This window comes from Metopolophium dirhodum, chromosome 1 (genome assembly GCF_019925205.1).
Source record: "Metopolophium dirhodum isolate CAU chromosome 1, ASM1992520v1, whole genome shotgun sequence".
Classification (NCBI taxonomy): domain Eukaryota; kingdom Metazoa; phylum Arthropoda; class Insecta; order Hemiptera; family Aphididae; genus Metopolophium; species Metopolophium dirhodum.
In genome coordinates, this window is record NC_083560.1 from 42,479,431 (window position 1) to 42,551,519 (window position 72,089).

A 72,089-nucleotide genomic window follows, 5' to 3' on the forward strand; every position below is an offset into this window, starting at 1 on the left:
ATTATATATATGTAATGTTTAGATAAATATATGTCAGAATCCGATAGTTCAGATATTGACACTAGTTCTGCGGACAGTTCAATAAAAGTTGAAAATTATAAATCTAGAAAAGTATTAAAAGAAGCAATTTTAAAAGACGCTGTAAAGAAAGAATTTTTAGAACAAACTAGGAAACACATAGTTAAAACTGAAAAAACTGTTAAGAAAAAGTTAGTAAGAACACATAGTTTAACAGAACAGATAGGTACCGCGCCACGAAAACAAACCGTAGGTCGTTTAGGTACTAGGTCAGATTCAACGTGCAGTTAGAGTCAGTGGTTAAGAAAAAAATGAGTAAAATGGATTTAGATAAAGCAATTGCTATGATACCTATTTGCACGGGCAAAAAGGACGTAGCCGAATTTATAAATATTTGTGAAATCGCAATTAAAGAGACAACGGAAGCAGATACACCGATATTATTAAAAATAATTACTTCTAAGTTAACAGGAAATGCGTTAGAAGTAACAAAATATCGAAATTTAGAAACATGGGGAGCAATAAAAACAATATTAGAGGGGGCATTCGAACAAAAAGTATCGGAGAGGGCCCTATCAATAGCTTTAAACACGGCACGTATGGCCGAGGGAGAAAGTGTGTCGAAATTCGCTAGTCGAATCGAAGAGTTATATTATAAACTCTGTGCGGCAAGTACGATAGATCTAGCTCAGGCCGAGGCAGATATAGTGAAAAAACAAACAAAGAAACAGGCAATGATCATATTTATGACAGGGTTACCTCATCACCTATATACAGTACTGAAAAGTCGAAATCCCAGTACATTGGAACAATGTTTCAAAACGGCGATCGATGAGATGCTCGAATATGAGTCATATTATAATAATATTATAATCCGCATATTCATTTTATGAGCGTTCCGGTTCGTAACATTTTCCATTTCGAGCACTGATCACAAGAAATATGTAGGTAGGTAATTTATCGGTAAACCACGTATAGAAAACTTCTCAGCTTGTATGGGTAAGTTATAACTTAACCTAACCCTTCCTTCACGGCTTTATACCTATTTTGTAACATTTCGATTACATTTGCAGAACCCGTGCGCAGTGGCGAATGACAAGAAATACGATAAGCATATTATATTAGGTAGGTATATTATTATTATAATTTATAATGCCTCTTTATTCCGATAAACTTTCGTTAAAACACGGAAAAGGGTACCTACTACAATTGTAAATGTGGCTTGGTGTGGCACGATGTCTGGCTTCAATCCCTGATGTTTTTCCTTATGGTGAATATGGAAGATAGATCCTCATGAACTTTTTAAATTTTGAGCAAAGAAAAGGTATTGGTTTTACATTAGCTAATGTGTGCCTTTTAAAATATTGTTTGATTCATAAAACCCCTCCCCTCTTACTGAAGGTAAAATTGTGTATACCTATGCCACTCGACTATCTATATACTTATAATTTATCATATCAGTCGTTTTTTTATATATTTAGGTAGGTAAATCTAACCTACTCCATGGGTCATATTAATATAAACAAAATACAAATGAATGTATTAAAACTTATATTTTTTATTAGTTTCTTTTTTAAGCACCGACAACTATGGCTATTATTATAGTTAAGGATTGAAAATTTAAGACAAGGCTCCACGTAAATAGGTTATATATTAAGTACTTTTTTTACAATAATATCATCAAATATACTTGGTAATATCATTGGCTGACTGAACGTTTTCGATCAGAATCGTTTTTCTTAAACAATGATATTATATCGTTGAATTCAAATTTAACACCATCCATTACGGTGACCCACTTGTCACCTACTGTACAGCAGAGCGATATCCACTTACCCACCTTTTTTTATATACATTTTGTAGTAATGCGCTATATTATTATGAAGGTTTTAATAACACGAAATAATTTTACGTGGTCGGCAAATAATAGTATACTACGCGAGTCGAAAAATTGAATATCATTATATTGAACAATGTTAAATAAGAGCGGTGCAATATTATGTGATCTCTGACGGACACATGAAATTACATTAAAAAACTTCGAGAACAATGTCTGTATAGGCATTCAACATATTGCATTCTATTTGATACAAGAGTTTAATCATAAAAAAATTGGGAAACCTGTTCAATTTAGTTGTATGTACTTTTTGAATATATATACACACTAATTTTGTTATTAAAAAATATAAGAATAATATTAGTGCGCATGGCAGTAATAGTTTCATTGCTGCTCGCGAGATCAATGGTGCTTTACCTAATAGTTGGAGAACATAACCATAACAAATATTATGATAAATCGAATATTTAACACCAAGTAGTAAACTCGGCGTGTAAACGAGAAAATCTTTAGAAGACCAAAAAATGTTATTAAAATAAATTGTTCGAAACGCTCTGGATAATGCTTAATGGCTTTATTAAACTTATTTTAAAACAATGTTTACCAAAATATTGAACGTAAAACAATGAGCAAGAACAACGGAATTATTTTGGTCGAAAAGAAGACGTGGGCCAAAGTAGTTGCGCCCTATTATCATCATAATAGTGCTGTAAAGGTATATGTATACCTACTAGGCTTAGCAGTGCACCACACAAACAGGTACAAATAGGTGTCAAATGACACCAAAATTAAATTAGGGGGTGATGGTGGTAAAGGTAAGAGGTGGGTCCGGGATGCTATTGTAGTGATTACAGCGATATGTAGCTAAACAAAATGAGTTGAACATAACGCCACTGGCACGCGAAGATGGTGAATATATAAGTAGGTAACTCTTGTATATTTTTATAGTTGTATGCGTATAATACGTATTGCACTTCTATTGTATATACAACTATGTATTGTCCATCGTTCACGCCGTGCGTTTGTCTATCCCGATTAGTGTTCGTATACTTTCGATGTATCAGATGTCGGGAGCTAGAGAAGAAGCGCATTGTGTAGGTACCCACGCGGCCATCCATTTACATACTATTATTATATTATCACGACATTATGCGCTACCGTCTGTGTCGTATAATAATGTGTGCGCATGTGAAATATCACGTATCACATTTTCGTCGAAAGGTCAATGAGGACCGTGCGTGTGCATGCTTGTGTAGTAAGCAAGTTACTACTTAACAATAAAACAGATTCCACAGGTACATAATTATATTATACTGTAATTTAGCTATACTGTAATTCGGCATAAATCGGATATTACAAACGGAAATAGGATTTCCTACTGTTTAGCATAAGGAGACAGGCTCACTGAATAAGGAGACAGGCTCACTGAATAATATAATTACTCGGGAAGTCCTGTGTACGACAATATATAAAAATATTCAAATATAAAAATATAAAATAATAGAATTATTATTTTAATTACAACACTGTACGCGACGATATTCAATATAGAAATATAAAAGAGTAGAATGATTATTCAATTGAATCATAGATTAGCATTTTAGTAATACGTAAAAATATAAGGAAGTCATAAAATGCGTGGGCTGGAACGATGGTCACACAAATCACATCCGTGAGCCGAGATGCAGTATCTATAGGCAAGGGGTACGGGGAACTTCATATAAAAGGGAGCCCGAATCGGCCTGTTTTCAGACGTGTACTACCACCCATTAGTGCAAGCACCTTTACGCCACTCTGTACAACATTATTTTGGACTTAGAAAATTATCGAACAATATAATAAAATTCACAATAAACAACATCTGTCTTTTATTTATTCATCAACCACGACTTCAACATCAAATAAAGTGTCTGCGACCTGCATCTATAATATCTTGGCAGCCACTTATCTACTATTAGTACTACGATAGTAGGTACGAAGCACCAAGCATATTACACTGGCGCAGTCGAAAAAGGAGGTTCAAGAAGTTAAAGACGAGGCGAGCAGTCGAAGCGGCGGATTTAAATTTCCAAAGGCGAGTCTAGCAGTCAAGGCGGCTACATTCAACTTCGGAGATCCAGTACCGACGCAGCGGCTACACCACGTCAGCAGCTCCACGGAGGTCTAACAGTTAAGGTCTGATCAACCAAGGCGACTCCGGAATCAACGAACAATTCAAGACGGGCCAGCAGACAATCAAGGAAAATGAACACAGCAGTGGCAACAGCGTTGTTGTAAGTATATTAATTAAGTGAAGATAGATAATTAAATTAAAATTGTATAGCTTGAAGTGCACGTCTCACGTTGATTCATGTCAGTGTTTATTTTATACTTGGTGGTGGTGTAAAATATTAGGGAAAAATATTCGAATAAAAATAAATAAAGAAAAAAAAAATAGGAAACAAGCTTGGGAAGAACTATATACGTATTTTATGATAGACAGTTGTAGACTGATCTAGGATTTTTATGGTAAATAGACGGCAAGGACCGATGTAAGATTTTTTTGTGATAGGCAGCAGGGACTGACCTAAGTATTTTATGGTATTTTGTGATAGACAGCGGAGACTGATCTAATAAATTAAAGTAGACGGCGATGATAGGCAGATCTAGGAAATTGATGCACGCGCGTAGCATTTTTGAATTATATATGGGAATAATTGATTAAAGTGAAATATTGAATTTTGAATTGAAATATAGAATATAATTGTTGAAAGAAGTTAATTGATATATATTGAAGAAAATAGATTTTGAATTGAAAGGCAGTAGATGACCTTGTTAAAGTAATTGACGTCAAATTTTGAAAAGTTTTGAAAAAAAAAAGAAGGAATTAATTATAGGCCCCCCCCCCCTAGGATAAGAAATAGTATAACGTTACTAAGAATAAGTTGATAGAATAATTATTAGAAATCAAAATAAATTGTTAGTGTTTAGAAGATTAAATGGTAAAGCGCGTAAATTAGGAAATTAAATCATTTAGGAAAAAATTAGTAATAAGAAAAATAAAGGATAGGAAGTCGAATATTATTGGAGGGATTTACGGAGTAATTAACCGGGGATTTTTTTTGCTATAATATTCGAGCGTAGTACGAGCGCGTACGCATAAAAAACATCGCGGAACATGGCGAGGGAAACGGGTGAGGGGATACCGTATCGAAATTTAACACGCGTAACATAGGCGGTCGAACGTTTTACGTGTTATTAGATAGGTACTCATCCATATCCGATGTACGACGCGCGTTTACGTAATTTCTTTTTATTATTTTTGCATGATAGTTATTTTATAAGTAATAATTTTTACGTATTATTAATGTTGGTGACGGTAGTTACGTATTATTAGTTTATAAATCAATAATAGTATATACATGTAGAGTAAATACTGTTGGTAATTACTCACGCGGATAGGATATTAATAAATTTAGTAGATATAATTTATTAAAAATTATATATATGTAATGTTTAGATAAATATATGTCAGAATCCGATAGTTCAGATATTGACACTAGTTCTGCGGACAGTTCAATAAAAGTTGAAAATTATAAATCTAGAAAAGTATTAAAAGAAGCAATTTTAAAAGACGCTGTAAAGAAAGAATTTTTAGAACAAACTAGGAAACACATAGTTAAAACTGAAAAAACTGTTAAGAAAAAGTTAGTAAGAACACATAGTTTAACAGAACAGATAGGTACCGCGCCACGAAAACAAACCGTAGGTCGTTTAGGTACTAGGTCAGATTCAACGTGCAGTTAGAGTCAGTGGTTAAGAAAAAAATGAGTAAAATGGATTTAGATAAAGCAATTGCTATGATACCTATTTGCACGGGCAAAAAGGACGTAGCCGAATTTATAAATATTTGTGAAATCGCAATTAAAGAGACAACGGAAGCAGATACACCGATATTATTAAAAATAATTACTTCTAAGTTAACAGGAAATGCGTTAGAAGTAACAAAATATCGAAATTTAGAAACATGGGGAGCAATAAAAACAATATTAGAGGGGGCATTCGAACAAAAAGTATCGGAGAGGGCCCTATCAATAGCTTTAAACACGGCACGTATGGCCGAGGGAGAAAGTGTGTCGAAATTCGCTAGTCGAATCGAAGAGTTATATTATAAACTCTGTGCGGCAAGTACGATAGATCTAGCTCAGGCCGAGGCAGATATAGTGAAAAAACAAACAAAGAAACAGGCAATGATCATATTTATGACAGGGTTACCTCATCACCTATATACAGTACTGAAAAGTCGAAATCCCAGTACATTGGAACAATGTTTCAAAACGGCGATCGATGAGATGCTCGAATATGAGTCAAAAGTAGAAATGGATAAATTGCAGAGACAACTTGGTAATGGAAAACAGGCAGACGTCAATAACGAGGAAAAACGACAAAATGGTGGTAATACAAATAACGCAGTTAATCGCGGAGGAAACAGTAATTCAAATCAAAGCAATAGAAATAATAATTTCAACGGGTATAACAACAGATATGTTAACCACAACAACCGCAATAATTATGGGAATAACAATCAGAGCGGATATGGCTCACACATGGTTAATCGCGGCGCATATCGAGGCGGAAACGGCTATGTATTGTAAAGTATAAACACGAATATTAAAATAATTAAAATAATATTATAATCCGCATATTCATTTTATGAGCGTTCCGGTTCGTAAAATTTTCCATTTCGAGCACTGATCACAAGAAATATGTAGGTAGGTAATTTATCGGTAAACCACGTATAGAAAACTTCTCAGCTTGTATGGGTAAGTTATAACTTAACCTAACCCTTCCTTCGCGGCTTTATACCTATTTTGTAACATTTCGATTACATTTGCAGAACCCGTGCGCAGTGGCGAATGACAAGAAATACGATAAGCATATTATATTAGGTAGGTATATTATTATTATAATATATAATGCCTCTTTATTCCGATAAACTTTCGTTAAAACACGGAAAAGGGTACCTACTACAATTGTAAATGTGGCTTGGTGTGGCACGATGTCTGGCTTCAATCCCTGATGTGCTCCTTATGGTGAATATGGAAGATAGATCCTCATGAACTTTTTAAATTTTGAGCAAAAAGGTATTGGTTTTACATTAGCTAATGTGTGCCTTTTAAAATATTGTTTGATTCATAAAACCCCTCCCCTCTTACTGAAGGTAAAATTGTGTATACCTATGCCACTCGACTATCTATATACTTATAATTTATCATATCAGTCGTTTTTTTATATATTTAGGTAGGTAAACCTAACCTACTCCATGGGTCATATTAATATAAACAAAATACAAATGAATGTATTAAAACTTATATTTTTTATTAGTTTCTTTTTTAAGCACCGACAACTATGGCTATTATTATAGTTAAGGATTGAAAATTTAAGACAAGGCTCCACGTAAATAGGTTATATATTAAGTACTTTTTTTACAATAATACCATCAAATATACTTGGTAATATCATTGGCTGACTGAACGTTTTCGATCAGAATCGTTTTTCTTAAACAATGATATTATATCGTTGAATTCAAATTTAACACCATCCATTACGGTGACCCACTTGTCACCTACTGTACAGCAGAGCGATATCCACTTACCCACCTTTTTTTATATACATTTTGTAGTAATGCGCTATATTATTATGAAGGTTTTAATAACACGAAATAATTTTACGTGGTCGGCAAATAATAGTATACTACGCGAGTCGAAAAATTGAATATCATTATATTGAATAATGTTAAATAAGAGCGGTGCAATATTATGTGATCTCTGACGGACACATGAAATTACATTAAAAAACTTCGAGAAAAATGTCTGTATAGGCATTCAACATATTGCATTCTATTTGATACAAGAGTTTAATCATAAAAAAATTGGGAAACCTGTTCAATTTAGTTGTATGTACTTTTTGAATATATATACACACTAATTTTGTTATTAAAAAATATAAGAATAATATTGGTGCGCATGGCAGTAATAGTTTCATTGCTGCTCGCGAGATCAATGGTGCTTATAAAGTGTCTCTTGGTATGACGATTTCTTTAAATTCATCGTTGCAAAAGTATCTAAACATAACGACATTTTATACAAGTAAGTAGTAATAGTTTACGACAGTGGCGGCAATCTTTGCTTCAGCAACAAGCATACACAATTTGGCGAATGGGTGATTGGATATTGTGTGATTATTATTATACTAATACTGGTTAATTAGTGTAACATAATTAAAAACAAAACAATTATACAAGTTTTGAAATAAATAATTTTTAGAAGAACATGTAGCATTTACAATGTTATTTACCTATATATAATTATCATTCAAGTAAATTATAATCAAAATAATACCTACAGTTGACATTGACTCTAATTGCTATTTTAGATTCGGATCGAAGCAATAGGTACCATATTTTGACAAATTCGATTGTGATTCTTTGGTGTAACTCAAAAACGATTATTTTTCAGTTAAGAAACATAGACGAAGATAACATAAACATCGTTTAAAAAACTGTCACCAACACCTATGTTCGATTATTTTTTTTTTGATAGAATTGTTTCTCGACGGTGCTGTAAACTATCTAGCTTAGTTTTAAAGGTCGCTCCGAAATCCTTCCACAACAAAATCCACTTAAAGTAAAATTTGTATTAAACACCCCATCAACAGGTATGCCTCCAACACCAAAGTTCGAAAAAATTGACATTTTCCATATATTTTTCCTATCAACGTAGGTATAGATTGCCATTTAAATAAATAGTATAGCACAGTTTAAGGCGTCAAAATAAGCTCCTTCTTTTTAAAAATGTAAGTAACATAAATGTCGTTTTAAAAACTGTTTTCAATTCCTTAATAAATTGTCTATTATATAATATATTTTTTACTTAAAAAAAGTGGTTGTTATAATTAGAAATATTATATATTTTGTAACTATTCTAAATAACTAAAGATTTGTTTTTAAAAAAAAATTATTTGATAAATTTATTACATTTTGATATCGATCAAATATTAACTAAAATAAATTATGTGACCCATTGATTGAATATTGGTAATTTGTAATTAATCTAATAAATTATTAATTTTTTTGATTTTACGATCACTACAATCTCTTAAAATAATTTTTAGTAATAATAATATTTTTCAGTTTTAAAATAGGTTTTTGATTATACGATCATTATTAAAATCTCTTAAAATTATTTTTAATAATAATAATATTTTTCAATTTTAAAATTAATTTTTTATTTTTACGCTTAAGGGGCCTCGCTATGGCATTGATTTAAGGATAATCATTTAGGCAATTTCTCGTCGCCACCACTCGAGATCTTAGCTGTCATAACACGTATTATACCTAATTAAACCATAAATAATAAATATATATGTAATAGGTTATCTATCGATATGTATCTATATATAAACATTTTTTACATGAGTTTTAAAATATTGTTGTGTATTAGCGATCCAAAAGATAATGGTTTGAAATAAAGTTGAAGTCAATTCCAACAATGAATGAAGTAATAATAGTGTATTTTCAGTAATTATAAAGTGTACAAAAGTTGTATAATATGTGTGTGTGTATGTGGCTGAGTGATGTGAAGGTACTCTGGGCTCATTATTTAATACTTAGATCATATAGTTTGTTATAGCTATTATAGATTTGTTAAACAACTTATAAATTATATGTAAATATGTTACATATTTTCTTTGTTTCATACAATAAACCAACTTTTAAAAATATTCACTTAGAAGTTGACGACTATAAACTTTTAGGTATAATAAACATTTTACTTTTACTTTTCATCAAAATGAAATATTTCATGACATTTTAAAACCCTACATACAAGTATACAACAATAATACAACATTACAACTTTTGCGTGCCAACCAGTACAACAGTGCTGCAGTACGCGTCAGCTGTGGATGTCCCGTACGAAAGGGTATGCTAGGCAAAATATATTACACCCTGTTACAACAGTTCAAAATTAAGACATGATACCAGATACCAAAGTAATTGCAAGGGAACAAAATGTAGAGAATAATGCTACATTTATTATACCATAGTTCAAAAATATTGGGAAAATTGAAAAACTACATGATTTGAATTCTATATCTAGCTCTTTAGATAACATACATAGAGATATTGATTATCAATTAACAAAACAAACAGTACGTGTAGTACATAGAATTTAATTTATAGATATTAATTTATTAATGTAATTTATAGCATTGTAATTCTTTTTATTATCCTAATTATAGTTGTAGTATGATAAATAAATATTGTTTTGAGTACAACAACACTTCCGGCACCATTACACGATTATAATACTGAACGTTTAGACACCATTAGAGTAACTGATATGTGGAGTAAATTTATGTAAAATTATTGTATGAAATATTAATTATTATTTGAAATGCTAATTATTGTATGAAATTATAATTGTAATAGAATTAGTCATAGTAATTAAGTTTTCATTTTTGTCACATATAATTTAATTCTAGGGATTGAGGAATATAATAATCCTCATAACTATTATTATATAAATTAATACTGTTATGACGTATGTATATTTTGTAGTAACTGATATTCGATGACTGTTCTAGAATACCATAATATAGGAAAGCGTGAGTATAGATCAAAGACTAGGAATAGAACACAACTGAGATAAGTCGGTCATCATCATAACAAGGTGACTCCTCTTAGCGTAAATAGGAAAGTCATAGAGATAGTAAATGAGTCTGATACTGGAGACGACGAGAGTATCTGCTTGTACATCAGAACTGAACGATTGTTATAATTAATAAAAATCGTCTACCCGCAGCAAATGTCGTTGGCCAACGTCGACGAGTTTGTTCGGAGAATCATTCTGTGCCCCCGCAATGAAGAATGCCACCAAATGAATTCCACCGTGCTAGACACGTCGCGGGCGCCGAAAGGACGTATCACGCCATAGACACAGTAAGGGTCGACGACCTCGACGAAGCGGCAAACTACCTCAACTCTCTGCATCCTAACGGGCTACCGCCGTACTCGTTGACGTTAAAGGTCGGTCCGATCGTCATATTGCTAAGAAACATCGATCCGAGGCGACAACTGTGCAACGGGATGAGGTTGGTGGTCACCGAACTGCGGCGACACAACTTCGAGGCGAGAATGTTGTCCGGCGCCGACGACGCGCAGGACATCATCTTACCCGCCGTCTCGTTGACTTCCGGTGAGGAAGACGATTTGCCTTCTCAAATGAAGCTAATTCGATTCCCGGTACGGTTGTCGTTTTCCATGACAATCAATAAGTCTCAGGGTCAAACGTTCGACCGAGTCGGTTTGCTTCTGCCGTCGCCTGCCTTCAGCCACGGACCACTTACTGTACGTTGCGTTTTCAAGAGTGAGTGACTCGCAATCTGTCAGAGTACGGCGATGACAATGGTCGATTTGTCACCAAGAATATCGTGTATACAGAAGTTCTCTGATGCGATCATATAATATTATATAATTATATTTGTAACAATTGGTTTGTATATAATAATTTAATTTGTATTAATTTTATGTGTATATAAAAAATTCATTACACACCTGTTTGTATTTAAATGCCAATTATCGTTATAAACTTATATTATAATATTAATGGAATACGATAAATATAATTGATTCAAATGCACACGTGCGGAGTAAGACACTTCTTAACTAGATAACTCCAGCACAGATCGCTCATTTTGGTCTTGTCTTAGATAGGTGATGACAGACTTTCTAACATGGTTTTAAAATTTACATTTTTTTTCACAGACAAAAAAGCACCGGGGGGGGGGGGGGGGAGCGTATCATTTAACTGCCAATTTGTATGGGCCACGGGAGATTTCCAGACACTGAAACTCCACAGAGCCAGGCATAATCACAGATGCTTATCACCAAACCGTCTCCGACCGCTAAAATCACCTTCATTATATATATTTGACCAACATTATGTTTAATAGACGATTGATCAGTGGAGAAATAATTGTTCGTTCATGGTTAGTTTATTCTCCAAGTTTAGGAGTAGTTTTTTGTGGGCCTTGTCGTATATTTCAAACATCTTTAGAAACTCAACTTGTTACTGAAGGATTTAATGATTGGAAAAATGCTATTATCCGTTTCAGTTACCACGAAAATAGTAAAGAGCACAGAGATGCTATTATTAATTTAAAACATAGAGGTAATGTCTTGGGGCGTATTGATTATTCATTGATTAAACAATTAGATACAGAAATCGAATATTGGAGAAATGTGTTGAAGAGAGTAGTCGAAACTATTAAATCGTTAGCTTCTCGTGGACTCCCTTTTCGAGGACATGATTCGTGTTTTGGTTCTGTACACAATAGTAATTACTTAATGTCACTCGAATTAATCGCAAAATTTGACCCGTTTTTATCCGATCATAGTTCGTTTTGGAAATAAAGGTAGTGGCTCTACATCGTATTTATCTCACGTGATATGTGATGAGTTTATTTTATTAATGATGAAAAAATTAAAACATAATATTGTTAAAGAATTAAAAATATCAAAATATTTTTCCATAAGTATTGATTCGACGCCAGATATTTCGCACGTCGACAAATTATCATTTATGGTGAGATATGTCCTCGAAACAGGTCTTCCTGTAGAACGATTCTTATGTTTTGTTTCAAATACAAGACATAAAGCTTTAGATTTGACTAATGCCATTACCAATCACACGATATTGACATTTCTGACTTCGAGGGAAAAGCTACGATAATGCTAGTAATATGTCAGGTCAATACAGTGGAGTTCAGGCACGAATAAAAGAAATTAATCCACTTGTTTATTATGTACCATGTAGCGCACACTCGTTAAATTTAGTTGGCATATATAATTATCTTCTGCTGAAAGTTGCTCACAAGCATCAATGTTTTTTGGATTTATACAACAATTATACAACTTCTTTTCCGCATCAACGCATAGATGGTCAATTTTGCAATTAAATATGAAACATAATGCTAATACAATTAAGAGTTTATCGAATACCAGGTGGTCGGCTCGCGCAGACGCATGTCGAGCATTATATAATTCGTGGGACGAAATTATTAATGCATTGGTCACTATCAAGGATGACATTTTCGAAAAATGTGCTACGTGAAATGAATCAAATGGTCTTTATAATCAAATGCAAAAATTAGAAACATCATTTATGGTAATTTTCTGGAATTATATATTAGAACGATTTAATGCATCAAATAAGCAACTACAATGTGTTGAAATTGGAAATGATAAAGTTTCTCAAATTTATACATTACTTATTAATCTAGTACAAAAAACTCGAGATAATTTTAATGAATATGAAACTAAAGCTAAAAAAATATTAAAGATTACCGAGTACAATGTTAATATAACTCGAAAAAAAAAAAATTACACTACGATGAAAAAGCTGAACAAACTTGAGTTAAGTGGTGGAGATAAATTTCGAGTTGAAACATTTTACGTTATTATTGATAAAATTACTAATGAACTTGAAAAAAGACACCAGTCCTACAAAATGTTTTGTGATTTATTCGAAGTACTACTAAAAATTACATCTTTAAATTCTTTGAAAATAGTTGAGTCCGCTAAAAAATTGCAAAAAATGTACCCGAATGATTTGGATAATACTTTTTCGTCAGAATGCTTACATTTGCAATCTTATTTACTGAATAGTAATATCAATATTGACATCGATATTTTAACTCCAATCACACAGTATTTGAGAGAAAAATCTTTACATATTGAAATATTTCCAAATGTTGACACTGCATTAAGAATTTTCATAAGTGCACCAGTATCCAATATTGTACTACCGAGAGATCGTTTTCATGCCTCAAACGTGTAAAAAACTACTTAAGGTCCACTCAAAATGATGAGAAGTTAAACAGCTTAGCATTATTCTCTATAGAAAATGAAATGTTAAAAGAATTGAATAGCGAGGATTTAATTGACGCATTTGCCAAAACCAAATGTCGACGTAAACCGATCGTTTGATAAATAATTTATTATGTAAGACATTTAGAATGTATACAAACATTTTGTAATTCCTTTTTTTCCTAATATTTTTCAACTTTAATTATTATGTTTTTGTATTTAAAATATAATTAAAATTTGTTTTGCATACCTACTTAATTAAATTTTATTTTGCCATAATTAAGGGCGGCAATTTTCCGCAGGCCTACAAGCAGTAAATATATAAATACGCCTCTGGATGCAGGTTTCACTTCTCCGTAAAATACAGAACATTGCTGCTCAAAAAGCTCAAACCTTGAAGTAACAAAAGAGGATGACAGACTATTTTATGCAGTGTGTATGTTTTTATTATTTTTGTATGAAAATATGTACACATTGAAAAATATGTCTATTTGATTAACCATCGTCCATCATAGTCCCTGTCCCGACAGTGATAGCTAATCGAGTTTCTACTGCAATATGTTTTATCATAAGTTATAAATATGTGTGTATTATAACTACCAACAATGAGACTATTATCAATGCTAATTAGATATATAATGTAATGGCCTATTAACAACTATTTTACTAAAAACACAGAGGTCAATGTTACTTCTTGACATTGTTTCCATGGACCAGGTATTGGTGTTGGGTTGTACACTTCTATAGTATTGACAAATTCTTCAGATTTATCTGTTTCTCCACCATTCACAAACAATAAATCATCTAATGTAATAACTCCTATATAAAATTGTTATTCAAATTCAATATTTTTTTTAAGATTAATTAGTAAAATTATAATTATTATATTCACCAGGCATGTATTAAGAATTAAATAAATTAATAAATTAAATAAAATATTTTATAAATTTAAATAAAAAAATTAAATGTTTGCTCACCTCATATAAATAATTATTGAGTATATCTACACACGTATCACTCTGTCAATAGTCATAAATCTTCAATTTTTATAGCTAAGGATTAAAAATATAAAATTAGTTTGCAAGTAAGTAGTTTATAATGTAACCAAACAATCTAAAATATACAAAGACATGTTTTTATAGTTATTTTAAGATCAAGTTTGGACGAAATTAGATACATAAATAAAGAATAACGATTTTAGTTTTGCGTTACCTATAGTTTAAAAATATTATTTTCGGGTGCTTGAAACTTCTAAAGTACAAATAATATACATAACTTACCGGCTACCATATTAATAATAATAATATAATATAAAATATATCCTTGGCTGACAAACCGTCTCCGCTCAGAATCGTTTTTCGTGAACTATGAGTAGAATTAAAATTTAACACTGTCCATTACTGTGACCCACTTGTAGCCTACTGTAGAGCGTTAGAAAGCACAAACATTAATCCGTAAATTATTTTATGCCTAGCTAATAGTTTATAAAATTTTCAATTTTTATGGCTAAGACTTGAAAATCTAATATGAGGTTAAGCTGACCAACATGATCGATAAAATATTCTTAGTAATAATATTGGCTGACGTAACTAAAAATCATTTTTCGTATATAAATTTAGAACGACGTTTCTGTTTAAAAACTATTCATAAAAATCTTTGTACGCTATGAGTTCAATTATGATATTCCTATACTTTTTTTTTACGTTTAATTTTAAATTTATAAATACGCATCAACAGTAATGTAATTAGCGTTGTCTAGGTATAGACTCTATTACAGTGGTGGATACAAGCCCCGCCCTCTGCGGGCTGTCTTTTTAACGTTATTAAAATGTAGATAATAAAACAAAATTTAGCGCTTCGCTGGAACTACCAACATTAAAATTTCATTATAGTCTGTTACAAAATTATATAGTTTTTTTTTTTTCCAATGGATATCTCGAACATTCGAAAATTAGTTGGTTTGTATTTAAAAGTTTGTTCAATTTTGTATTGAAATATTTTAATTTATACCTACCTATTTATAGATTTGAAAATGTGATACAATATGTCGATGTCCCTCCGAAGTTGTTCTAACAGCAATTTAAAGAAAAAGTGAGTAATTGGATATTATAGGGGTAACAATGTAACAAAATATATTTTATTTAGTCGCCCGTAAAAAGACATCAATTTGATACGAGTCCACTGAGGTTGAAGATCGAAGCCTTATTTTGATAATTATTATCGTGTATAGTACAGACACACAAAAAAAACCATATATTAGTGTAAAATCAATTCATTCTTCGCTTCTGAGAAACTAAAATGTAAATTCAAATTTAATTTCTTTAATAAAAAATTACCATTATTTTATTTTTGGAATAACGCACTTATGATTTATTAATTATTATTACAGCTTTATAGTTTTAAATTTTAATTCATGTTCTTAATATGATTTATAACTTATAATTTTGTATAGTTATGTCTATATTAAAAAATCTAAATTTAATAAAAAAAAGATAAAATACTTAACGTACATATTATTATAATTTCCACGTATTATACTTTTATAGTTTTATTATAAACTATAATAGTGCCCAAAACTTTCAAATGTTGAGATAAAATTCCCAATATTGTACCCATTTTTAAATTGGTAATTTAGGTTCTCTATTAGTACCTAAAACGGGTTGTTAATAAAATAGTTAATGATGAACAATAAATAAATAACACAATTTTCTGGAAAAGTATGCGCGCGATGACATTGTAGAAACATTGTGGAAACATTGTGAAAAATATTGAACGCCAACTATCAGAATAATATGTGTATTAGGAGCGTATGAATGCTGTGATCGTGATGACTGAACTGATTACCATCGAACGAGCTGCAGCAACTAGCGAGCCGTCGACACCACTGGCACGGCCGCATTACCGCCGCCGCCGAAACCGAACAAGGAGAAGCGACTACCACCCTCCTGCGAACCTGGTAGGCTAGTACCTACTACCGTAAAATTTACTTGGGACATTTAGGTAACTTGAATACAAATGATATAATGATAAGATTTCAGCACTAGAAATGTTTTTATCATTACCGTATAATCACACATTTAATTATTGTCACTTTCACGACGATCGTCTTGCTGTCCTCACAAGACTTGCTCACATTGTAAATACTTATTATTTAAATATAAATACAGAAATAGATTATTACGTGTTATAAAATCATGTTAAAACTTATTTAGTCCCTAGTTACAAATTACAATTGGTGAATGTATTATTTTACATATAAAAGATTTTTGATTTTTATTAATGATATATAATAAGTATAGGGCCGCATTTAGGGGGAGGGGGGCACTGGGTACAACTGCCCCGGGCGCCAAAATTTTGTGGTCAGAAATGTCTTTACTTATGAATTTTTAAAATTGTATAATTTAAATTATTTTTATAACAGTATTATAACATAATATAATTTAGTATAATAGTATTGTATAATATATTATATAGTATTATGTCGTTTGAAATTTATTATTTAAACAATCAATGTATTTATAGCAATATAGCTATCACGCATAGAAATTTGGAGTTGTTCTAACTACAACGAGTGTCAATGTTATACACATTCGAACGTCGATTTTGGGCTAAGGATTTATAAGTGTTACCTTAACACCAGAACTGTAATCCAATTTCCAAAACCACTAATCGGTCATTTGCACAACCCAAGAGAGTTGTTCAAACAACAACATGTTTTAAAAATAACTCTAGATCGATGGTTAATACAAATTATTTATAATTGTCCGTAACAATTGATTGAGTGTTGATTTAACCATCCAATACACTGAACTTAAATTAATAATAACGTTCAGACGAATTTTTCTGGGTAGTCAAAATACTGAGTATTTGTAGTCAATTTAACCTTTTTCATTATTTATATTTAACTTCAAAAAGAGTTATTTTAATAAATATTTATTATAATAATATGGTATTATGGTAGGTATTTACTAGGTACTTACCAAACTATTTAAATGTATTTTTTGTAATATTTCAATAACAAATACGTCTAATACATTGTCAAATAGTTCAATTAATCAGATAAATTAGCCTATTATCAGTGTCCATTTTTTCAAAATTATCTGCTGGTGGTGGGAGGAGGTGATAATAATTACTTCTTAACTAAAAAACAATTTATAAGTAGAGATAGGTACTCTGATGAAATAAAAAAAATGTGCTCTGGGCATATTAAATATTAATATAGAACTGTAAACTCCCCTGAACTACCTAACTCACGTATTAGATGCCACAAACAAAAAAAAACATTTCATGACTCATTATAGCAAGACTCTTGATTTCTTCCTCTAAAATGGTATTAAGTATAAGTATTAAAAATAATAAAAATATCAGATAGAATATAAATTAATTTTATTGTATAAAAATAAACATAGGTAATACAACACATATAACAAATTAATATTATTAATTAGAGATAAAATAATTACATACTTATACGTATTTACATAGTATGATAATTATTGTCAAATTAAAATTATAAAGTTGGTTACAATAATCACATAAAAACAAAAAAAAAACCAATAGCTAAATTATTATTTATTCATATTATGTTATAATGCACATTTTAATGTAGCATATATTTTTCCATTGTAAAACATATCATAATATATAATTATACAAATTAATTAAACTGTATACAAATATTAATATAAAAAATACAACACAAATAACAAAAGAATATTATTCATTAGAGATAAAGTAATTACATTCTTACAGGTATCTACCTACATAATATAATTGCCAGATTAAATTTATTAATAGTTACAATATTTACATAAAAAAAAACAATAAGTAAATTATTATTTATTAGTGTTATCATTATAATGCATTTTTTAATGTAGCATACATTTTTTCATTACTTAAGACATGAGGAACTGTTGGAGTAGAATCAGGTAACTCATTAATATAAAACCCTTCAAGTTCGGAATAGTTTTCATTTTTTGTAATTTCATAGGCATAATAATGAGAGTCAAAACCGATAGTATACAAACGATTAAGTATAAAATAAGGAATTTTTGATTTACTGGAAAACATATACATTACTTTCCCAAAAGTACAATCACAAAGATTATAATCAATTACCATAAGCATACCTTTTTTATAAAGTTGTCCTTTATATTGGAGCCAGGAAGCGTTGAAGACAGATGATAAAAACTCATTAGGTAATTTACTCATAAAAGAATAAGGTAATTCTGTAGTGGGAATTGTATTTGTTCCCATTCCCAATTGTAGGTCTTGGTCTAAACCAGATTTTGAAAGCAAGCGACTTACAGTTTGTAATTGAAGTTTAAATGCTAATGTGTGACTGAGATTTATACGACAGGGGACAGAATTAGCAATTGACTTTAGTACTTTATGTTTTGTTTCAAAGCGTATAGAAGATGTTCATCTTATTGGACCATTCTTTAGTAATAAACCACCATAATGAGTAATAAGATGGAACTTTGGTTTAAAAGTCTTATTAGATAATTCCATATATAGTCGATTATGTTCAGTAACAAGAGAATCTAATAATTTAGAACACTCGGGTTGTATACTCCTTGCACAACATAAATCAACAATTTTTCTCAATAAAATATATAGTTTCCAATTTTTTGAGCTTTTGTTCACCAACAATGAGACCAAAATTTCTCACTAAACAGAGCATCTCCGATGCAGACATTATTATGGAGCCATTATTCAAATGGGATTGATTAAGTTTTGGAGGACAATTTTTATTTTCTGTTATACCATACTGATAAAGAATTATACGAGAGTTTAATTGATCAAGAGTAAAATATTTCTTAGTTATAAAATTTTGTACAATGATCGCCATATCATAACGAGCTACTCCTTCGGGAATATCATGCATGAAATCGCAAACCATGTTTCGAGCAACATGAAAATTTGGAACTTCGTGAAAGATACAACGTTCATTTAATCCAGTATCTGTTACATAATTATTTTCATTTCTTAATGATTCAAAAGATTCTCTTAACATTTTCTGTAGTTCTGGTTTTGGATAACGACAAATCCTACAGTAATGATTTGCAGAAAAGCTTTCAACAAAACCCAAGATAGAGTTTAATACCAAATTATCTCCTAAGACTAACCCTAGTGCAAAGTATATAGTAGTATAAGTATTGTCAACACATACAGAAATTCCATTTGTTTGAAGATCAATTAGTTCATTGATAAGACGATAAAACATGATATTATTGGGTACTTTGGTTATCCCACGATCTGAAGAATGAAATAAAAATGCTGTAAATATATTATTTAAAGATGACAAATATTCAGGTGGTATGGCTGCAACAGTATAATATATACACCCTATTTTATGTATGCCAGAATGGGAACCCAATGGGTTTCCCATTTCAGCATCATCATAATATAGGAAAAGAGGTAAAACAATTTTTCCAGAAAATTTTAATTTCATATCTTTCCATGTCGAGCCATCCAAAAAAGAAATAAGAGTATTATTTTGTAATGACGAATCATGCATAAAGTCAGTTGCGACTTTAAGAACATTAGGAAGCTCAAAAAAAGCTTTAAGGTTTTTTTTCATAGAAAGAAAATGCCCATGTATAGGTACTGTTAAAAGCTTATCTTTGCCATTAATATACCGCTTTTCTTTAATATGACCTACCACCAAAGTTTCAAGTTTGAAAAACAAATTATTAGAAATTAAATATTTAATTCGTTGATAATGAGTTTGTAGTTCAAAAAATGGATCTTGTAATGAATCAAACATTTTTTCTACTTCTAGTTTTGTGGAACAATTGCATTGTAATATAGGAACAACTTTACATTTAAGTTGTTCTATTATACCACTTGAAAACAGCTCCATAACACTTTCCACTACATCTTGTACTAATGAGTTAGTAAGATAAGGCTTCGACATTAATTTTGTAATAAATTGTAATACATTTATTTTCAAAATTTCATCTTAAGGAAATAAGTTTACACTTCTATTTTCATTGTCTAATATTTGTTTAGTATAATTATTAACAAGGTCATTTATAATGACAGATTCCTCAATTAATTCATATGATTCAATATTATTTGTTAAGGGTGTACTATCGAGTTCAGAAAATGTAGTAGATGATTTATTAAATTTATCAGGTAATTCTACCAAAGATTCAACAATGGATTCAGTTATTGTATTACTAAAACTAAGTTCATCGTTATGATTTACTGTAACTTGGAAATGTTCTCTATTTAAATGCTGCCTGAATTTTTTTATACCCCTAAAATCACGTGCACAATATTTTTGTTTACAGAGATAAAACAAATTATTACCAAGATTATGATATATTTTGATATGCCAAATTAACTTTGTTATGGACCGGAAATCTTTTAAACATAAATAACATTTATACATGATGTATTAAACAAAATAACAAAACTTTTAAAATAAGAAAAAATATTAAATACAGATAAAATTATTATTTTAGTTTATACTATTAAAAACTGATACTAAATAAATTGAAAATTATTAACTAAAAATGTACAAATGAATATTTTTTAAAGCGTTCATTTTACTTGATAAAGATGTAATTATTAATGATTTTTGATCGTAAATGGTTGTAAAATTATAAAGTTGAAGTTGTAAAATCAGCCAAGATTCATAACACTCACGTGGATAGGTACAATGTAAGGCATTGTATGTTGTAAAACAAGCGTTTAGTGCTTTTAGTGGACAATCAAAATTCCAACAGTTGTCATCTACTCTGACATAGATTGACTCAACAGAAAATATGTCTTGGCCAACTAAAATTATGAAAGGTTGTATAGTTGTTCCATACTGTACATAGTTTAGCCTTCTTCTGCCAAGTTCAGCTTCAAGCTCTATAAGGTTCTGTTAAAACAAGAAAATGTTGTTTATTTATGTGATAAGAATTATTCTCATAATATAAGAAACTTACAGTAACATGAACCGCAAAAGCTGCTGCAGACTCTGACAATGACGGCTTCCAAGACTTTTTTTGTGTCTTTTTAATCTGCGTTTTTGTTGGTACATGATGGAATGAGTAAAAGTTTCAATACATTAACTGTTTTAATACGTAAATATAAAACACCATGAATAAAAAGTTAATGCCTTGGTTAATACAGTTCTACTATCTAGTACAAATCATTATTAATTATAATATGTAATAGGTAGATACCTAACATTGTACATGCAGGTATGCAATTATAAAGTTTTTATTATTATAATAAATATAATTATTAAATTAATAATAAAACCAGTGAAATTAAAGAGAACTAGTTGAACTTGATTTTATAAACAAAACTAATGAAAAATAAATAAAATATTTAGTTTTAATAAGCCTTTAAAATTAATGTTGAATAATAGCAGAGATCCCTACCTAACTAAACCTATTTTATGAAATTTGGTTATTTATACTAACTTCCTCTTAGTTGTGCAGCATCAAAGTGTTTTAACAGTTCTCTGGCATGATTATCCTTAACTGAACTCCGCCGTAAACTAACTATTGTGTCAGAAAATAATATCCATTTTTTTAATATACGCAGACCAATCACTAAGAGTTTCATGTTGTATTTGTGGATATTCAAGTTTGAAATCTTCAGAAATCTTTAAAAAAAAAAAAAATTTATATACAACAATTAATATGATGGGTACTAACAGTCATACAAACAAATTAAATAGTCAAATTAGTTATAATGTTTATATTTTTTTTATAGTTTAAACCAATTATAATATTTATTTATTTAATGATTAGTAAAATAAAAATAGCAAGGGAAGAAAACTTACTAAGTCATGTCCTCTTGAGCTACACAAAATTGGCCATGATTTGAAAATATCAGAGAGATGACGATCAGTTACAGATTTATTATCTACACCTTGTATTTCTATTTTTCTTATTTGGTAAGTAATTATCCAATTACTTTTGATATCTTAAAAATTAGCCGACAAACCATTTTGACTAAGCCAGATTTTAGCGGTTTCAACATTTTCTAAACAATATAAAAATTAATTAGAAAAATGTATAATATTATATAATACTTTGAAATTACCAGGAAATATTTGTGATGCAAGATCAACTGTAGCAGAGCTTGGTTTTTTCTTATCGGATTCAATTGCACCTATACTACGCAATCTACGAGATACATTTTTCCATCTCTTTACCAATTTCCCTTTAGCATGAGTATTGCCTTCTCCAGCCAGTATGAAATATACACCCTATGAAAAAAAATTGTGTACATATACAAACTAATGGTTCATTTAAAATCGAAATACCTTTTGCTCGCTAGGAAATACTTCATAAATTAATGTTGCTATTTTGCGAAAAAATAAATCTGAGCCTCTAAAAAAATATATAAAATTTAAACTGTTTTATACTCATTAATATATTATATATTATTGTAAAAAGCCACTCTTTATAATTATAAAATACAAATTAATAAAGGTTATAATATTATAATGCTAGACTTAATTAATATTGTATTAAATATTAAAATTCAATATTGTCTAATATAACTGACACATCATACATTCATATTATTATTATTTAAAACTGATATAACTATGTTTAAACCACACCATACTGTCCATAGGTACTTATAATACAAAATTAAAGACTTAAATTGTATTGAAGTAATCAAACATTTTGGAAAATTTAATTCTGTAATGTAGGAATAGATTTAAGTAGAAAATTAAATATAGATATCACTAAGTTTAAAACAAAGTCCATGTTGATTAATAATTTATGTACTATAGATCTAAATAATGTTAATTTGTAAGCAATTTTCACTTTTCTTATTATGTTAAAAAACTGTATATTGTTTTTTAAAAATGAAGTGCTCATTTTTAAGTAATTATTATTATTTTGTATTAAAATACTATATTCAACCAACTATTTTTGAACTCACCCACCCTAAGCACAAGCTTTGTTTATTTTTTTGACTGTGTCAAAGCAGGGGTGGATGTCATATATTGTATGTTTTAAAATATATTATTGTAATCTGTTATGACATTCATACAATTAACCAAATTTTTTAATATTTTAAGAGTTAATTTATTAAGAATGATATTTCATACCTAACTAGGTATCAAATCAGATTTTAAATATGTAGGTACTTTTAAAACAAGTGTGCATCAATTATGTTAAATCAAGAAAATATATCACTTACTTGCTATTATCTTGGAATAGAAAATTAATAAGTAGTTTTGTCAGGGTATTTTGACCATCATCGGATAAAGAGCCATTATTTGCTTTTGAGTCGGCTAAAACAAAACGACCATCATTGAATGTATGTAAAAGTTCTAAAATTGTCTAGAAAACAAAATTATTTTATAAAATATTAAACTCTATATCACACAACAGTTATTTTTATTAAAATACCTCAATAGTCCATTCCATTGGTTTATATTTTCCATATTTTTGATGTGTTGGTGTCGACGTTGAAAGTAAAGAATTAGATGATGTGTATGGACTTAAATGGTTCAGGGTTAAGTAATATTTACTTGGAACATTGACATCAGTAATATCCTGAGGATTTTCGATATGAGGCACTTCGATTAGGTTTGGTACTTAAAAGGTAGGTTCAATACTATCTGTGCTTTGAAAATAATCTTCATTAATAAAACAATCCTAAAATGATTCTAACATTTTATGCTTTTCAATGCAACATTTTTGATTAAAAAAATTGGTAGGTACTTACTTTGACGACTTCAGATACGTCTGTTGTATTGAAATTATTACCTGTATACATCTTAACAACTATAATATTATACTTTATACACCTTTACTAAGTTTAACTTTTATATATTATGTAGCAATTAACAACAAATTTGAATTTACAATATATTATATTACAATAAAAAAATGTTTAAAACAAACACGTTTATTCACTTATGAACACTGCACAGTCTCAATAGAAATAAAATGACAGTGTTAATATAATTTCACTATCAAATAATGTTTACTCAACGCTCCTCGGCGGTTGTGATGACGCTCGATGTTGGGTTTTTTCCAGATATTTTGGGGTTATTACACCGTTCCATGTAATTAAATTGGAATAATTCGGGTGTTAAAACAACTCCAGTGTTTAGTTAAGTTGAAAACAACTAACAATTCTATAAAACTCATTAACCTAGTTTGGATTAACGTTAATTTAATATTAAACTGAATCAGACTTAGTTTTAAATCAATATTCAATGTATTTACACCAAATACTGTTTATTGTTACGGCCCTAATGTTTAAAAATACCACCGATTAAAAGTTAATTTAATTGTATAAGACACTTAATTCAACATATCCTTATTGACCCTCCGATTTGTTGTTAAATTACCGCGGATATTTCTATGCGTGATAAGTGGGACTTATGCGTTTCCGAAATTGGCATCAAATTTTTGCTAACACGGTTGGGTACGGGTGTCTGCCCCTGCTAGACCGGAGGGCTAGTCCTTAATATTATAGTAAGAGTATACTGAGTAGTAAAATGTATAATGGTATATACAGATTAGTGTAAATTGAATCATTTGTTGATCGTTACCACATCGATAAAATCAAATATTTAAGTAACTTGATTGTAATATTTAAAAGGTGATTTTAAAATGATTTAATATAGATAATTGTATATTTTAGAAAACTAAGGTTTCAGAAATATAGTGAAAATATATTGGACTACGGTATGTTATTTGGTATTAAGAAGACATCCTATTTCTATAGTTCTATAGTTATTAATATAGAAATAATGAGCATATCTTTAACTATGGTATATATTAAAAAAAAAAAAATGACTAGCGTGACTTTCAAATATTGTGCAACAGACAGTATTATGATTTAATACTTTTTAGATTTTAGAAGTGTTGCTGGAGTTTTTTAGGAGTTGTTATTATTATTATCTATGAATGGTTTAATCATTACTCATTAGGTACTTATTTATTGACTTTCAAAAATTTTAAATATTATATTAACACGAGTAATTAGCATTTTAATAAATATGAAATTATAATGACTATGATAAATATAATAAATTATGATAGGTATAAAAAAAAAGGTTAAGTAGCTACTATTATACCTAAATAAAATAATATCACACACAAAATAACAATTTTTCTTATTATAACGTAGTTATTTTTCCCTTAATTGTTTTTTTCAATTACCGCTATTATTTATTAATGTATGTCGTATGTGTACTAGATACTATTACCATTAGCATCTGCGTCACTAATGTCACTGTTAGTAACATTATTCTATGGTTCTTGTAGTATTAATGAAAATTGCTGTTTAATAATATTGTAAACTGATATGTGTGTGACAACAGGCGAGGAGGACTGCCTTCTCCATACGACTGGTCTAAGGAATCCGCTGAACAAACCCTTTTGAACGGACGACCATGCAGGGACTCTCACATGTAGCAGTTAGTCTTGGTGTAACGACAGACCATTACAGACAATTGCAGGTATTTATTTTAAATAAACGTTATTACAATTGAATAAAGAATATTATTTTGAGCCAAAGTAATTTCAACTCGTTATTTTTATTTGTTGCGAAATTGTTAAGTGCGCGAACATAACACTAATTTAAAAGTTAAAAGCAGAAATACGTAAAAAAATTATATTTTGTACCCACACATTTTAATCAAGAATTAAAAAATGTCAATAAACTTCTGGAAACATATTTCCTAATATAGAATTTTCGGGTAAAATATTTTATGCAAACATATTTTATGCATCATAACGTTCTGTTTTCAATTCTGTAATATTATTTTCTGTAATTAAACATTTGACCAATCTACGTTCTTGCTGTATTTTTTTTTTTAACATTATATGGGTCTCATGGAAACACCGGCAGTTAAATATCACCAATCAACCTCTACTTTTAGACATAACAGCAACGCGATCACGACGATATCAAAGCAAAATGTATTCATTCTCTCAATAACAATCACAATTCTACAACTAATCCATAGCTATTATAGTAACGAAGAAAACATATATAAATACATATTATTATATAGTAGTATAAATATTATAATGTACCCTATTACATATAAAGGTTATTTTGTCATGCGGCTAGCACAAGCACTTTTTCCATATCTACCTATACAAGTATCCGACTATGGGCATTAGTAACTTTAAATTTTCGTCTTTGCAAATGATTTTTAAAAACTTAGGGCTTTTCAGTTCTCAGAAAAGTTTTTAAACTGTCCATCATCTCATTGTTGATGTTATAAAGCTTTTGATTGTATGTGCAGTATAGTAATACTTCAATACTCGTGAATTGTAATATTACCTATGTCCTATATATTGTATATAAATTCACGTTTGTCGTTTCGATATTCATACACACCTACTTGTCTGGAATTCCAGATGGTATTATATACTAGTACTAGCTGATCCCAAGCACTTCCTTGCCCGTTAAATGTATCGAGTCCAGGAAATGTAAAGAATGTATTGAAATAAAGAATTTTATTTACTAATTATTAAGGCACAAGTCATTTTGGACAAATACTAAATAGGATACAATTTTTAATTTTAATATATTGTCAAAAAAATGTCTATTTTACTTTAAAAAAATAAGTTATCTTTGTATTGAAGGTTTAAAAATAAATAAATACAATGAAGTATATAATATTATTTGAAATTACATTTTCAATTATATAATATCAAATATTTAATATATTATATATCTATACTTAAATTAAAATAGACGGATCACTTAAGCAAAATTTTATTAAGATTCACCACTAGCTGCTTGTCTAGCAGCTTTGGCCTGATCCCTTTTTCGTTTATAAATTTTTTTCTTTCTTCGATCAGTCACAACTAAACGAGCTTTTACTGAAGTATATACTCTTCGTAGATCATTCAATCTGTCTATTAGATCAGTTTGCTTTTCAGCCGATATCATTTCAGGAGCTAAAATGTTAAAATGTCATGATGATGCAATGAAAGATTGTAATTAATAAAATAATATATTATATTGTGTTAGAAATGTCCAGTCATAAAATGCAATATATTCATAAATTATTTTATCTTATCTCGTATATTATATAATAATTATTCAAACACACATTATCATAAGTTATACAAAAAGAAAAATTTAACTATACTTACGGAATACAGGATGGGCAAGTAGAGAATCCCATTCTTCTTCATCTGATTCTTCAAAATGATTTACTATAAATTTTTAATTTTTTTAATATGTTGATATTATAATATATTTATATTATACATTAATAAAATTTACTATAAACCAATGAGAATAAATATTTTGATCAACAGCGGTGAAAATTGTACATTTAGTGACGTGCAGGTAATTTTTTTTGTGTTCAAATAATAATATTTTTAATACAATTTTATTAATTACCAAGTGTTTATAACTATAAAAGAAATTATAAACTATTTTTTGTTCTTCATATTTAATTAATATATTAAATGTTATGTACAAATTTATTTATTTTAAATTTTATAAGCAAAAAATTATATTTTGGCATTTTTTTGATTGTACGATAATTACTAAATTATATCAATACTCAATGGAGCATGAAAAATTCACAAAAAAAATTTGTAGCATATTCTAAATAGATGGAAGTAAATGATTAGCCCCTGTGCGTCACCAAAGTTTAATTAAAAATACTAATTTTTAGAAAACTAACTACCTGAAGGGATAGGAGCAGTAGCAGCAGATAATTTACTGCGTTTTGATGTTTCTTCATCACTTTCAATTTTGCGTTTGAATTGTGGTTTTTCTGGTGGCTTTGCTATTTCTGTGAGTACATTTAGTAATAATATTATAAAATTATTGAAATATCTCGTTTTATATACTACTTACTATCGACTATTGTCTCTGGTTCTCTTTCAAGTGGTTCTGTAACTGATGGTTCCTTTATATTTATACCAAGTTTCTTACTAGAAATCTCAGCTAAGTACAGTAAATGTTGTTGATCAAGAATTGCTCCATCTCTATAGTTGTTGATAAAAATAAAATGTTAATTATTAAATCACTATACATTACATTAATTAATTATAATATGTTAATGAACATGACCCACTAAACAATCTAAATAATGAAATACTAAATTTAACTATAAAGTATCATCATTTAGTAAGCTCTCATATTTTTTTATCATTTAAAGACGTCTCAACTAATCAACCCCCTTCCCTTGTTGTTACCGTCTCATTAATGCATAACATACAAACATTTAAATTAGGCCTTTCCAATTTTGTGTTGTTAGCTTAAATATAAGGGCACCTACTATCAAACTTTAAGGGTAATATTATCCGTGTTCTCTGGTTGGTATAATTACAATTTTTTTAAATTTCAAGTGAGTTACAACCGTTTTAAGTATATAAAGAAGTGCTTATCAACTGGTGTGCTGTGAGTATCAGAACTGTTAAATCTGTGTTTAAATTTGGAAGCAACAAAAAACGTCAAGTCATTCATGTTTAACTTTAAATTAGTATCGTAGAAATCAACGAGAGAACATAGATCCAGGCATACCTTCAGGCTTATATTAAACCTAATAATACAAAATTGTAATCACTGATCACAAATCTGCCATGCTATTCAATTATAATACGGAACTAACAATCATCTAAAATCTATATTATATTCTACTAATACAATAAAATTACTTTTTTAGAATATTAGTATATTCTTCCATTTCTTCTTCCGTAGCACCCATCAATGTAATCATTGGTCTACAAAAAGATTGATTCATAGCACACATAGCTAAAGCAGCTTCTCTTTCTTCATAGAGTGTTTGAAGAGCTTTATTTCTTTCTTGTTCATATTGTTCTTCTGAAATACCAGTTGGACTCCTTGGTATCATTTCTTCACAAATAAAAATATTATTTACATCACATTCAGAGTTATAAACACTTTTGCTAGTACTGGGCAAAGAGTTTTCATAAAAGTTGCTTCTGCTAGTACTGGGCAAAGAGTTTTCATAAAAGTTGCTTTTGCTAGTACTGGGCAAAGAGTTTTCATAAAAGTTGCTTGTGGTAGTACTGGGCAAATAGTTTTCATAAAAGTTGCTTCTGCTAGTACTGGGCAGAGAGTTTTCATAAAAGTTGCTTCTGCTAGTACTGGGCAAAGAGTTTTCATAAAAGTTGCTTTTGCTAGTACTGGGCAAAGAGTTTTCATAAAAGTTGCTTGTGCTAGTACTGGGCAAATAGTTTTCATAAAAGTTGCTTCTGCTAGTACTGGGCAGAGAGTTTTCATAAAAGTTGCTTCTGCTAGTACTGGGCAAAGAGTTTTCATAAAAGTTGCTTTTGCTAGTACTGGGCAAATAGTTTTCATAAAAGTTGCTTCGGCTAGTACTGGGCAAAGAGTTTTCATAAAAGTTGCTTTTGCTAGAACTTGGAATATAATGACCATAGAAGTCTTTGGTACTGTAACTTGGAATACTGGGATCTAACAAACTACTTTTTCCAGGGACATTTGTATCAAAAATAACATTTTTGACTGCTTGACTAGTTTGGAAGAAACTATTTTTTGCGTCACTACTGGTGTCAGTTTCATAAAAACTATCTTTGCTTGTACCTGGTTGATATATCGAATCAAAGAAACCTTTACTAGTACTAGGCTTATGAATGTCATATTCTGCATATTTACTATTGTACTCTATATTTAAAATGTTATTAGGAGTATCTTCATCTACTATTTCTTCTCTACATCGCAATTCTGGAAGCACCATAGTTTTTTCTTTATTGTATTTATCTTTAACATTTTCGACTTCAAAATCACATTTTTTATGCTTATTGTTAATTGGAAATTCAGTGACGTTTTCTGTAACTTCAATTAAAGGTGTTTTAGAATTTGAATAAAATTCAAAACCAGATTTTGTATTTTCATAATTATTATTCATGTATGGTCTATTTTGACTCGAATAGTTTCTTTGAATACGATCATTTTGAATGCTTTTAGTACAGAATGTAGTACTTTCATTATCTGTATCTTTTGGTATACTTATATCTCTTTTTATTTGAGATGAACTTTTACAATCTATTTCAATATTAGTATGTAAATATGGTCGTAGTAGTGCCAGAGACTGTGCTTCTATGTTTTCATCAATTTGTACATCGGAAGAATTATGTTCTTTGCTAATAACCATAACATCAGAATCCTTTTGGTAATCAGTTTCTATGTTAAAATTTTCAGCTATAACCAATTTTGATTCGTCATAATCTTCATCATCATCTTCTTCTTCAACAATCATGTCATTAGGTTCATAATGCTCCGGCATACCAAAAATGTTGTTAATAGATGGTGATTCAGATGGTTTCATGCTCAGATCCAAAACTTCATATTGTGAATCAGGAACATCCTGAAAATGTTCCCCGATTTCTTTAATATTTGGCGTATTTACCATAACTTCACTTATCAAGTTTTGAAATTCATTAGAACCATTGTCAGATTGTTTTATCATAATTGGATTTTCTATTTCATTTATAATGTTCAAATTGTCATTAACTTTTATTTTAATATTATTATCAAATGAATAAATGATATTGCTGTTGGGCACAAATGGTATCATGGACTTATTTTGTTCAACTACTTCCTCTTGTGCTGAAGAATCAATGACTCTTTGTAACTTATCAGGTTTCTTTGAATTAAATAATTTTGGTGAATCATGTATAATAGATTTACAAAGTTTTTCTTCTATGACAGAAGAAATAGTAATATTGCACGATTCAGATTCTTTAAATTCGTCATCTGTAACTGGTTCATTCATTTTTGGGACTTCTATTTCTATTTTTTGATCCAATATGAATGATTCTGTCTTTTTAATAATATCATTATTACTATTTGTTGAAACTGGCATTAGTCCCTTCATATCTGATCTTATTTTGTTAAGATCAAAATAAGTACCAGATATTTTAGACTCACCAAATTTGTCATCTGATGAGGAAGAGATGACATCAGTTACTTTATTCAATTGAATTAGTTCTTCGTCTTGAGAGGACAATGGGTAATAGATGATACTTAAAATTTCCGACTTTGTTGGAATTATGAACGGCTCAGATTCAATTCTGATTTCTTCATTCTCACATTTTGAAGATTCAGAAAAATGCTCCAGATCATTTTTTTCAGATTTTACTTTCGGTGACAAACAATGATTTGGAGCAATTTTAAGTTCAATTTGTATACCATCTATTTTATTTTCATTCTGTGCTTCTATATTTTCATTCTCTGTATTTGGCTTTATACTATAACTTGGTGATTCAAATGGCTGTTTCAGTGTCACTTGCTTACATATATCAACTTCTTTAAATTTATTGCTATGAACTTTTAACACACTTGACGTTGGTTTTAAATGTGCACTTTGCTGCATAAGTTTTTTTTTGCTAGGATATGTCCTTGGATATTCAGTCTTTTTCTGATCATCAGTATCTAATGGCTCAGTTTTTATAATAACACCTGGTTCTGATTTTATGACTTTTTTCTTACTGTACTGTTTAAAGGATCCTTCACTTAATGTGCATTCTCCTTCCAAATCGGAACTATCTACAATATGATTAAGAAAACAAAAATATAATACATCATTATACATAGGTAGGTATAATACAAAAAATATAGTTTTTAACAGATTAAATTATTAAGTGGATTGATATAATTTATAATATTTTTTATTATAGTTCATTATACTGATTTTAGATTCTGAGCGGAGCTAATGAATGTATTGTATTAAGAATTATAATGATGTGTGATTTTTTTCTGTCCATCAACATTTGGGATAATAAAAATACTCTGATTTTCACATCAGCATCTTTTCTGATAAAAATATGAATCTTGTTGGTACTTTTGAGAAGTCAAAATTGAAAATTTCAAGTAGTTTTAGAAAGTATCAGGAAAAACAAAAAAAAATCGTAATTTTTATGCAAAACCAATTTTAGATATTTTATTTTTATTTTATTTTACAATACGGGACGAATCCTTTGATAACGTGAATATAGACAATAATAATTTGCTTTATAGAAACGAGGCTCAATTTTTTAGAGGGAGAATGAAGGGTTAGTACTGGCAGTGTGCATAAGACGGATGATCGGTGAGTTAAGACAGTAGTTTGTGGAAGAGAATGATATATGGAATGGAACAGATGATCGTGTATAGCGGGAGGGGAAATTAAAAGTGACATGAGATAGTGATTCTGGACTGTCAATTTTAGAGGAAAGAAGATTAGATAGAAATGTTAATATATTAGCTGAGTGACGACAATCAGCGAGACTTTCTAAGGAAAAGAGGTGTTGGGTTGGGGTGTAATCGTGAGGTGGACAGGATATGTTTAATTTATAAGCAGTGTAACAGAAGAATTTTCTTTGAACCCTTTTAATCATGCTACGTGCAGAAGCGGTGGACAGGTCCCAGAGGATAGTTCCATACTCAAGGATGGGACAGACTAAGGAACAGAAAAGAGTTTTTAGTGGAGTGAGCAGGTGAAAATCTGTAGACACACAATTTATGAAACCTAGCAGTTTAAGAGCGTTACGACAGATTATCTGAATGTGCATATTAGGGCACAGGGTCCGTATAAGGGTAAATCCTTTACTGAATTATTAGAAATTATCAAGGGGGTATTATTGACAGAGTAAGTATACTTGATTACAGCATTATTACGACAAAAAGCCATTACTGAGCATTTCGTAATATTAAGAGCTAGTCCCACACCCCATATCATTAATCGCTGAAGGTCATTTCGGAGAAGATGACAGTCAGAGATGGATTTGATACGCAAGAAGATTTTCATATCATCAGAAAAGATAAGAAGTTAGGCATGGTAGAGGATGGAGGCGGCTGAGTTTACGAATAGGGCAAACAGAAGTGGAGAGAGAACCGTACCTTGTGGTACACCTGAAAAGGGTGTAAAGTGGTCGGAGAGGTGGAATCAACAATAAATACTTTATATTGTATTTTTTTCTTTTGGTTTGAAAATGTAACGCAAGGTTTCTTAGAAGTTTCATTGATGGAAGTTCAAAAATATTAAAGATACTTATCTACAATTATTTTTTATATGGATTTTTTATTTTTTTAAATTATTATTTATATTATATCTTATGAGGTTACACAGTAAGACAAATTACATTTTTATTAAAGTTTAAGAGGATGTAAAAGCACTATTTGTTTTCTCTCTCTGACCCACACGCAACACAGACAAAACGCATTTGCACAGAATCGTTTTTTCTATGTTTTTAAGTAATTTCAGAGTAAAATCACCCATTACTAACTACAAAAAAGATAGAGAATATAATTTTAGAGGGAATGACATATCAATTTTATATTTTATTGTTATTAGACTTTGTATTCGTCTTTCAAAATAAACAAAAAAATGTTGTAAATTTAAATTATGTTTAAATTGTTTTGAAACAATATTTAGAGAAATTGATATGTTATTCCCTCAAATATATTATTCTCTATCTTTTTTGTAATGAGTGATTTTACTCTAAGTTTAATTAAAAACATAGAAAAAACGATTCTACACAAATGCATTTTATCTATGTTGTGCGTGGGCTAGAGAGAGAAAACAAATAGTGCGCTGACATCCTCTTAATCATTTTTTGATTAATCAAAATTTATGATTTTCATATTGAGGAAAACTATCATGTAACTAAATGGCTAGTAAAAACAATAACCGTTATCCACAATAGGTGCATACTGTTTGTTTACTATGTTTGCACATATCTATATATTTTTATAAATATAAATTAGCAATAATATTATACGTACCAATATTATATAATGGACGATCGGTCAAAGTACATGTTCTAGTAGATTGAGCACTGCTAAAATGTGATTTTTTTACATTTGAATTTGGTGTAAGTGGAGTAACTGAAATTCTGGTTCTACTACTTGTTGGCGATACCTTTTTTAGATCCACATTTTTTTGCTAAAAAAATATTAATATTGTTAGACGTTTGGTAGGATGAATGATATTTTTCTTACTAGTATAATTAATATAATAATAACAACTAAATGTGTACATTCAAGTATGAATAAACCTGATACTAAATAAGTTGATATTTTAAAAAGGCTTATCCTCAAAAATGTATTGAAAACATTCAAATTTTAAGCTAGTATAATCAATACGTCATATTTTTTTTGAAAAATATTATTTACTAGCAGAAAAAAAAAACAATCATACTAGAATTAAATTTAAAAAATATAATTACTAAAGTTAATATCATAATATATAGAGCTGTCTTAAAAGAGAATGATCACGGTAGTAGACGCACAGTACTGATGAAAATCGGTCGGCCGACTGATTATTCTCTTTTGAGACAGAGCATACTCATTGTTTAAAATCATACCAAACATTATTTAACTCTGTGTAATTATTTTTAATAGGCACTTTTTATGTCTCAAATATTTTATATATTATTGAATATAATATTATGTACATACTATTTAATAGGGAAAAAATAAATGATTATTGCATTCGCAAACTGCTTAGTAGACAATAATTTATCTATCAAAAATATAGATTGTCTTGTAATGTATATAATACGCGTCAACATAATAATATTTTTAAATTAATTAAATTATAATCATGTCTTTACATGAACAAACATTTTATAGTATTTTATTATGAATATCCACTGAATTCATGATGACTAAATAAAAATTATAATACAATATTACTTATTAGTAAATTGTATTAAAAATTATTATTTTATGACAGAATTCATATAGTATTTTTAATAAATGTTGCATTTGAATTTTATTGATTTATATTATTTAATGGGATGTACACAACTTCAAAAGTACAAAAAAATTTTATAATTAAATAAAAAATTATTTTCATTAAATTATTTAACAGAAAATAATTAAATGAAAAAATAATATTTTACAAGTTTTAACATCCATATTATCATTGTTCAAAATGACTATGCAGTTACAGATGTTATCAATCTACAATATATAATTTTAAACAACTTACCCAAACAAAAACCTAATATATCATATATTAATTTAAACATATTATTATTGATTATTATATTGTAATTTAAAAATTATAATATTAATAAAACTCTTTAATATTTAAAACAAAAGATAGAAATGCAAATTAAAGAAAATTATTTTACACCAACCATTTTCTATCCATTCTTTTTACAACTATTATACATACTTCTGGAGGACTACTTTTTGAAGAATCTGCATCATCTACTTCAAGTCCTGGTTCCGGGTCCTTAGTTTTATAAGCAATACGCATTACATCTATCCATTCATCATACCGTGAATTCCATCCTTTATAATGTACGTAATATTTCTTTACTCCTTCAATATCACACACACTAATAACCTAAAGATGTATCGTATTTATATCATTTGATTATTTTAAATAATAAAAATGTTAACACGTTACATCAAAGTATTTAAATTATCTGGTTATGGTATGATAATTAAACTCAAATATAACCTAAGACTAAGAACATGTAACTTTCGAATAAGAATAGTTTAAAGTAAACGCAAAAAATAAACTCTATAACTATTAAAAATAATTTTAAACACTTTAAAAAAGCACTCGTTTATTAATTCATAATATTAAAAAGTTATAGGTAAATATATTGAATAAAAACAAATGAACAGTAATTAATTAATTTGTTTACATAATTCGACACCTCCAACGAAAAGGGTCGTAACTCCATTTTTAACGTTTTTGAGTTACGACTGCATTCTGATAGAGTATTATTTTCTTTATCGACCAAGAAAACAGTCGTATCTCTAGCTATTCCAAAGATATTTTAAACTAATATTTTATTGAATCTCCCAAAATTACGGTTTCCGACGAATAAAGTCGTATCTTGAGTTACGACCTTTTTGAAATATTATTTACCGCCGAAGGAGGTCGTATGTTTAGATAAGAATCTAAAATTAAACCAATGTCTCCGACTATATTATTAATAATTAATATAAAATGATAATAATGACAATGACAATAATTATTATTGTTAATCATTTTAATATTATAATGTTTATTATTTTTATAAAAGTGTGGTTATGTTGATAACTTGAAAAAAAACGCCATCCATAATAATTTTGTATTTCTTGAATTTGATTGTTAGCAAGATTTTAATTATAATAATTATCAGTTAATTATAAGAAAATATAAAATATTGACTGTATTAGTATAACAATGGATCAATTTCCGAAAGTAAGTATACTATTATTAATTTAAATATTACAGTCTATCTATATCTGTTTTTAATGTTTTATTATGCTATTCAAATGAAGAATTTATACTATTATTGACACCTTTTATAGAATAACATCTTGAGTGATACTTCTAGCACTTATAGTATTTTAGATACATATGAGTATGGATGTATAAGTTCATGTGAATCTAATGCATCTGAGAATGAGGGTGAAAACAACGACATCTTTAAAAATATTACCATTGAAGACAATGACAAATCAACATCAAAAAGTGATTTAGACTTAAGTAAAATGTTGCAATAAAATTTTTTTTTTTACCCTTTAAAAAGATACAATAAATTGTTTATAAATATATATATATATATATATATATATAAGAAATGAGTGAGAATATATTATATGAGAATTTGAGAAATAATTAATAATTAGTTTTGTATAATTGTTGTTGGACTTATTTTTATTAAATACATAATATTCCTTTTTAAATAATAATATACTTTTATATTATTAAATACTTAAATTGATAATTTAAATTACTTCAAGTATTATAATTCTACAGAATTTAATATTTTGAATTATTTATTTAAAGAAAAACAATGAGTAGATACTTTTTAATATATTTGCATGTTTTTAACTTTAGAAATTATTGGTATGTGAAGAAGTTATCGACAGTGATAACAGTTTTAATGGCTATGACAGTGATAGAGATCCTGAGTATAATGCATCTGAGGGTCAACCAGATGCCAGTTATTTTGATCCTGTAGATATTGATGAATCAAACTCAAGTCATGTAAGTAAAATATTGTAATTCAATTGTTTACCATTGTACCTTGTTATTAGGTACCTAGATATCTAATATAATAATATAATATTTATATTTATAATACTACAACTTTTGAATTCATTTTTGACATTTACTTATTGAAGAAAGGTTTTAGAAAAAATTGTTTGAAGCTTAAAAATAAATTTATGTTAAAAAAAAAAAAATAAATATTTTGAACAATATTAATTGTTTACTACCTACAACTGTTTTTGATCATAACTTGCAATTAGATAACTTAATTCATACAAATATATAATAGTTACTTAAAAATTATTTTTTAATAATTATCAAACTAATAAATATCATTTTATATTATAATATTATTATGATAATTATTTATATTATAATTTTCAAGCACTTTCCTTAATATTCTTCCCTACACAATTATTCCTTACAGGGGCTTAACTTAAATAGTACAAATAGAAAAAAAAGAAAAATCACACCAAAGGAGAAACTATCAAGAAAAAAAACTAGGAATGAGAGTGAATGGATAGATGTAAAGGCAAAAAAACATTTAAACTTCGGTGAAGAGTATGTAAATAGATCAAGGATCCTTAAGAAGAAAAAAGTTATGGGACCACCATGTAAAAAATGTAGATTAAAATGTATGGATAAACTTAGCGAAGAAATCCGGAAGAATCTGTTCAGTGAATATTGGTAGTTAGGAGACCATACCAGACAGTGGGATTTTATAGCTAGATGGGTAAAAATTACTGAAAAAAAAGTAGGATCTTTGATATCGCGAAGAAAATTCTCAAGGAAATATTATTTTCCTTTGGAAAAAGATGAAATTCAAGTATGTAAAACCATGTTTTTACAAACACTTTCTATATCAGAAAAGATTGTAAGCACGGTAAGTTCAAAACTTGAACTATCACCAACTATAGAGGCTGATAAAAGAGGAAGACACTCAAACAGACCTTTTTTTTTTGATAAAGCAAAGTATAATGACTTGTTATCGTTATGTGAAATGGGTCTTATTCCAACTACTTACCATGCATTTTACAAATCTCTAACTTCTAGGTAGTTATACCTTCTTATTTTATGAACCAATAATATTTTAAGTATTATTTTGAATGCAAATTGTGTTTATTTTATTTAGTTTTACTTCACAATATAATTTATATCAATACATTTTATTGAACTGTTAAACTAGCTGAACCTTATTATAATTTGAGTATTTTAAATTGTTAAACTTAATGGACATTATAAATTGGGTATTTTTTTCTTTAGAATCAAAAAAGGAATTGGTTGAAATTATTTTGTATTACTTATTTTTATTATGTCATTTTGTTAAATGTTGTAAAACTAATGAATATTATTATAATTTAAGTATTTGTTTGATTATAAAATAAGTTTATTTAATTTTGTTATACTTCTTGTAATTTATGTTATATTATTACATTATTAAACTTGATGAACATTACTTTAAATTGATTCATTTTTCTTTAATCCTTCAAGGATCATTGGTGAAACTAGTGTATATAGATTGGGGGCCTAACATACTTATTATTTTAAATTTTGAGATCCTTAATAGGTTTCGACATTATGCTGTTATAAAAAAGGGTCCCAAACCCCATATTCTGCCTATATTAATTAATTTAACATGACCGAATACATTAGATACGACATTCGATTTTCCCACAAAAAGGTCTTATGTTGAGATACGACCTTCGATTTTCCCACGAAAAAGGTCTTGTGTTGAGATACGACTTTTTACTATTGGTCGTATCTCAAAAAAAAGCTAGAAAAAATGATTTTTTTAAAAATTTGGAAAAACCATAATAAATGGTTCCCTGCATGCTAGAAGTATAGTTATTATAAAAAAAAAACAATGAAAAACCGAATAAGAATATAATTTAGAAAACTAATTATGGTCATCCTGAAAAGTTGATAAAATTGAGTTACGACCCTTTTCGTTGGAGGTGTTATACCCGTTTTCAAAAGAGGACATACCGGTCGGCGACTATTTTATTTCCGACAGGGCGCATCCCCCCCCCGCCCCAATTTCCCATTGATAACGTGATCACATAGTTCTCGACGCACCAATTGAGAATCTTTCAACATGCGCGGAAGCGGTATGTTCTCTTTTGATAACGGGTATAGTTTGTTTATAACGATCAAATATAAGATTTATTTTTTGGCTTAGTAGTAATTTAGTCTATAACACAATATTATTGAAGTAAGATGAATTAAAAATATATTTATAAAACAAAATATATGTTTTGTGTGTATTTAAGTAACTTACTTTTGCATCATAAGTTTTTGCTTCTTTATTTCCATAGTATACTACTAAATTATCTCCAACAACCACTGGTGTGTTTTTATCAAATGGCATATTCTCAATATTACTAAATTGACAAAAATATTATACCAATATTAAATAATATTAAATATATAGAACTGATTTATATTATATTATTGTTTATAAAGTAACATACACAGGTGTAAGAATTATATCGTTTGAAAACACTTTCTCTTTATCGTCCTTATTCTTTCTTCCAGTTTTCTTCTTTTCAGATACATCCTCCTTTTTAATTTTAATTAGATTTTCAACAAGAAGTCCAGGCTGTGTAAGTTGTATACCAGTAACACTGTCACCAAGATTACTTATAACTGATACTCTCCTTGATTTAGTAGGTACCTCTCCCTTAGTTTTTGATTGTGTAAACTAAAATGATAAATCAATACATTAATTTTTAAAAATATATTTTAAAAGTAATAAAAGTATGTTAAGGTTTAATTTTAAAAACCAAAATTTATTCATCAACTATACCAAAAATATCTAGCAACTATTAAAATTAAATATATTGAATTATAAAGTAAAGCCGAGTACATAATTTATCTTCCCTCATAAATGAAAGTTAATTTAAATTTAAATTTTGGAAAAATTTTTAGAAAAAAATTAATATGTTTATTTTTTCATATAATAAAATAAACAAATAAAGTAAGTACATCCAACTTAAGGCCAATAAATAAAAAGTAATCGTTAAAATCTGAATTTAAAATTAAAATAATTATTAGCCAATACAAAATTAAACGCCTGATTAAATTAAGTAATAAAAATTATAATATACAACATATTAAACAACTTACTTTTGATCTTTCATCATCAAGTTTTTCAATTGAAGCATCTTGCTGGGTATAAGAAACTCTTCTTTTAGACTTTTTGATTGGAGTAATAATTTCTTTATCAGTTTTAATTTGTTCTTTGATACCTTTAATTTTTCTCATACCTGGTAACCCAGTATTTGCAGATTTTTCTTCTTCAACTTTTTCTTTTTTAATAATTTTTTGCATTGATTTTCCAAATAAATTTCTAGTATATATTTTTTTTTCTAATTTTACATCTTTAATGATTTGATCATCATTTACTGCTTTAGAATCTTTCTCTTTTTTTATCTCCATTTTTAGGATATCTACCATTTCTCTTTTTGTTTTAGAATTTCTAACTGGATCTTTTGTTTCTGTTATTTCGTGATCCCATTTCACTGATAGTGTATTACATGGTGTACTATTAGCAATATCTTCTTTCTTTTTATCACCTTTCTTTGAAGATTCTTCAGTAATCTTTATACGTTTTTCTTCAGTTTTAATAACTTTAGCTGTTTTTTTAATTACAGCAGAATTCTCGTTTTTTGTATCGTTCAATTCATTTTTTGCACATTTAATTTTATCAGTTGCAGATGAGGTGCTAGGCAATGACTTATCGATGTCCCTAATAATGCTGCGACTAAATCTGCTGTGCGATCTTTCTCCCCTCGAATGACTCATCATGGTACATCCGAGTTTTCGATAAAAATCTTCAAAATGATGTAAATATCTGTAAAGCAACACAAGAAAATGTTTAATATTTTATGTATTATATTTATATTGTTAAAAGCATAGGTAAATTTAAAATTAAATTTTATTTACTTATATATTTTTTTTATTTATTAATGCACAATAATGCACCTAATTTATTTAAACTATTTGATGTTTAAACAACATTAGTTTATATTATGAGTTAAAAGAAATTTTAATTTGTCACTATATGTAATATTTAATAAATTTTACTAAGTTATTTAAAGTATTATTTAATAATTGGAAGATAATTAATTTAATATGAAAAACAAACTTTAATTTGTAATACCTTGCCTTCTTATTTTTGGAACTCAATGTTTCAAATATAAAATCATAATTATTTTCAAATTTAAGTTAATAATCTACTTTTATCATGTAACTACGAGAAAAATATAATAGTCAACTCGCTTAAAAATAAATTAGGTACTGATTATTAATAACCATTTTTTTTATGTGCCTTTGTAAATATATAAATTAAATATTAAACATGTTTTATGCAAATTATAAAATACGTTCATAACATTTAAGATTTATCAAAACTTTTACAGAAATGTAAAAAAGTATTTGGATTAGATACTAAATGCAATAAAACAAATAAGTAGAAACAGAAGTATGCAAATTTAAAATTTAATAAGTACTAATTTATTAACTGAGACATCCAATTTAACATTTAATTATCAATATAAGCTTTATGCATAATTCTATTTATTGAAACTCCAAAAAAAATGCCAAAACGTAACCTCATTCATAAACTTTGTAATATTGGTAACTTTTGGTATATTGGTTTTTTTTTAAAAAAATTTTAGTTTGTTTGTTATTTAAAGAATAAAAATAATAGTAAATACTAAAAAATATATCTAATATATAAAATACATATGACGAACAAAAATTTAGGTATATAAGAATTGTATATAAATGACAAAATAAAAAATTATGTTTAAATAACTTAAATACAGAAACATGATGATATTATTTATGAAAAACATTTTTATGAATATGATCAAAAAAAATTAAACACTAGGTATAATGATATTTAATAAAGTTAAAATTGATAATTTAATTTTTTTTTAATTTTTAACAATTAATATATTTTAAGAAAGCTTATTAAACATTATATTATGAATTACAATATTGTAAATTAAAAATTTTAGCCTAGATAAATATAATTTATTATAAATAAATATACTTACTGTTGATAACAATGTTTAACAGAAAAATATGACTCTTTTTCATGTCCAGCTTTATATGCAACCAACTCCCATAATTTATGTTTATTTACCTTATTATACCCACCACAACTATTGACAACCTAAAAATAATTAAATAGTATTAATTATTATTAGAGGGATGAGAAGTTATCGTTTTAAAATAATATTTGCAGATTTTAATGAAACATATCAAAAGGGTTAACTTAATTGACTTGTTTGTTTTGCAGAAGTGTAAAATAGAAAAAGTATGTACTTTTTTATAGTTATTGTTAAGCACGCTTACCGACTATTTGTATTTGAGAATATCAAACAAATTTGTATGTTTATTTAAGCAATATAACTAGTTGATGTATAAAATGATTAGATTTAAATTGGTATAAAAACTTAAAAATGAATAACGTTGATACAAATAGTATAAACAATTTATAATTTTTTATGCAAATATAAAATAAGAACACATAATTAATGTTTTTAAGTACCACAACTGGCTATTTACTCTCCCAATCATATCTTATATTAACCATATTATATTATTGCACAATACAAATCAAATACCTTAAATAGTTTATATAGATCAACATCTTTCTCATTAATCACTGGAGCTTCATTAATAGGAGTTCCTCGGTCATCCATAAATTTAAACAGCAGTGCGACCAAATGATCTTTTTGTTCAATTGATTCTTTATCAGAATTCTAAATTAAAAATAATGTATTAAATAAAACATATCAATAGTAAAATGTAAATTTTTAAATTTCAAAACTAGTTGGGATTACATTAATATAGTATTCCCACCAGTTTTTTTTTACTTGTTTATACTTACATCGCTATCAATTGGTTCACAATCTGTAGCAATACACATTTTACGAACACCAAATAATGAATCTTTATCCCAGTGTGGTGGGAGTACATCTTTTTCCTCCGTTGCAAAAGCTTCTTCTTCTCCACTTTCCCTTTATATGCATAACAATTAGTTGAAATTTACTATAATAAGTAACTACTATAATAATAATTGGGTTCACAATAAAATATTTGTACGTATGTATGTATGTATGTATGTATGTATGTATATATGTATGTAAACAATTAATTACCCGATACTCTTTTTATGTGTTTGACTTATACGACTTTCAACTATAGTAGTAGCACTATCAGCATAGTGTTTTCCACTTTTTAAATATATTGCTGTTCTTTTTAAGCATTTAATATCTCCATCATCAAATACTGCAAAAAACCAAAATTAAATACATAAATAAATATAGTTATAGGAAAATACATACCAACAGTGTATTGACTACAATCTTGAATTTTTTTAATTGTTGCTGGAACTAGTTCATTTTTATCACTACATTTTATACTGACAATAGCTCCTACCTTGATGTAATAAAAAGTATATTAATATATATTAAGCAGTCAAGTATAATATTAGAATTTGATATAGATGATTATAATTTACAACCTTTAATTGTCCTTTCACCGCATCATCTGGGACAAATGTTGATATCCCATTAGAATATTGAACCTTAATAGAAAAGTATACATTTTATAGTACGAATATTTTAAAATAAATAAGTTTATAAAATATATAAATTTGCGCACTTTGCATTTTACAGATTTTGATATTTTACTTATTTTTGCTTCACAAAAGGCCCCTTTAAATTTGGCACTGACTTCTGTACCAACAGAAAGAAATGGAGGTTCATCCAAATTTACCTAAATTTCACATATAAAATATAATTTTTTTTTATTCAACAATAAAATGGTATTTACCTTCTATCGGTCGCACAGTGTAAATAATCTCCCAGCTCAATTAAACCTTTCTCAAGATAACATAATATCTACCTTATAATATGTTGTATACCTATTGATAATATAATTATCCAACTTAATGAAACAATCAGTTTTTTTTTAACTTTAAACTTTTAAACTTTTTTTATTTTGTTTATTTAATCAAAAAAAAAAAAAAAAAATTTGTATTAAACACAACAAAATGTCCTTTAAATAATATATATAGGTATACATACATATATAATAATTAAATAAATAAAAATTGTAATATAAAAAAAATACATTTTGGAAAATGTTAACCTTGCGCGACCAAATGTGAAAGATAAGCCACTCGACCGATAGAAGGTTAAAGCACATTAACACAAAAACTCTAAATAGAAAATCATAGAATTCAATAATTAACTGCATGCATAGAACAATTATAATCTCATGAGATTGACGAATACATCAATTCCATGAAATATACAATACAAACTTAACTTTGTTAACACTATAATTAAATGATTAATTAAGTCAACTTCAATAATTATTACAAGATGTTGTTCAAACAGTATTATATTTATACTTCAATTTATTTAATTTTTACATAAAGCGTAATCATAATCATAATGTACAACATAAATATTAGTTAATATAAAATTTTATCAATCCTCTAACCATTTGAGGAGCAGCCTTTGAATACGTGACTTGAATGTGCCTCAAGGAACACCTCGGGAATCTGCCCATATGCTCAGCAATAGAAAATTAAAAAAAAAAATAAGAGCGTAATATTATGTTAAGACGTATATGCATAATTTGATAAATGAAAATAAATCGATTGAATCAAATTCACAGACGGCAGCACATAATTTATATTAGGTATTTTATGGTCATAAACAAAGGAACAATTTTGCAGGGAAAACGTACATAATAAATGTCTGTTTTCAATGAAGATACCACTCTCTTGCACGCATGCACATGGCAATAATTCGATAACAAAATAAAATGCATTATACAAATTTTACGACAACTTACTTATTATTTTAAGAATAATTTGAGCCATTTGAGCTAAAATTGACGGCTGTAACACGGCCTTTAACTTGGAAGATTGATTTTTTCGATAAAATTTTCACCTTATGAAAGTAGGTAGCGAAATTTTACATTATCATATCAGCTCAATAATAACAAGAAAATATTTTTTATCCCGATCAAGCAACTGAAGTTTAAATTACAGTCAAAAATGTATAGCAGCATGCATTATACATACTTATTATTATTTATAATTAAAGACATTTATATTCTCTTAATACACCTGATATATGATGCTAATATATTCTCTAAAAAACCTTCAAATATTCTCATTATATTCTCTTAAAATTTTTAAAAATATGCAAAAATAATCAATAAACATCAATATATGCTTCAATATGCATTTTTATAAAATGTATTTAAATTTATACTGTTAAATCAATGTCTTTTTTGTTTAATGGTTCTATGGCTCATTGTGCAAATGTTAACATATTAACAGGTTTTTAAATTTTAATGATTTTTTTAATTTGCACAGCGAATTATAATCCTATAACTACGTGTTTTTTTTTATCAAAATAATAAAAAAAAAAATTGGAAATGTTCAAAAAAAAATTTTCTGGGTACTATAATATTAGTATCTATAATATCTTTTCTCACAATTTGCAAAATATTCTAAAATATGCTTTTGAGGAACTCAGAATTGAACGAATCGTCCACATTTTTTGCTCTCATAAAACTGCATAGACCCAGTAACGATATGTAAAAACATATAAATCCGGTCTTTATTTATAACCAATAATATAATGGTATTGCACTTACTACCAAACATAATCCAAAAAAAATAATATAAAATAGTTTTAAGAAAAGGTGCTAATAATTAAAATTAATGACTTAATTTAAATATGTATTATAATATGATATATCACATGGTATTTCTCAGAATTATGAATTTAAGTAGTTTCAATATTATTGTTATAATGAATAATGATTTAATAATCTTATAAATGTATGTTTAATTATAAAGCGTTGGTTTTTAACACTTCTTAATAAATGTGTTTTCAATTGAAACCAACAAAAACATTTAATCATGAGATATACATAAATAGTATAGGTAGATGTATATCTAAGTAATATACATTTTAAGAATAAACATACGATCAAACTACATACTGACTTCCGTTAAAGTGTTAATGGAATAACAAGTAAGTACATGTAGTAAACCTCGTTCATATGTCATCTTTTTTTCTGAAATAAACCCATGGATAAAAACAACTAGGTTCATTTAAATACTTTTTATACAGTAAGTGCAATCATTACCAAGTTGAACAACCAACAACTGAATATATTCTCCAGAATAAGTAAATACATTAAATATTCTAAAGTTGCCATAAATACCATATTATTATCTTAAGATTCCTTCATTTATAGTTCTTTAAAAATATTAAAATAATATTAACATTTGACATTATTAACCTTCCTACCTCATCTAGTGCTATAAAAATATGAAAGAAAGTATTGTTCATTATGTCATATTACCTCAAAATATTGTAAGTAAAAATAACTTATATTGTTATGATTTAACAAATAATGTTATACATAATTAATTTATGTATAACATTATTAAAATAAAATAAAAAAATATTTATCTATATTAAGGACATCACACACTGCAGCGGTGGCGGTAAAATTGTGTCCAAACTCATTTTACCATAACCGCCACCACTGCAGTGTGTGGAGACCTTAAAACATTTATTTTATTTACTATGCTCACTGAACAAAATTGTAATTTTAGTTTAGTTACTATAATATATTTTATGATTTTAACCATTTTAATAAGATCTTCAATAAAAAATAAAAATAAATACATTTAATTATTAATAGAAAATATTTTTTCATTTAAATTATTAATTATCATTCAATAGTATTTGGCAGTATATAACTTCAACTTATATCATATATTTCTAAACAGAACATTTTTTAATATTTATCTATACATAAAAAAATACTGCCTAAAATAGTTAATCCTTAGTTCATGGGAACTCCAGATCTACAAAATAATTCTAACTAGAAATTTAAGCCAAACAAACTAACATTAATTAAATAAAACTTTGTGATTATAACTCGACATATTTCATATATTTATTACGATGACTATATAGTTTTAAGCATATTTCAAAATAATTAAAGAGATTATTAACTATTCATTATATTAAACAATATGTAATAATAATGTCATAGGAATAACAGAATTACACTACAAAATTATTTAATACAAATGTTTAAAAAATTACAAACAATTACTAATGATTAGACTCAAGATTCTTAATATATGCAATAAATTTATTTTATTTAAAGGTTTGGCTTAAACTTCCAAAGCTCACTTTTTGACTTTATTAATTTTAAATTATGTATGAGAAATTTAATAATACGAACCATTGTAAATGCAGGTTTTTTCTTGTAAATGTTATAAAAAGATTATTCCACTTAATTGCATTATTTTATAATATACTTTTTAATCTGAAAAAATACAATTAAATAACATAAGTAGGTATATTATTTTACAATTTTATAAAATACAAGGAAACTTGAAGAACATTTAAAATGTTTTAAATGTGGTGCATTCATTATTTTCATAATATTCGTATGCTTGGCACAACATATTATAGCCAACAGTGTAACTGGATGGCATATTAGTTCTCGGAAAATTGAAATAAAGATAGATGAAACTTGAGATATTTGTAGTCTCTGCAGTATATTCTTGAACTTAAAATAGGTATAAGGGTTAACGCTATGTCCTAAGTGACCGCGGCAAACACGGCGAAAAACAAAACGGCTTGATTTTTACCGCGTTTGGAACAGCATGGTCAAAATATAATTCGCCTGCACTCTCCGCGTTCAACATGTTTACGTAGGACATAGCCTTAAGAGGACGATATACCTGCGTGCGTTGTCTCCGTCTTACAAATGTACAACATACCAAAAAACTGTTTTGCGTGGGATAGAACAACTCCTTCAGTGTTTATAGTAGAATTACCAAAATTCCACAACGCATAGGGAACAACTTTATCATTATCAGTTTGAGAACATAAGGATTTTTTTTGTTTTTTTCATTTAATTCTTAAAAATGATTGGTTAATGCTATAAAAAAAAATAAAAACTAATAATATTAATATTGATAATAATATTATCAGCGCATAGCCCGTGTCGCCACATCAAAAACATGTCTGGTCGACTTATTTAGAGGGAAAAATAAAAATCAATTATATTGTTTGCTTCTTGAGACGGTACCTGATCGCCTACAATACATTTCAAAATATTATCTCATGGCCTGTCAGAATTATGAATCATCAAAGTACACTATAATTGTCGAATAGTAATTGACATCGACAGCCAGGGCAATGTTTATGATGTCGACCACCTGTCGACTGTGGCATTGAACGTGTTAAGAAACAACTTCTGATTCCTACCTTTGCCGTATACAAGTATAACACAAATGTATCAATATTTATGATCAAATTCCCATACTGAGGACAACTGACATACCAAGAAGACAAATGGGCAGGACCCTGGAAGGGGAGGACAATTTCTCCATGTACCACTTTTCGAGAGTAATGCAAATATTAACGAATTTAAGGAGGAGGGGAAGAAATTAAATTCTAAATACACAGTACCTATTTATGGCCACTCATTCTTGTCAATGAAAAAATACCGATGGACCTTTGTAAAATCGAACCACTGCCGATCGTAAGAATCGATAACAATCGTAACAAACGGGCCACACGGATGAGGGCTGAAAGACGCAACGATCTCTCCGTGCCGAGACGCCACGCGGTATCACAGACGACGTGCGAGATCTGTTCGAGATCCGCCGAACGGAGGACGAAAACCGTACACAGTCGGACGGATAGACGAAATATTAGCAATAATCATAATAACGGACAAGCGAACTGCAATTTGAATCGTTACCTGTAATATTTTTCTCTCGTAGCGATGGTGCCGGAAATCCGACATCCGCTGGTCCGCGGCGAGAAACGGCAAAACTCTGCTGTGCCGCCCGCACTCCGCAGTTGACGATACACGAAACGAGTGTTACTGTCCTCGGTGAGTGGGACGCGTCGAGAATGTGTTGTACGACGGTCGGCGGACGGAGGGCACCGTCAGGCTACGTGGTCTACGCTGTCTGCTGTGCGTTTTCGTTACCTGCGTTCGTAACTTCGTATACATGAACAGTGAACAGTACCGCCAAAATTGCAATAATGATTACGGGCGGCGGGGGTGGGTCTGTAACGTAAAGTAAGCGTCAGTCGTCCGTGACGGAACGCGTCATGGAAAAATAACAAATAAAATATTATGATAGGTCACGCACGGCGTGCCCGAAGGCCGTCAAGGTTTATAGATAATATGGTACATGAAAATTAGAGATATCGACGTCTCGTTACGATCGTATATGATCTAAGGTCGACGTGCTCCTGGTGGCAGAATTACCCTGCGACTTTTGTCGGGCCATATTTTGTATACCGAGTTTGGTCTCCTTATCTCTAATCTAATACTATTATATGTAAACCTTGGTAAGCCGAAGCCATAGATATATACAACAACTAGATAGCCGTCTCCTTTTTGTCATCGAAGTCGGCCGCCATTTACAAAGCGGGCAATGTTTACAAAATTATATTATCATAGTACATGATATGTATAGATAAATATATATGTATATAAGTAAATTTAAAATAAATGTAAACATTAAAACATTGCCTGCTTTATAAATGGCGGCCGATTTCAACATTGGTCACAACTGTAGTATAAAGACGGCTATGGCCGTAGCGCGTTACAGTTTATCAATTTCTAATGTCGGTGAGCTAGTAATCTACTATAAACTATTAGGACAGCGCTTAGATAGTGAAGTCAGGGGCACGGTGAAGAGTGAGCGAGAAAAGAAACAAAGTAGCGAAATGTATGAATTTTCTTAGGCGGACCTTCTGCGGGTTCCTTCACTACTTTATGTTCTTTCTGTCTCGGTTAGGTATATGAAAATATGATCGCATACGACATTGACGGCATGGCGGAGTGGAATGCGCTGTCCATTAGCTGTAGGTCTAATACCTATATGCAAAATACCTATATATTAAATCGTGACTAACTTGTTTACTTACATAGACTTAATTGACGGAACAAGCTGGATCGGCGGGGTAGAGACGTCGTGGTATGGTCGTGGTATGGTCGAGAAAATTAGCACAGAATTAGTGTTAATAGAAGTAATGATGACATAATATACGTATTATGGATGCGTCACTAGTGCGCATGTGCGGTGTGTTTTTGTGCTTCGTGGGACGCAGGCATGCAGTGCATTATCGCCAACATATTGTGTATTGTGCTTACCACTACTTTGTCACGTTTGAGAGTACAACTGTACAAGTAGAGCACTATAGATGGGAGGCCCTTAACAAGTGGTTCCCCGCAATAAGGCATTATTACTTATCATAGAGTTAATCTCTAAATGGGTCCACCCGAAAAAAATACGATTACCAAGGAGGATTTATAAATCCACCTTGATGAATATAATATGAACAAATCCATGGCCCTTTTCACACGATGACGGTCATGGTACTATATCCAAATAAGCATAATATCTACTCTAGTATATTGCGTGCATAGACTTATAAAAAAAGACGGAACATATTTTGTCCCGAGGACTGGTCGTGCCAAACCGATTAAGAGAGAATATATAGCAAGAGTTTATTATAAGAGTGAGAGAAATGGCACTGTTCCGAGGACAGCCAATGCATAATGGCGCCCGATCCTCGTAAAAAGGTTTACCCTTCATATTACCTAACATAATACGTTATTGTAGTTGTTACAATTTACAGGAATACTCAAAAGACACTTTATTTTCGTAAAAGGAATTATTGTAAAAAATATTTAATAGGTACCACTACCCATTTAAATAAATAATAAAACATTGAGTTTTAGCAATGTCTAAAATATATTCTTTTAAATTTTTTTTTTTTAATCTCATATAAATTCTGTGATAATAATATATTATATTGTATCAAATTTTTTCACTGCTTCAATATTATCAATAATTTTAATCTGTATCTAATAAATATTTAACTATTGTTTTTTCGATAAAGTATAAGTGTAATGTATAAATGTATAATATGACATAATATGTTAATTCAATCATGTATAAACTAAATTTACATTATGTTATAATTACTTGACGGCTAATCAATGGTGCAACCATAATATGGAATATGGATGACGAAGTTTGGGGAAATTTTTATCTTTGATTCTTATTTCTTATTAAACGTAATTCGATCATTGATGCAAAAAAACTTTATATCCGTGATTACAATTACGGATTTTTAATAACACCAATTGAATTTCGGCGGGTAATACATTTTAGTGTCGTTCTTGTTGGGTCAATACCATTATATACCACTTAAATCCGTGGTATCTTCAATTTGCCCGGACTACTAGCGTTCGTAGCGTAATGCTTTCAGAACTATTTACAAAGTTGGAACGTCTGATAGGAGTCGTTGAGAATCCTGTTCTTTTTATCCGTGGTCTATTTCTATAAGTCTATTATTGCGTGTAACCACGGACTAAGATATTATGGACTGGAAACGAGTGGCTTATCACGGCCACAAATGTAGGTATGTACAAGAGGTAAAGTGCGGGAGGGTCGAAATGGGCACTAAAGTTTACAACGCCACCGGTAGACATTATTTGGGAAACCTACTTGGTAATTTTAAAACTGACGTACTTATATATTTATAATGACTTATAAATTGATGATCATAATTATGTTTAAGTATTCTGTATAATAACTAATAAATAATACCTATTGTATTCTGATATATATTTATACATTATTGTTTAACTTATTGAATATTTTTAAAGTGCATATTGAAAGGTTTCTGTAATGAAAATTTTCTGAAAATAAAAGTCATATTCTTACTGTAACTAAAATAATTTTAATACTTCATGCCTCGATAAGTTTTTTGTCAAAAAAAAAAATTAATATTATCTGCTTGTTAAAATACTATCCATTATTATACTTTATAGTATTGAATAATTATTACATTTATTTCTAGAAAAATATTAATCAACAAATATAAATTTTATGACAATGGATAAAATCAAGAGTTAAATGTAGTATATAATATGTGATAAAAATCTGTTTTTATGTGGTAAATAGTTTTCCCTAATAAGGCGCTGTATCCTAGAATAAAAATAAAAATCATAATTTATATAAGTATAATATTTTTTTATATTCTATTCTTGTACGGTTAAACGTATTAAATGTTTTGTTGTTTTAAATGTTTTCTTTTAAAATTATCTAATTTATATATATATATATTAATTTTTAGTTTTCAATTTATTTTACTTCTATTATTTGCATTGTTTAAACAAAAATTGTGTTTATTTCTAGGACCTGACATTTGTGATGGTAAAGAAGGTGCATGTTATCTTCAGCTATAGTGGCAAAAACTTATTGATCAATAAAGGTATTCGTTGTCTTAATGATTTATACACTCATGTTTACACACTTATTATAAAGCCTGATATTACTGATGAGGTATTAATTAACAATGAAAAGATAGAATCTGGTGAATAACAAGCGGATTGGGACTTTTTGCCACCTAAGAAAATCAAGGATCCTGAAGTTAAAAAACCTGAAAATTGAGAGGATAATGCTATTATTGATGACCCCATTGATAAGATTTGAGCATTTTGGGTTACAAAAGAATACATTTTTATGCCAGACTACATTAAACAGACAACTATGGATGAATTGCTAAATGATTTAGGGAAAATACATATTAAGTATAATTCATAGTTCAACCCTGGATGGAAACCAAAACAAATTGATAATCCAAAATACAAGGTATGAATAAATTACAATTTTATTCTATTTTAATTTTTTACTATTTAAAACACTAACATTTAATGTAATAAAAACATTTAAAAATTATCTATAATGTTTAAAGGGAGTATGCTTACATCCAGAAATTGACAATCCAGAATACAAACGAGATGATAAACTATATGTAAGAAATTTAATTTGTGCTCTTGGTTTTGACTTGTGGCAAGTAAGGTCTGGGTACTGTTTTCAATAATATTTTGATCACAGACGACATTGAAGAAGCTAAATATAAGGCAGATGACATCATAAAATTAAGATTTGTAAGTGGAATCAATATATTATATTAAAAATATGGAATGTAGTTTTATAATGATTATTTTCTAGAAGGGCGAGAAGAATATGGTGGAAGAAGAAAGGAAAAAAGCAGAACAAGAAGCAAAGATATATCTTAATAAGTAATGTCTAACCAGATAATGAGAATGATGCGGAATATGAAGAATTTGCATCCAAAATTGAATAAGCCCACTATGAGTTGTAAAAAAATTACTGTGATCCGACATAAAATGGCAAGCAACTGTTAATTGTATATAATATATTTTTTTTTCAATTTATATGATGCCTTTTTATAGGGACTAAATATTTTAAATATTTTAATAAGTTAGGGTAATGTGAACTCTTTGAAATCAATATTCTTTATTAACTGTTTTTATAGGTACTTTGTACTTTGTCATTTTAAAAATGAAGTAACCTATATATTGAAAACGACTCATTGATTGATGATCATAATATTATGCTCTAGTATTCAGCATATCTGTATTCTGTAATGTAACTCAAACATTTTCTGAAAATAATAGTAATGATCTTACAGTCATTCAAATAATTTAAACACTTCATACCTTGATCGATAACGGTTTATTTAAAAATAATTAATATTATCTGTTTGTTAAAATACTATTCAATATTTATTACACTTTTTAGTAATTAGTAATTACATTTATTTAGGTAAGTACCTACTTATTTCTAAAAAAAAATGCCTTAACAAATATCAATATGAATTTATAATTATGAATAAAACAAAGAGTTAAATATATTGTATAAGTACACTATATCCAATAAAAATCTGTTTTTAAATGGTAAATATTTTTCTCCATTTATATCCCAAAATTAAAATCATAAATAAATAATGATTATACATTCACGTACATTTCTCGTGGATTACATGTAATTTCTAAAGGCCTAGGTTAGGTTATTATTTGCATATATCATTAACTATTTATGAACACCCGGAATTGTACTGTAGGTTTCCGGCTCTGTTATTTCTACAATTACTTCCTCTGATATTATAGCTGCAATGTTAATAAATCATAAATTTGAATACAATTATCTGTTGAATCACACAAATCATAATTTATAGGTGTATAATTTTTTTAAGTACTTCAATATTTGTTTTAATTCATTGGGCATTCACACAAACATCTACAGGATTGGTTAGTTGTATAATTGGTACTATTATTTTAAATCAAGGGTGACTCTTGTACTTAATTTCAGTTTTTTTTAATTTTTAGTGACAAAATGTTTGCAAACCAATCCAGGTGTTTTACTAAATATGGCCTGCAATCCCTCTCCCAAACTAATGACAGATTTGACTTAAAAAGTACCTACATAATTTTAATGATTCGTGTTCATAGTAATCAAAAAAGCACTATAAGGACAAAATAATTCAGTATGGAACCTTTAGAAAAATCTATTAACGATTTTGCAATAGATTCCATGTAGGCAAATATACTCTGTTCAAGTAAAGAAACGTACTTCGCGGCTGACTTGTACGCAGTGATGTGTTAATACTACATAGCAGGTACACAGTCACACAGATAATTGACTGGGTGGGGGTGATCAACAAGTGTTGCCTGACTGTGGCCAGGAAAAAACTGGTCACCACCAACTTAGTTTCTTAACTTGAACAGAGTATAGACTATTATGTTTTAGTAAAACATAACAAAAATATAAAACTTTACCATACATTTTAAAATTATTTTATCATATTAAACTAGGTGTTTTATAATTTATTTGTTTATGTAATTAAAACATTGATATTTGATTTAAACAGTAATTGCCAACTAGCCTACTGAATAATAAACAATTAATTATTTGCAATTTCTTTTAGGTATTATAATAAATTACATGTTTGACATACAATGTTGACGATTTCACTTATTGGATGTGATAGTCAAATTTATAATGTTACTATTAAACAGGAAATTATCAATGATCAAGTATTTAATGGAATTATTAAAGAAGAAATCGCTGAAGAAACAGACCTAAATAATGATAATAAATTATTACAAATTGGGTATGAATTAAATTAACATCATAATGTACCTAATATTGAATTTTATGAAACAATTTTAATTTTTATTATTTTTTATATGATGATATACAACACGCTTCCAGAGTATTGCCAATCTCCCTGGTGGAATGATGTTCAAGTATTTAATGGATTTATTAAAAAGTAAATTATTGAAGATACTGACATTAACTATGATAGTCAAATATTGCAAATAAGGTATGAATTATAATTTTTATTATTATAAATTTTTTTTAAACATGTGGTTTAACCTGTTTAGAGATAATTTATAAAAACTATTAAATACAAAGGTTTAGAAGTAGGTCTTGCTCTGCTATACATAGTGTCATGTAGATCACTGTAAAGGATATGTTAAATTGAATTCATTGATATAAAATCATTGTATTCAAAAACGATTCTGAGCCTGAACTGTCTGCCAACTAATACTACTTAGTATATTTTCTTCCAAATACATTGTATTTTAAAATGCACAAAATATAAAAATGTACTTTACATTTTCAATTACATACCAAGGTATAATATATTTAAATTTAAAAATCTAATTTAAACAAAAAATATTAATAAGAAGAAAAATTTAATTACAGTCTTGAGACTTTAGGCAAATGTGAAAACTTCTGCTAATAAATTTTGGTTATTGATTTATATTTAAGTTAAAAATGGGCAGACTTCATTGTATTGAGTAGGTGTATATCAGATAAATAAGCATAGGTATTATGCGTACACAAATATAATATTATATTCATGTACCTGTCTGTATAATGTATGTATACAGATAAATTGAATTGAAAGCTTTATTTTTGTCAGTTTCGTTTATATGATTTCACGTATTTACTTCCCACGATTCAAGCAGAGAGCAGAGCCACCCAATAGAAAATTTCACATCACTCAAAAATCTGCAGTTTTCATATATTTTTTAGATTTGTTGGCTACAGTATAAAATATTTATGAGTAACCTTGTTTTTAAATGTTCAACCCTTAACTATAAACATTTAACATTTTATACATTTTTTACTACAAAATTATATGAAATTTATCATGACTGATGAATTTTGATCAAAATTTGAACTTTAAATGGTTACAAAAAAATAACTGTCGGTATGTACCTTTAAAATGATTGAACTGCTATCATAGAATATTATGATATATAAGGTAACTTGTGTTTAATTCTTAAATATTTAACATAAAAACATACATTTTTATGAATTACTATCTTAAAATCATTTGAAAATATTCACTCTCACAAAAAACCATTTTGATTGTAGGTACGTTCAACTTTTAGATTTTGAGCAGAGCAATGAATGCATTGTTTTTACAATGATGTGTGTACTTTATTTTATTTTACCTTATTTTATTTGTGTATTTCATCACCTTTTGGGGCATTAAAAATGCATAGATTTTCTATTTAATCTTTTACGGTAAGAATGTGAATCTAGTTGGTATTTTAGGAGTCAAAAGTAAAAAATTATTGGTATAATTCTAAAAAAAATTAATCTTACATATACATGAAATTTACACCTAAAATGTATATTTTAAATTTTTGTACACCATACAATTTTAATATTATTTTGACCCTTTAGCACTATTTATAGGCATATGATAATTAAGATTTTATTAGTTTTTTTAATTATTGTCAATAATTTTTGCTCTCTCGAGAAACTTGAAAATTTAATACAAAGTATCTCAAGTTGTTGTTAGTGAGAATTAAAAATCTAGATCAATTGGGCAAATCATTGTGGTGTCTTCATCAAACATGATGAGGGAAATAGATTTCTAAAAATCATATCCATCAACCAAATGAAACAATTGGACAAGGAGAAAAGATTTTCTTTGGGTGATTAAGGTTTATACATTTTTTATCCTTTTTTATTTATTGAGTTTAATTTTAGTTCTTGTAACAACTAGATGTTATTTATTCATATGTGGTTTTCATCAAATAATATTGTAAAAGAACTTAGTAATGTTGATAACATTTCTGCAAGTAATGTTAGTAATTTGTATTATTTTAATTTCAACAAAAATGGTTTTTCTATTTTTTATTCTAATATTCGTAGAGTATAATTTTACACATTGATGAAATTCTGGTATACTTAAACTACCTCCCATTCATTTGATATAATAGTACTGACAGAAACTTGGCTAAGTGATGACTTAAATATATGTATTGATGGTTATAAATATTTTCACTCCTTAGGCACTCTAAACAAAGCAAATGTATCTCAATTTTTATAAAAGCCAATATAATTAGTAGTGATGTTATTTTAAACCTAATTCCAGGATGTAATTCTTTAGAACTAACTTTTAATTATAATCTAAAGGCATATAAAGTAATTTGTTTATATAGATCTCCCTCCCTAACTATAAATAGTTTTTTGGTTAGTTTGGATCAGTATTTGTCTAACATTTCTGGTAATTACAAAATTATTTTCTGTAGTGATATGAATATTAATATATTGGATAATTCAGGTGATGTTTCTGATTACCTAAATATCTTAGCCTCATTTAATTTTGTATTGTGTATTAATAATTATACTAGAGTAACAGATGTCTCAAATTCTGATATAGACCATTTATATAAATGATGCCTCAAATTTGTCCTCGAATATTATTAAAACCGATGTAACAGATCACTATAATAGCTTAGCAATTAGCATCAATAACAATAATTTTGTTGAAAAATGTACTTCTGATAATGATAAACTTTCTAATACTTGTTAATTTTTCTTATATAAATAAACTATTATTATCTTTTAATTGGTATAACTTTCTATTTGTCTGTGATTTTGATGTTTTAATAGATAAATGTAATAGTAAAATTAATACTTAACAAAACAAAAAGCACCTTTTGATTCTAAAAACCATTACATTAAATAAAGATATTTACTGAACTCATTAATTAGAAAATCTCGTATTTTATATTACAAAAATCAATTTTATTTATCTAAAAACAATATAAAAAAACATGGAAATGTATAAACAAAGCCACAAATTCAACCTAAAAATAGTAATCTTACAACATTTTTATAAATTTCCAACTTAATAAATTTGAGTCGTTACATTTTCAGTCGCTCACAGAAAACTATTGTTAGATTGTACTGTCAGCTTTTAGATTTTGAGTGGAGTGATGAAATATGCTTAGATTTTCTACTTAAGAATCTTTTCTGGTAGGAAAGTGAATCTAGTTGGTAATATAGGTCAAAATTAAAAAAATGTTTGTATAATTAAAAAAAATGTAATAGTACATATACATGAATTTTTCACGGAATATTTAAATTGGCATTTTTTTACATCTTACCAATTTTTAAATATTTTAACTCTTTTTAAGGCTTTAGGCAATTTAAAGACAAATAAAAATTAAGATTTTTATTAGGTTTTTTTTTTAATGATTATCGATAATAAAATTTCCGTTTTGTCTAAATACTTGAAAGTTTAATACAAGGTTTCTCATAAGTTGTTGTTAGTGGGTATTAAAAAACAAAGGCACTTTTTTTATAAGTATTTAAACATTTTTAAACAAGTTCATATTTGACAAAGTTCATCAACGTCTCAAAAATTTGCAAATTATTTTGAGTTAAAAGTTCATAAAAATGTTTAAACTTAAATCTAAAATTTAAAATGTTATACAAGATTCTGCAGAAGTTGTCTACCTTAATAAAAAAAAATTTCTACTGGAAAGTTAAATTATTTTTCAATGGGCATTTGAAACTCAAATTTTGTACGACATTGGGTATTCACTATTTTTTATGAAATAAACTTCTTATTTTATTGTTAATTTAAAAACTAAGTAGATACTTGACATTTTCACATAATTAGCTTAATTTTTTTTTCTATAAATGTCAATAAACTTGTTATTTTTAAGTTAAAAAGCTTAGAAATGTGCAAATTTGAAAAATTTAAAAATGCATAAAACTATAAAAAGTTAAAATTGTTATAGCTAAAAATTGAATATTAAACACAATGTTTCTAATAAGTAGGGCATACTGCACCAAAAAAACTATTATATAGTTTTATTTTATCAGCATTTCAAGTTCAAATTAGGGTACAATTTAATTTTCAAAAAGAATAACAATGTTGGTTATTTTTGTTGTTAAAAAAAAATATTATTCATTGGATCCTACTTGAGACGTTCAAAGTATATTATTTTATTTTACAAGATCTAATAATATAGATACTAGGTTCTGCTACAGTATAAAAGAAATAGTAGTGGACAAGGAATGCTCTTGTGTTATACAATGTTGGTCAAACATTAGGGTGATAGACTTTTGTTTCAGAATTTATAACAATTTATTTTATACATGTATATTGTATAATGTAATTTATTATTTCTTTTAATTTTTTTTTTGTAATACTTAAGTTGTGGTAAATGTGCTGTTTATTATAATATGTGTTTTAGGCTGGAAGAACATTTTTGTTTGATTGGAATAAGTATTAAATTAACGGGTTAAACATTAGAACATTGCATTTCTAAGGTTTGCCCAATTTCAAATTTTGCCTGTAACATATTATATAATATTAGTATTACCTATATCTCAGAATATTTTATATAAATTGCACAACTTCAAACATCTATGAGGAAATATTGTGGCCAGATATTTATATGGAATGTAGTAACTTTTAACTAATTGGTTAAAATTTTGTATATTCTGTTGTAAAGATAAATGCAAAATAATATATTATCAATTATTATATAATACCTACTACTACGTTTAATGTTGCCCTTGCCAAAGATTTGTTTTTTCTTATAAATAATGAAAAAAAAAAATGTTGCAATGGCAACCATTTAAAATTTAAATGAAACAAAAAAATATTCTTTGTGATCTGAAATAAAATGTGTGCGTGAGCTCTACCTATAGAGATTGAAAAATTGAGCTATAAAACCACTCCAAGTCTCAAGGAGATTTTTGTTATAACTTCTATTTAAAAGTTTCCAAAAATTTTTTAGGCTTTTAATTTCAAATAAAACAACCATTTTGAGCTGTATATCAACCCGACCTTGCTCGTGAAAAATATTAAAATATAGCACTGTATATACAAATGTATCTTGGTTTTGGTGGACCTCAGTTCACTGGCAAATCAACGTTGCTGTAACTCAATTTCTGAACTAATTCGACCCAGTTAGAAAATTTGCATGTGGGATATTGGATATAGCACTTGATATAAATCAAACTTGGTTCAAATTATTATTCTTTAAATGTTTCTGATATTTCTATGAACAATTTTAAATTCTACAAAATTGGTCAACTAGTTTTTCATTAAGTATATGACTTATAAGCTACAAATAGACATAGTAGACAATTTCTTTCTTCAAAGCCATAAACGTGACAATTTGATGCATCTTTTATTTCTCTAATCTGTCAGATTAAACAATTGCAACTATTAATATAATATGAAAAAATAATGATTTTTACTATTACTATCTTAATCTGTAAGATGTAATCATTGGAAACCATTTATAAACAAAAGAAATTTATGATTTCCAATCTTACCTCTTCCCGGCCACTTTTCCAAACTTTCATTCCATAAAAACCCAATAGGGTGTAGTTTGATAATAATCAGTATATAAATCAGATATAAATCAGTTATCAGTAGCGTACGCGCATTTTTAGTTTGGTTAGGGTTTTATCTGAGTAAATAATTAAAATTTTTTTTCTTAACAGTTTTTATATAATTGTTTATAACAAATTATAGTTAGTCTCAAATTTAGTCTACATTAAGAACAACCCGGTCATCTATAGAGCCTTCTATGGTCGTAATAAACGTGGTAATAATCGATGGACAATGATAAATGATGATAATACACCATACTATGAGTATGACAGACGTTAGCCAATGTTCTAAATAAGCCAAAAACCAAAACTATAATTATCGACGTCCTTGTCATATTTAACAATTTATATTATATCTATTAAAAATGATCAACAATTGATCAACTCTGTGTATTTAAATGGTGGTAAATATGATTTTTTTGTTAAAGGAAGAAATTTCAAGGGTGGGGGGGTCAGACCCTAGAACCCTACCACTGCGTATGCCACTGACAGTTATTTTTTATTTAATGTTATTATTATTATTATAAAATTAACTAAATAATATTTAATGTAAATAATGATAGATTCCAATTTTTTTATAAAGGAAGATTTTCTTCTGGCGCACCATAAGTTGAGAAACGCTGTTATATAGGATAACTCTGATAACCTTAGTAACTAGTAAGTCACCTACTTCAGGGCAATTTTTCTTTGTTTTAGAATTACAGATAAATGTTATAACTAAATTAGCTCTTCCATAATGAAATATAAGTAAACTGGCTGCCATATTTTTAATTAATTATAGTTGTGAAAAGTTGCTTAGTAAAGTTTGTTTAGAAGACAAAGAAATGTATATAAAATACATTCTAGCTTTCTTTCGTAAACTCTTATGGAAAATGTCAAATATACACACAATGACATTTTCAAATTCAATGTCCAAAAAATTAAGTCAACCTACTGTATTACTAATGTAGTAATGTCAAATAGTAAAATAAATTACTATAATATCAATATCATAAAATACACTTAACCCTAGATAACTAACCTTATTTATCCGCCTTTATTTCTAACCATTCGTCAATATGACGAATACTATAAATATTATGAACAATTAACGATTTTTAATAGGTTAAATTTAATAAATCATAAATATAATTAATAAAAACACGGTTATTAAACTTTTGGATAACTATTTATTATAAACATAAAAATAAAAAAAACATTTTCCTTATTTTTAAAATATAAATTCGTTAAATTTATGTTTTCGGGATAGGTATAGATCATAATATATGAGAGATACAAGGGGGGTTTAATTACATTAGATAAAATGCCTAAAAATAGCAGCAATAAAATTATCAGTGTTCGTCACATCGACGTATGGTTAGCGATCTAGGGTTAATATAATATGCTGACAGGCTGTCTTCACCCAGAATCATTTTTCGTCTACAATGATTTTATATCATTGAATTCAAATTTAATATTTCCATTACAGTGGCCCACACGATACCAACTCACTACCGTACCTACGGCAGAGCGATGCATTAGACCTTTTATTAAATATATGCATTTCCATATGTAAGTTAGAAATATTTTGAATCCAGAATTGAAAGAGCTGAAAAGTAAAAATAAAAATTTATATTGGTTCAACTATGAAAATTATATGGATAGTAAATAATTTAAGGAAATATAAACTTATTTCAGGAAATCCCCAAAAAGAAAATATTGATATTTTAAAAAATTATAAAAATTTGACATAAATAAACATTTTTACCATCAAATGTTGTCTAAAAATTAGTTTTACAAATTGGCTGTTTTGTACTTCCCCCAAAAAGTTGAATTACATTTTTCATTTTTATTTTCAGTATTAACTGTACGTATATCATATTATAATATATATTTATAAGAAAAAAAATGTTTAAATAATTATTAGAACAAAAGTTATTTTATTTGTTAGGTATTTCTATTACACCTTGTATATAATTTGGTTATGAATATATATTAATTCTTAAATTTATTATTAGAATCTACAATAATATGTATTATTGTAGTTATTATGATTTTCTTTTATTTAGTATAGGTTATAATTTTTATAATACCTTATTATATTTTTTCAGAACTAAAACTGAAGAAAATGTAAACACTATGAACACCGGTATAAAAATTGAAAATGATTTTACTGATGGTGTCGAATTTGAAGGAAACGTTATAAACATACACAACTTAACAGAATTCATTACTCGTATGAATTTGGACATGACATCTAAATTAAGGGTACCTAAGTTTTTACATGTCGTGTTTAAATGTATTTTTTTTTATCATTAATTTCATGACCTCACAGATAGAAAAACCAGAGTTTTTGGTGCATATTTTTGAATATTTAGATAGGTATTTTTTTTCATTTCCCAATTTTACATTAATAATATTGGAGAAAAAAATTATTTTATAAATTTGATATTTCTAATTTAAATTTAAAATTTCATATGATTTATTTGAATGTAGTGTGCAAATTTATTACTATTGTTTGATTTACTGTCTTGAATAAGTGTATAAACTAATATGAAATATTTAAAACTCTAATTTTAATATTTTAAGTTTTTATCATAATTTATATATATGTTATTATTTAAACGTCGTACCTACTATACTTAATAGTAATCATTTATAGTCCTAACTATTGTGACTATATGACTTATATATTTTATGTATTTATTCTATTATATTTGTTTATTTGTTTACCTTGTTTATTATGACATAATATTTAGTCAGTTTTAGAAAAGTTTTTAATATTATATGTGTCAAATAGTTGAAATTAGTATGTCCATAAAAAACCCATTGTTGGATAGACACTGTTTTGCAACTGCATCACATTTTTACATCTTCTGTAACTTCACGGGATGCTAAACAAGCATTTGTTGTTTCCGTCTTACAAATGTAAGACATACCAAATTTTCGTTCTGTTAGTTTTAATATTAGAGTGAATCAAACTTTTAGATAAGAACATTATTTATGCTTTTCTGTTATTTTATTTTTTATATAAGATACGGGTATGCAAAATATCACTTATTAAAAATGTTCATAACTAGGTTAGTTCACTCTATCATAAAAACTAACAGCACATTATGGAAACAGTGAACGAAAATTTGCCATGTTCTACATGTGTAAGACAGAAAAAACAAGCGTCCTTTTACAAATTTTATAGTACAATGATGATCATTTAATAATAATATTGTCGAAAATCATTGATTTTGTGGTTTTGTTTAAATGGACATAGTATCTTTTGCAACTGTTTGACCCATATACTATTATAATATATAGGGCTTACAAATACTTATCATATGTTTTTCTTATTTTAAAACAGATAAAGATCGTCTATAACGTCTTCATATGTTATTTTTATTTTGTTTACAATTATAATACCGATTTGAAATTTGTGACGCCAATTTTATATGCGTACAGAATATTGTAAATTTTTATATGTTAGTCACAGATGTAAATATTTACAACCATATTCTTCAGAAAGACAGAAGTAACAGCATTTTATAGCCATGAAGTATATTATATTATTTTGAAATTTTCTACTTTGAAGACTGTCAAACTATGTTTACTTAAAATGTTTTGATCTGTGAATTTATATGTACTTTATGTCATTAAGTACCAATTTATGTACATCCTTAATATATTTGTTAAAAAATCAGTAATTTCACATTTGTTATTTTTTAAATTAAGATAACCAATAAATTGTATTCTTATCCTTAATTTCTCGTTGATTAACTTAAAAGATACTTAAATAAAAAAAATGTATCTCTTAATTACATATTATATTTAACATACATATGTTACATATTTAGATGGCAACTGTTTTCTGATTTGCAAGTGTTATTCGTCATACATTTCAGTAAGGTTGATTTTTAATTATCTTTACTTTTATTGTAGAATATTTGTCCTAAAATATTTATTATTATTTTCAATAAGTAATAATAATTTAAGTTATTTCTTAGCTCTGAACAATATAATAGGTAAAGATAATGTAATCATTCAAATTTTTACTTGTATATCATGTCATGTTTTCAATAGTCTTATTAGATCATATACATATTATATAGTATACTAATTGTCCCTCATAACTAAAAGGCCATAAGTCATCCAAGAACATTTGAGATCAATATTTTTCTTGCATTTTCTTAAAATCATAACATCTTGTACATTTTAATTATTTAAGTTTATGTTTTCATGTGTAATTTTACCAGACAAATACAAAAAAATTATAATAAATATGGTTAAATTGGTTTATAACAACACACCTATCTTACTTTTTATGTTGATCTTTAATATAGGTATACTGGGTTCATTAATAAGAATGTCGATAGTAACAATTTCTGATATAATAAAATTATATCATATATAATTATTTGATACAATATTATATTTAAAAACACATTACCTATTATTTTATGTAAGTTACAATTATTTACAAAAGTCAATTTATAAAGAAAATTTATAAATTTTTTCAAAAATAATGAGCATATTATTGGAGGCAAAACTGGTCCAGGCCACTAAGAGAAAACGCCGAAAATTATACCTAGTTCCAATATACAAAATATCTTCAAAGGTACTTACTGCATTTTTGCATAGTCTAGTGGTTTTATCTCCTATTTACTAAGTATCTATGAAGTTTTGAACAATTTACGATACCTATATTATTTTTGTTTGACAATTTTTGTTTTTACCTAATTTTTAATTTTTTTTACATTAATTTTTTACATTTTGCAGTGTCTTAGTTTATGAGGGCAGTATATAGATTATAGAAATATATTATATTATTAGATACATATATAAAGTTTTGACTCTAGAATGGAAAATTTTGATGCTACCTTTACATCTCTATGAAAAAAAAAATAGCCACCCCTAAATATGTCCCTATATTGTAAGTATTAACTATTCTGATTTCTGTGAACTGTCTAAAAGCCTTGTCCTATATGTTTAAAGATATATTAAAAATTAAAAACATTTATTTAGATGAGTAATCTTTAAAAATACCCACTAATTTTCAAGCCAAGATTTCATGTATGGACAAATCTACGTTATTTCTACTTAAACCATGTTCTGTCCACATTGTTTTTCCTTATAATTTGGTGTGGTTTTCACAATGAGTTAATCTTATCTGAATTACTTACTGATAGCTTTAGATTTAACTTTTAAGCAAACCTAAAACTTTATTTATATTATTTAACCCAGCCTTTTAATGAATTTATTTCCATATTATTCTAAATTGTATATGTTATTTTTTACTTCTAGTTCTTTAATCATTGTTAAATTTTTTATGTATATACACTACAGTTCAAATATGTATACAAATTAAGGGAACATAATTACATTTTTAATCTCTTTTTTCATGTATTTTTCATGGTACAACATTATAACCATAACTTAAAATATAAAACCCTATGTACCTATAATGTATTTATAATTAGGCATTATTTACTACATAATATATTTTGTTTGTTTATTCAGTTTTTTTTAATAAATAAATAAATCATTGATTATTGTTATTTTAAAATAATTTTTGTCAATTAAACTAATAATAACTGTAGGCTAACATTAAGGTACTATGTGTTAATTAACGCGTTTGAACTTTGATAACTGTGCTCGTTTTAAAAGTTTGGAGAAGAATAGCATATTGTTCCCAGGAGAAAACCCTTTGATTTTCATTACATTAATAAACATAATGATTCATTTGTAACCAAGTGTTGTAAAGATTATGACTTTTGTAACCGAGATCTTAAGCTGACACTACATATTAAGCTTCCAGGTAGAATTTATTATTTTTTTTTCTAAAATAATATATTTTTCTAATTATTACATGGATTTTAATTAATAATTTATATAATACTTAATGTACTTATTTTTGCAAAATAAATATGTTCAAAAGAAACCAACTGATTTTTTTTTAAAGACAATAAATAATTTATTTTATTTTACATACACTGAACACATAACAATACTCTATTCAACTTAAGAAACTTAATTGGCGGCCGATTCGGCCAGAGCAGAGGGCTGGATTCATTACAACATGTACCTTGTACATGCCGCCGGCGAGAGTGTCACTATAGTTCATCGTTGACAACTAATGTGAACAGTGAACTTTACATATTGTATTCTATACTATTTGATCACATGCTCGGTGCGTTGCTGCGAACACGCCGTAATTCATCTGTCGTCACGCTTTGGTAGGTATTGCTCGTAATAGTGTGGGGGGGGGGGAGGGCGTAATTAACTGCCACCGCCGAAAACTGGTCACTGCTGACTGCGTCTCTTAAGTTGAATAGAGTATTTATAATGCTTATTTACATTATGCTTAGCTTGATATTTTATGTATCATACTTTATTATATAATATTATAATTCATATTATTCATACATGAATGTTGTGTACATACAGATTACATATGATTCATTGAATGACCCTGTGGTCGAAGGAACAGAAAAGCAATCTCATGCAATTTCTCCTGAAGAATAGAAAATTGTTGCCTACCATGAAGCTGGACATCCATTAATTAGTTGGTTGTTGCCTACTACGGATGCTCACCAGAAAGTCACACTTGTGCCTAGAACTAATGCAGATCTGGGATTTGCACAGTACCTATACACCCCCAGACGAATATCTACTTTCAAAACAAGATGTACGTTTTAATTATACAATTAAAAAGATTGTGACAAGTATAACAAATTATATTTTTGACTTGGGTATTTTAAGCATCTTAAATAATGTATTTTAAACTTGTTATCACTTAATGTTTATTTACTTTTTAGATTGCTGAAGAGTTGTTGAAGAAGAAATCATTGAATTATGAAGAGAAGGAAAAAAATAATAGGTCCACCACCATATGGTGAAAAACGTACTGTAGAGATGTACTCACAAGTTAAACTCACCTGTGGATACAAAGAATACTGATTCTTCAAAAAATTAATGATTATTTACTCTTTTGTTAGTTGATGTTAGTTTAAATTTAATTATGTAAAATAATAACAACAAATCTACAAGACCATGGTCCATGACTTATGAATTATGATTTTGAAATATCATCATAGATACTGTTCATACAGAAAAACTATTTTAAAATTAACATTATATTTTAGTATCTAGTAGATATATTGACAATATCGATATTATATCCTATATTGAGAATTATTGTAACAAGTTTTTTTCTTATATTAAATTAGCAATGTAAAGCAAATTTTTGAATAAATAAATAATACATAATTATTAATTCAACATTTATTTATTTATTTATATTGGTTATTAATTTTAATAAGTAATAATTAATAACTAATGAGTATAGATACTAAGTAGTTAATATTTAAAATAATTTAAAAATATTTTCGATGCGATATCGATTTCATACAACTTACGTAGCTTACGATGAGAAAAATCGGAACGACATTGATACACAAAAGTCAAAATTATACTGTTGCCCATCACTATTATTCTGTATTTTTGTACACTGAATTAAATCAGTGTCCATTACAATGTTGTAAAAATATGTACATAAATAAGTATTAAATAGTTTTAAATAATTTTTATGGAGAGCATAAAATTACATATTTGAATGATATTTGTATAAAATAAACAATAACAGTAAATCAACTTGTCCCCATAATTTAGAAGAATTTAATACAGACATTAAAAGGGTGAATTCTAAGATACACGTGCGTCTTACGTAATTTACAATTTACTGCCCATAATAATTAATAACACAAATGTAATTTAAATAAAATTATTTAATGTAACAAGTAACGAACAATTGTATTAATTTTCAACATTATTTTACCCAACACTTTGTTTAGTGTTATCTTTAGTACTTACCTATACTTATTAGATACTAAAGGTGAGCATATTATGTGGATTTCACGGAATATATCAGAATATGCTAATCAATGACTGTCGTTTATATTCTCATACATTTAATTCTCTAACATATTTTCAAGACAATAAAAAAAAGTTATCTTACCATACATTAAAAATAATTATACCTAAGTCACATAAAAAGCAAATCCATAAATCCGGATGATTCGGGAAATTTGGATAAGAATTTGATTCAAATCCGGATTTAGATATCCGGATATTCGGATAATTCTGATATTCGGATTTCGTGCCCATTCCTATTAGAAACAATATATGTTCTAATTTTATAATAAATGTTACAACTTAAAAGTTGAATATAATAATTGTATTGTATATATAGTTGTACCTATTGCATATTGGGTTTTAATAGGAACATCAATTTTCAATAGTATCGGCTCCATACAATAAATGTTAAGTTATTATGGAACTATTATTTTTAAATTATATTCGTTATAATATAACTGTTAATAGGTAGGATATGTTGTATATAATCGTTAATCTAACACTAACTTATCGTTACTGATGATTATTATTATGTTCATAAATCGTGTCATGTTGAAAGAAAATATGGTGTTTATTTTATTTTGTACCTATATTTCTGAATTTTTTAAATAAAATGTATAATATATCATAATACAACCATAAAAACGTAAAATCCACGTTTTATCAGCTACCCTAAGAAGACATAATATTAGGCACAACCATACCTACTAGCTCTGCATCATAACGCTCAAAGCTACCTACATATTATAATAATTAACTGGCTGTAATAGTGCAATACTAGCTGTTATACCAACCTATTCCTATATTCACAATAACCATTTATTTAATCAATTTTTTGTCACGCCTGCACCGAAAGCTTATTTTTCGATGACGGTTGAAGCGTAGGAAAGCGACCTTTTTCTTGTTCAGCTGGTGGGTAAAGTGTGAATCCCCATAGTGCTGGGTGGTAAAGTGGAAATCCTCAAAAGTGCTGGAAAGTGCATATCACACGTATTATTGTAAAAAAATTGTGCTTGTAATGAGTACGCATAGATGAAACTTCTTTCAGACTACTTCAATGGATATAATATTAGGTTTGTATTGAAATAAAATAAAAAATATAAAATATAGACATGGTCTCAAAAACGTATTGAAATACCAAATACTAATAACTAATAAGTAATAATATCTATATTAATTAATACCAATATAATATTTATTTATTTGCAAACCAACTTCCCAAGCTGTATTATTAAAATTTAGCTACAAATATCGTTCGTGGCTATATTTAACTGTATTCCGGAAATCACAAAATCATAATTTATAATTTGAAGTGGAATTTCTTTACGAAGGGTAGGTATAACCTCGAAAAATCGTGGGACAAAATCGCGTCATGCAGCTTTTTACCATCACGACACTATTCGATAGTGGTCAGTCCAAAAAGCTACTAATTACGGTATGCTGGTCTAGGAACATTGTTCCTGGAACAATATTTTATAAAATTTTTTTTTTCGTTTTTGTGTTTTCAATGACGAGTCGTGACTCCCGATAATCAATTATATTCAGGGCTTAGCACCCGAATCATTGTTTTGGGTTTCGGGTGCTGAATGTATTCTGGTGTTCAAAGTACTTCAAACATCGGAATAAAAAATTTAAACAAACGTTCGGGTTTTACTAACCATTGTTCAGTTTTGTTGAGACTATGTCTATTTTTTACACTTTTAGATTCTGAACGGAAACTAGTGGTTTTACAATGGTGTTTATTTTTATATATATATATATATATATATAATATATATCTTGTATACGAAATTTCTACCAGATGGAGTGCATCAATTTCAACATATATAGTACTTTATCTTTTAGGAAATTGGATCAAGATGGTACTTTAGACAGGTCATTTTTCGATTTTCTCAATAGTTATTTAATACCACGGGAAAAACTACTGACAAATTACAAAAAACCACTTAATATGGGATTTTGATTTTTAACGATTTGTTTATCACCGTAGCAACGAATAAAAAATTATAATATTATAAAATGATTAACTCTACTTATAATAAATAAAAAAAAATTCAAAAACTCCAGACTTATAAACCATCACTGCTCAGAATCGTTTTTCTTATACAATAGCATTGAATTCAAGTTTAATACGATCCATTATACATTGTCCCACTTGTAACCTACTGTAGAGCAGAGCGACATCCACTTACCCGCTTTTTTTAATTTTATTCCAATACAAACCTAATATTCTATCAGTTGAATTACTCCGAAAGAAGTTTCACTTCATCCACGCGAGCTTTCACACACACATTTTTATTTTATTTCTTTACGGATCAAAGATAAGGGGGCACACAATTGTCATCTTGCCTGGAGTTCTACTATTGCTCGGCCCGGCTCTGGCCGTAGCCTTAAATAATAATATGGATGAAAATAAAATATTATTAATGTGTTTGTACCGTTTGTACCGATGGTAGGAACAAATAATGCCACCAATGGGACCATTTTGTACTTTGATACTATGTACCAATGGAGAGTACCAGGCGTGTACTCGTTACTTTGGAACGAATATTGATTACTGAAGTATCGACCCATCACTACCACCCGACCATGATATTAAAATAATTTAAGTATTGTGACTAGTGGTGAACTGGCGACTGAGTGTCTGACGACTGCGTCGCTTCTATACTGCTCTATCATATGACATATTCTATATTTAATGTTAAGTTCTAAATTCTCGTTAGTAAAATAACACGATAATCAATACTAATAAATAAAAGTATTAATTAACTATTTCGTTGTTGGAAATCGTCGTGAGATGCACCGTAGGACTCCATCTGAAGTATGTATATATCCCCATATACAATGTTAAAATTACATC

At 28.0% G+C, this 72,089-nt stretch overlaps 5 protein-coding genes and 3 pseudogenes across 6 annotated transcripts; 5 read left to right on the forward strand and 3 right to left on the reverse strand.

Moving 5' to 3' along the window:
* The first annotated feature begins 5,949 nt into the window (after positions 1 to 5,949).
* LOC132938992 (serum response factor homolog B-like) lies at positions 5,950 to 6,489 on the forward strand. The gene has a single exon (XM_061005983.1). The coding sequence runs from the start codon at positions 5,950 to 5,952 to the stop codon at positions 6,487 to 6,489; it is 540 nt and encodes a 179-aa protein (XP_060861966.1).
* Positions 6,490 to 10,763: 4,274 nt separating this feature from the next.
* On the forward strand, positions 10,764 to 11,270 carry LOC132939001 (uncharacterized). Its single transcript, XM_061005995.1, has one exon. The coding sequence runs from the start codon at positions 10,764 to 10,766 to the stop codon at positions 11,268 to 11,270; it is 507 nt and encodes a 168-aa protein (XP_060861978.1).
* A 567-nt stretch (positions 11,271 to 11,837) lies between these two features.
* On the forward strand, positions 11,838 to 12,308 carry LOC132939007 (uncharacterized). Its single transcript, XM_061006008.1, has one exon. The coding sequence runs from the start codon at positions 11,838 to 11,840 to the stop codon at positions 12,306 to 12,308; it is 471 nt and encodes a 156-aa protein (XP_060861991.1).
* Positions 12,309 to 19,353: 7,045 nt separating this feature from the next.
* On the reverse strand, positions 19,354 to 20,682 carry LOC132939017 (uncharacterized). The gene has a single exon (XM_061006017.1). The coding sequence runs from the start codon at positions 20,680 to 20,682 to the stop codon at positions 19,354 to 19,356; it is 1,329 nt and encodes a 442-aa protein (XP_060862000.1).
* Positions 20,683 to 20,727: 45 nt separating this feature from the next.
* LOC132939027 (uncharacterized) lies at positions 20,728 to 24,515 on the reverse strand (annotated as a pseudogene).
* A 2,752-nt stretch (positions 24,516 to 27,267) lies between these two features.
* LOC132936326 (uncharacterized) lies at positions 27,268 to 50,843 on the reverse strand. 2 transcript variants are annotated; one of them, XM_061003030.1, is made up of 20 exons: positions 50,724 to 50,843; positions 49,540 to 49,854; positions 48,007 to 48,090; positions 44,377 to 44,490; positions 44,237 to 44,299; positions 44,058 to 44,151; positions 43,872 to 44,001; positions 43,601 to 43,730; positions 43,335 to 43,472; positions 42,762 to 42,880; positions 40,825 to 41,551; positions 40,170 to 40,399; positions 39,977 to 40,079; positions 35,878 to 36,051; positions 34,479 to 34,638; positions 29,387 to 32,261; positions 28,584 to 28,714; positions 28,408 to 28,518; positions 27,866 to 27,928; positions 27,268 to 27,667 (listed from the first exon to the last, which is right to left on the reverse strand). In XM_061003030.1, the coding sequence occupies exons 3-20, from the start codon at positions 48,007 to 48,009 to the stop codon at positions 27,486 to 27,488; spliced, it is 5,547 nt and encodes a 1,848-aa protein (XP_060859013.1). In that variant the 5' UTR covers positions 48,010 to 48,090; positions 49,540 to 49,854; positions 50,724 to 50,843; the 3' UTR covers positions 27,268 to 27,485. The 2 variants fall into 2 exon arrangements, with proteins under 2 accessions (XP_060859013.1, XP_060859014.1); XM_061003031.1 differs by lacking the exons at positions 48,007 to 48,090; positions 49,540 to 49,854; positions 50,724 to 50,843 and adding an exon at positions 45,223 to 45,313 and having other exon boundaries at positions 44,058 to 44,147.
* Positions 50,606 to 53,978, forward strand: LOC132939038 (calreticulin-like; annotated as a pseudogene).
* Positions 53,979 to 72,026: 18,048 nt separating this feature from the next.
* LOC132935749 (ubiquitin-conjugating enzyme E2 W-like) overlaps positions 72,027 to 72,089 on the forward strand; it is a 4,396-nt pseudogene continuing 4,333 nt past the window's right edge.

What these genes read in the sequence shown, in the direction of transcription:
- LOC132939007 (XM_061006008.1), top strand. Translation starts at nt 11,838, where the DNA reads ATGTTTAATAGACGATTGATCAGTGGAGAAATAATTGTTCGTTCATGG.
- LOC132938992 (XM_061005983.1), top strand. Translation starts at nt 5,950, where the DNA reads ATGGCCGAGGGAGAAAGTGTGTCGAAATTCGCTAGTCGAATCGAAGAG.
- LOC132936326 (XM_061003030.1), bottom strand. An exon ending in ACACATAAAAAGAGTATCGG is followed by an intron (nt 43,731 to 43,871) that starts GTAATTAATTGT and finishes ATGCATATAAAG; the next exon opens with GGAAAGTGGAGAAGAAGAAG. An exon ending in ACCAGAGACAATAGTCGATA is followed by an intron (nt 28,519 to 28,583) that starts GTAAGTAGTATA and finishes ATGTACTCACAG; the next exon opens with AAATAGCAAAGCCACCAGAA.
- LOC132939001 (XM_061005995.1), top strand. Translation starts at nt 10,764, where the DNA reads ATGCCACCAAATGAATTCCACCGTGCTAGACACGTCGCGGGCGCCGAA.
- LOC132939017 (XM_061006017.1), bottom strand. Translation starts at nt 20,682, where the DNA reads ATGTCGAAGCCTTATCTTACTAACTCATTAGTACAAGATGTAGTGGAA.